The sequence below is a fragment of the Ptychodera flava genome, chromosome 19, assembly GCF_041260155.1.
Source record: "Ptychodera flava strain L36383 chromosome 19, AS_Pfla_20210202, whole genome shotgun sequence".
Lineage (NCBI taxonomy): Eukaryota > Metazoa > Hemichordata > Enteropneusta > Ptychoderidae > Ptychodera > Ptychodera flava.
This window is the reverse complement of record NC_091946.1, coordinates 25,647,863-25,715,620: the sequence shown is the minus strand read 5'-3', so window position 1 is coordinate 25,715,620 and position 67,758 is coordinate 25,647,863. Positions and strand designations below refer to the sequence as shown.

General features: G+C 36.5%; 2 protein-coding genes and 1 long non-coding RNA gene across 4 annotated transcripts; 1 reads left to right on the top strand and 2 right to left on the bottom strand.

The window, feature by feature from the left end:
* Positions 1 to 8,629: 8,629 nt before the first annotated feature.
* Positions 8,630 to 16,794, top strand: LOC139119074 (aqualysin-1-like). 2 transcript variants are annotated; one of them, XM_070682699.1, is made up of 9 exons: positions 8,630 to 8,767; positions 9,844 to 10,073; positions 10,387 to 10,536; positions 10,709 to 10,841; positions 11,090 to 11,202; positions 11,822 to 11,963; positions 12,180 to 12,364; positions 14,930 to 15,101; positions 16,675 to 16,794. In XM_070682699.1, the coding sequence occupies exons 2-9, from the start codon at positions 9,867 to 9,869 to the stop codon at positions 16,680 to 16,682; spliced, it is 1,110 nt and encodes a 369-aa protein (XP_070538800.1). In that variant the 5' UTR covers positions 8,630 to 8,767; positions 9,844 to 9,866; the 3' UTR covers positions 16,683 to 16,794. The 2 variants fall into 2 exon arrangements, with proteins under 2 accessions (XP_070538800.1, XP_070538799.1); XM_070682698.1 differs by having other exon boundaries at positions 16,423 to 16,794.
* Positions 16,795 to 27,290: 10,496 nt separating this feature from the next.
* Positions 27,291 to 29,946, bottom strand: LOC139118301 (uncharacterized). Its single transcript, XR_011548671.1, has 3 exons — positions 29,894 to 29,946; positions 29,299 to 29,380; positions 27,291 to 27,405 (listed from the first exon to the last, which is right to left on the bottom strand). It is a non-coding gene; the product is annotated as an uncharacterized lncRNA (long non-coding RNA).
* A 14,970-nt stretch (positions 29,947 to 44,916) lies between these two features.
* On the bottom strand, positions 44,917 to 61,112 carry LOC139119075 (elongation factor G, mitochondrial-like). The gene is made up of 19 exons (XM_070682700.1): positions 60,931 to 61,112; positions 60,512 to 60,571; positions 60,166 to 60,279; positions 59,548 to 59,680; positions 58,650 to 58,815; positions 57,807 to 57,962; positions 57,069 to 57,142; positions 55,730 to 55,806; positions 55,170 to 55,330; positions 54,207 to 54,279; positions 53,808 to 53,945; positions 52,834 to 52,935; positions 51,363 to 51,419; positions 50,968 to 51,057; positions 50,361 to 50,491; positions 50,130 to 50,199; positions 48,592 to 48,829; positions 47,581 to 47,741; positions 44,917 to 47,024 (listed from the first exon to the last, which is right to left on the bottom strand). Exons 1-19 carry the CDS (start codon positions 61,000 to 61,002, stop codon positions 46,836 to 46,838), a joined length of 2,262 nt encoding a protein of 753 aa, XP_070538801.1. The 5' UTR covers positions 61,003 to 61,112; the 3' UTR covers positions 44,917 to 46,835.
* Positions 61,113 to 67,758: the final 6,646 nt, after the last annotated feature.

Sequence of the window (67,758 nt, the reverse complement as noted above, 5' to 3'; positions counted from 1 at the left end):
TTAACACAGGGATGGCGACCATTTTGAATTTCAACTATCGGTAAATCTTGGGTAATTTGTAACATTAGTACGAAAATTTGCACGTTGATCCCCGATTTTTATTCTTGATTTTGAAAGGGAATGTTTGAAATAAACACGATTGGAACTAATTTGGGATAATTGGATAGTGAAGTAATGTCGGTTTACTTTGCAAACGTAAGCTCATCTGCTTTTCTTTTTAAGTGTTACACTTGTTTTTAAAAGTAATTTGTAATATTGCAACATTCAGCTATAGGCACCTAACACTTTTGAGAAATTTGAAAAATATGAAGATCCAATTATCCCAAATTAGTTCCAATCGTGTTAATATTCCTTCAGAAACGTTTGAGCAAAAGTTTAAGTCTTCCACTTTCGAGGTGCATACTACTTAAGTTAAGCATATTGAAATAAAAAACACATGGGTTCTTGGGGGAAATGACTCAAAGTGCTCAGTAAGTAAAAACATTGCCTGTAACTTAATCCAAGTCTGTGGTTAAATTAAGTTGTCATCTTGTTGCACATTAAAGACATATAGGCGAGCGGCGAATCCACAAAAAGGGCCTTATTTTAGGAGTTTAATGTACCCACCTTACATACGGCCACATCATACGTCATTTGAAAGCTTATTATCTCTACTTCAAGAAAATTGACGATGTGGAGCTGCCAAGTAGGGCCATAACCTCCTAATCTGCATAATTAACAAGGGTACCCAATTTGCATAAATGCGATATAATATTTGAAATTTATTGTTAACTTCTCCAACGATACGTTTAAACTATCGAGTGATATATCAAATGAAAGGTCTTTCCATGTAGAATACAAAATAGATATTCAAAGAGATATTGAAATTGATTTCACTGAAATATTTTCATATTTATATGGAAAACAATATTTTCCCCTTTTGAATAACAATATTTTAAACATTTTAAAACATACAGCCACAACACACAGCCACATCAGACATCATTTGAAAGCTTATTATCTCTACTTCAAGAAAATTGACAATTTGGAGCTACCAAATCGGGCAATAACCCCCTAATTTGCATAATCAATACGCATACCAATTTGCATAAATGCGATATAGTATTTTAAATTTATAGTTAACTTCTCTAAACATACGTTTAAACTATCGAGTGATATATCAAATGAAAGGTAGTTGCATGTAGAATATAAAATGAATATACAAAGAGATATTGAAATTGATTTCACTGAAATATTTTCATATTTATATGGAAAAAATATTTTCCCTTTAGAATAACAATATTTTAAAAATTTTAACACATACAGTCCTATAATACAGTCACATCATACGTCATTTGAAAGCTTATTATATCTACTTGAAGAAAATTGACAATGTTGAGCTATCAAGGAAGGCCGTACCCCTTTATGTCCATAATTTACACTGGTATGCAAGTTGCAGAAATGAGATACAAAATTAGAAAATTCATTGTTAACTATACTAAAACACTTTTACACTATCGAGTGTAATGGTATTTGCATGTTAAACACAAAATTGACATCAAAAGTGATATTTAAAGTGGTTTTACGGAAATCTTTTCATATTTCTGTTGATAAATATTTCCTCTTTTGAATAATGGTATTAAAAAAAATTAACTAAAGTATCAATGCAACAAAAAGATCCACATGAACGACACTATTGTAGTTTTTGAAATGTAGCTCTGTAGCTGAAACAATGTGTCAGAGTAAGCTGCTGTCAAAGTAATGGCATGATTTATGATCCAAATCATTCATGTCATTTCCAGTAAATCTAGTAATTGTAGGAATTCATCATCCTCTTCTTCACCAGCATTGTCATGAGTAAAAGGGTTGCCACAGTTATCGCTGCCTTGGCAGGAACAAAGGTCTGTGCAGGGAAGATTAATTTGACAGCAGACACAATTGGTGACATGTTATAAGAGAAAGCAGCTCCACACATCGTTCATATCGTAGTTGTTTGAATTTTGTGTATGATATTGTGTATATTGTAAGTGTATATTATGTTATGTTTGGCCGTTTTATGTATAGTGTTGATTTGCTATGGCGAGACGTAGCCCTAATCTACGTGTCCTGCCCTATGGGGTAGCAAGACTAATGTGACACTGCGATCCTTTGATGCTACCTTTCGAGAATAGAGTTGTCTTCATCAGTCCTTCATTTTCTTTTGGTGAAACATATGCACTGATTGAATGATTGTAGGTGTTACCAATCGAGTTGTTCTACTGAAGTTCAGTTTGTTCAAGTACGGAAGCCAGAATGTCTACTGTTCGTTCAGGCTGTATTTGTGTATGCTCATTTGAATCGGAGATCGGACTGTTGTAGGTTTTGGGAAGTTTGGCATCATCGTAACGCTTATATTTCCGTTTCTTATGTATGTGATTAGGCTACGCTCACAAATTACGGTGAGAAGCGGAGGAATTCGGGTTGGATTCGAAATTTTCGGGAGATTGTAGAGGGGTACTTGGAGTTTTTGATCTGCATATAGGGGACCTGAAAATGTTTTGGTTCCCTTTACTTTTTACGATTCCAAGCTTTTGAAATTAATTTAATGAAAATTTAATAACATTTAAATGTCATCCGATTGTCCAAAGTTAGTAATAATTAAACAAGATTTAGAATCGTTTTGTCGCATTTCATTACTTTTATCTCGAAAATATCTTGTATTCTGTATTGTCTTGTTGTTGCATGATTGTTCTTATGTATCGTAATGTTTCGCGTTTAACAAGGCCCTTGAATGTTGCCGTTTGGTTTCATGAACCGCACTGTATCTGTTGGTTTTGTGTGTGTTTTGCAGTCGAGAATGTTCTCTTTGTTACACCGATGACCTTTATAGATAATGAGGTCTAACGATATGATTTCTTGAGAAGAGCGTTCGAAAATTTGAAAGTATGATGCATTTGTTCATGTTTGATATGAATTCATTAAGCTCGTGTTTAGTTCCAATGAGAATCATACATCGTCTCTGAATCTCAGTCAGAGCGATATTTGTTCAGTGTGTTGCTGAATTATTCTCATTTCGTCTTGTGAAATGTAATGTCGGGAATTTCTGGTAAAACTTGAGATCCCATACCGCACCCAAATACCTGACGGTAAAATTCACTGTTGACTTGAAAGTGTTGTTTTTCAAGATCATTTTCAGCACAGCTATCATGTATTTTGTTGTTGGTTGTTTGATTATGCAATATCATTTGAAGATCTTTCCTGATTTAATGCTCTGTCAACTGATTCCATTGCTTCATTGTGCGTTGTATTAGTGAACATTGAAACAATGTCTAGTGTTACCAATGTCGCTGTGGCCGGAACTTTCATTGTCTCAATTTTCCGTTTAAAATCTGTCGTATCTTTGATGTGCGTTGTTTATTTCTTCAAGATTTGTTTTAGAAAATAGTCAATGAATTTTGATCTGTGAAAGGTTGGACTGCATCATCCACTTATAATTGGGCGGCCCACGAACTTTCCTTGTGGGCGTCATTTTGTTCACTTGTATTTTTAGCATAGAGGTACTAACTTGTAAGTGGTGCTAGTATTTTACTGTTAACTGGAATAATCGCCATGGCTAATTAACACTTTATATAAAACAGCCAAACATAATATACACTGACAATATACACAATATCATACACAAAATGCAAACAACGAAGATTTTAACGGTGTGTTGAGTTGCTTTTCCTTCATTATATAACATTATATAAATACGATAAATGAAATATGGTGCTTTCCGTCTACATATTCCACATAACTGAACTGAAAATACAGATGTAACACAGATGTAGTAACCAATGATGTCTCCATCAAAACAAGATTTCTAGAGAAATTGAAACAAAAATGACATCAATAATACAAAAGGGCCATTCAACACACAGCTATTTATAACGAGATTGGAACTAATTTGGGATAATTGGATGGTGAAGTAATGTCGGTTTAATTTGCAAATTTATGCTCATCTGCTTTTATTTTTACTTGCTTTTAAGAGTAACTTGTTATATTTCAACACTCAACTATAGAGCACAAAACACGTTTTAGAAAATTTGCAAAATATGAAGACCCAATTATCCCGAATTAGTTCCAATGGTTTTATGTATTTGGTTTTATGTATTCTTGTTGTTCAGCTATGTGGGAATTAGACTGGAAAAGGTTCCAATCTGCGCATCCTTAATAAACAAAAAATTAATTGCAAAACAAATTCAGATATTTATCCCAATAACGTGGGCATTATTCGTATTTGCTACACAATATTTTGAATATTAATAACTAATCAAGATGTTTACGATTTAATTGAAAATATTCAATAAGAATATTTTGAATACACGTTTGGAGTTCATGATTCTATGCTACATGCAAATACCTATCATTTGATATATCACTTGATAGTTCAAAAGTAAGTTTAGAGTACTTAACAATGGATTTTTGTAATTGTATACCGAATTCATGCAATTAGGTACCCGTGTGCATTATGCAAATTAAATAATTACAGCCCTATTTGTCAGCTGCATATCGTCATTTTTCATGAGGCAGAGATAATAGGCTTTCAAATAACGTTTGATGTGGTTGTGTGATGCGGTTCTATGTGTTAAAATTATTAAAATATCGTTATTCAAAAGGGGAAAGTATGTTGTTCTACATTAGTACGAAAACATTTTAGTAAAATCATTTTAATATCTCTTTGGATATCTATTTTGTATTCTCCATGCAAATACCTTTCATTTGATATATCACTCGATAGTTTAAAGTATGTTTATAGTAGTTAATAAATTTCTAATTTTATATCGCATTTATGCACATTGGGCACCCATGTAAATTATGCTAATTAAGGGCCACGTCCGCACTTGACAGCTCCACATTGTCGATTTTCTTGAAGTAGAGATAGTAAGCTTTCAAATGACGTATGATGATGCTGTACGATTTGGCTTTTTGTATTACATTTTTTTAAACATTGTTATTGGAAAGGGGAAAATATTTTATTAATATAAATATGACAAAATTAAAAAAAATTCAGTAAAATGAATTTAAATATATTTTGATGTCTTTTAGTATTCTCCATGCAAATACCTTTCATTTGATATATCACTCGATAGTTTAAAAGTATGTGTCGAGTAGTGAATAATAAATATCTAATATTATATCGCATTTATGCAAATTGGGTACCCGTCGGACTTATGCAAATTAGGGGCTACGGCCGTACTTGACAGCTGAATGTTGTTAATTTTCTTCAAGTGGAGACAGTAGGCTTTCAAATGATGTATAATGTGGTTGTATGATGTGGCTGCATGTGTTCAAATTTTTAAAATATTGTCATTCAAAAGGGTAAAATATTTTTGTCAATAAATATGAAAATATTTCAGTAAAACCATTTCAAATATCTTTTGGATATCAATTTTGTATTAATATGTAAATACCTTTCATTTGATATATCACTCGATAGTTTAAAAGTATGTTTAGAGTAGTTAACAATAAATAACCTAATTTTATATCACATTTATGCAAATTGGGTACCCGTGTGAATTATGCAAATTAGGGGGTTATGGCCCTACTTGGCAGCTCCACATCGTCAATTTTCTTGAAGTAGAGATAATAAGCTTTCAAATGATGTATGATGTGGCCGTATGTAAGGTGGGTACATTAAGTGTGAAAAATAGGTGAGTCTGCCGCTCGCCTATATAGGGGACAGGGTTGAACAAATGCAATGGCTTATGATTTTAAGTGTAGAACCAAAATTTGTATGCTGTTGACAGAGCAAAAAACTAAAAACTACTGCATATATCCACAAAAGGTGGCAGTCTATGAACCTTCATCAGACGTACTTCTGTTGTTGAACTTGGCGAATACTTGCAGGCGTCGCCCTTTTGGTTGCCCGCAGCGACTACTGTAAAATACCCATCGCGACAGAGCTGGTAAACGGCTTCGTTTGTGATCGTCGAAAGTTCCGTTGCCAGGGAGATGGACACGACAGCTGGTTGCATGCCTGAACAGGAGATTACATCCAGTGCTGCAAGGGATTTGCCGGTTATTAGTGCGGAGAAAGAGACCACGTGGACGAAGTGAACATTTTTCAAAATTGAATCATAAATTTAAACGCACGTATTGTATTGGTACGTTGTGTCTAGGGATTCACCGGTTAAGTGTTTTCAAATATGACGATTAAGGCATTATGCGCAATTAGATTGAGTGAGGTGTAATAAAAGTTTTTCGAAACCGAATTAGAAACCAAATATCTCGATAAAAGGAAATAACTTTGATGAAACATAAAAAGCTACAAGTTCCATGAAATTGCAAAAGGTGCTACTGGCTCAATAAGCGAGAAACGTATACAATATCAATGCCAATTTTTAGTCTTGTCCAGGACTTACGACTGGCAATAGGTTATATCACGTTTCACTCAGGTCTGACGACTTTCGCCATTGTCTGTGCCTCCTACGCACGAGCAACCTTCGGTACAGTCCACGATACTTGCATTGGAGTCGGAGAGATCTTGTGAAAACATATTCTTGTAAATTTTCAAAATTGCTTAGCCCTATAACAGCCCGATGATCACGTGTTTTTGTTTCTGTCGTATGACCTTGTAAAAACCTGTGAGTCGGCTCTTCCTTAGAGTTTACAACAGTAAACAATGTTCGCCTTTCCAAACCCATGGGAGAGCCGTGTCTTAGCGCATCACGGGATAACACTTATATACTCACACAGTACAAACTTCACTGTCATTCATTGTACGATTGCAGCATGAACCTGTGAAGCTGGACTGAGTGAGATCTGCAAATAGTTTTCAGTCAAGTGATATCACTTGGTTTAAATTTCCGTAGAGTTAAGAACAAGTTTGATGTAAATTTATAACTTTATACATATAATGTTCACCTTGTTACCGTATAATCTTTCCACGGTACGAATTAGTGTACGGTATGAAGATGCGATATCACTAGATAATAGTCTATTCTGCATGTACGTCAGGGATTCACAATATCAACTGCAAATTTTTCATTAATTTTATTTTTATTTTATTTTATTTGCTCATCAACACCGCCATCAGGCAGCCACTTACAGACAAGAAAATAAACAAAAGGATAAAATACACTAAAATTTAAACAAACAAAAAAGTACCCTAAACATCAAACAATGACAAAAACACATTAACATGTCTTTTAAAAGTTGACATTCTTTAAAAACATCGACATCGCAAACCTTATCAATCAAATCATAAAAAGTCGTGACGTACGTCCAATCAGGACATTTTTTGTAACATCAACTCTACAGTAAGGGATGTGTAATGGAGGTCTATGTCTAGCAGAGTATCTAGGTACGCATAGACCATAAAAACCTGTACAACCTGTAGAGTCATAAGAAGATAAAAGGCATTTACGCACAAACATAAAATCAAATAGTTTCCTACGTTAAGAACAAAGATTGAATTTTGAAAAGATTACACAAGTTATAGTCACAATTACACCAAGATGAAGAGTCACTGTGACATCCCTGTTTATGATGTAATATCTAGGGAACGTTTCTGAATTGACTCAATACGGTTTGCCTGACTGTCCGAGATTGAATTGAAAATGAGAAAATAATGAAAATAATGTTGAAAGGTAACACCAGGAGGTACCTCGATTTCCTTCGTCTTCATGAACAAGAAAGGACAGAAGTAAAAAAGAACTTTGTATGTAAACATTTGATATAAACATACATACATACATACATACATACATACATACATACATACATACATACATACATACATGGCATGTATCTATGCAGATAGACAGACTATTGTAATTCTGTTACTCTTTACAATAAATACATACATACATACATACATACATACATACATACATACATACATACATACATACATACATACATACATACACTACCTACCTACCTACCTACCTACCTACCTACCTACCTACCTACCTACCTACCTACCTACCTACCTACCTACCTACATACATACATACGTACATACGTACATACATACATACATACATACATACATACATACATACATACATACATACATACATACATACATACATACATACATACATACATACATACATACAAATATCATACATACATACATACATACATACATACATACATACATACATACATACATACATACATACATACATACATACATACATACATACATACATACATACATACATACATACATACATACATACATACATACATACATACATACATACATACATACATACATACGTGTACATACATACATACATACATACATACATACATACATACATACATACATACATACATACATACATACATACATACATACATACATACATACATACATACATACATACATACATACATACATACATACATACATACATGGCATGTATCCATGCAAATAGACAGACTATTGTAATTCTGTTACTGTTTACGACTGCCATTACTTAAAATAAAATAAAATAATCTGACATTACGTAACATTCAGAACACTGAAAACACAATTTGTGGCCAATAACAAGTATGGAAATTATTGGTCAACAGTAGTGTGACTCGGGAGAAGTCCATGCAGGTAAACGTAAATATCGCAGTTATATTGTGTTTACCAGCATCACTTACTCTATTAGCTATATTAATTCCCAAGCAAGCCCGTCATGAAAAAATGACCAAGCTTACATGCTTCATCTAAAGGTCGTCTATGGTTAGATCTTGATTTTTCTTGCTTGCCCAACCCGAACCCTACATTATCTTTGGATTGTACTGGCGACACGTCTTGAATAAGGTAAGCACCATTTATTATGTTCTTCAACTAGGGAATATTCAGTCAAACGAAAATTTATTTCGATTTACTTGTCATCAACAAAATTGCATACTACGCACAAAATGTTGTATTATCAATGCTAGTGATTTGTACTTTACATGCCTCAAAAGAAGACGAAGAATGTATACTATGTATTCTTGTTTTCTGAATCAAATATTTTCAAAAGAATGTCGAAATTAACAGCTATTATCCTTTTTCGACAGCCTCTTCAAACATTTCTGATTATTCTACGTCGAAAACGAAAAAATCGTGTGACCTTATCATAAATTTGATGTGAAATCGTATTTTCAAACACTGTTTACTTTAGCCGGTACTTCAATCCTTAGAAAGTATTCTAACTAGGAGGACTAAATGAAATATTTCTTCCATTTACAGAAGTAATTTTTTTATTGGTAATAATAATCATTTCTTCAATCTAAATTTTGAAATATATTTATGAGAACATTTCATAATATCCAGTACAGCTGTCACAATATCAGTATACAAATGTCTGATGCCACATGTCAGAATGCATATCGATGACATATTTTCATAATCTCACAATCGTTTGCTGGTGTATGCACTCATTTTTATGTCCGACAAGAGTAAATGTTTGCTTGTCTTGTGTTTGGGTGTCTGTGTGTGTGTGTGTGTGTTGTGTGTGTGGAAAGGGAAGATTTTGTGACCAATATTTGAATTTAAAAGTCGGCAAATTTAAAAGTGGTCCGCTCTCCATATGCAAACTGAATCAATCGTTGCGAATTAATCGGTGTTTTAAAATAAGGAGTTAATGCCTTTACCAAAAAGCTTGCATGAAAAAGAACCTTTGAAATTTTACACTTAAATTTGAAATTTGAATCCAGCATGATAACTATTGGCATCATCTTTGTCGTTATAGTCGTGAAAATGAATTTCCTAAAAATCCCAACGGATTATTTTTCATTAAACAAATAGAAAAAGCGCTTCGTAGCACCTTTGGCACTGGAAGTGGTCAGAATCCTTTCAAAGGATATCACTCTATCGATAAATTATTTACAAAAATTGTTTCAATCTTTCAGGTCTTTTAAGAATTTCACCCACCATGGCAAAAAATCGCCATTTGAGTAGAATTGGGCCTTGTATCGAGTCACTATCGTTCTTGATTCTCGCACTCTGCTCTTGGAGTCATTTGGTGATAACCGATGCATCTGCAGTGAATGTTGGGAGTGTCAACGGCCACCAGCTGGCACCGGTCTACCGCGTCACGGATGCAGCAAAAAGGAAAGACCATTACATCGTCAAACTAAGGGTAGGTATGTGGGGATTAGTAAAAAAACCGTGATATACAAAGCTAATGGTTTTGAAACCCACGATGACATATTTATCAAAAGCATCTAGAAAAATGCCTAGGCTGCATTGTTTGCGATTCCTTTTATGTAGAAACTTTTTACATTTCCTTCGCGTATATTTCGATACTGCATCTCTTACGGCGTATTTTTCAAACTGTAATATTTTCGTACAAGCCGAAAATGCCAAGTATGAAATTTAATATACTTTTGGGAGAAAACTCAAAACTTCCTTGCTGGTACTTGGTTCAACTTGTCACTCTTCCCTGTTGGCAGAATGAATTATCCAAGCGTCATCTTGACATCGTCCTGTCCAGACTGAAAACGATAGCCGAAGATGAAGGCCTTGATGTTTATTTTCGTGGAAATGTTACGAACCTAATGACGGCCTTCTCGGCGAGGCTGTCTCCCAAAGCGCTGGAAAGGGTAAGCAAGCAGTATTCCCTAAAGCTACTTGATTCTGTCACAGCAATGTCTTGTTCAATTTCCATGAATCTAAATGTGGTTCGACACAAACCTTAAAAAGTTTGTAGAAACTCTCAGTACATATGTATTCATATATAATACCAATGTATAATTTCTGTTTCGATTTACAAAGTTGCGAGAAATGGATGAGATCGATTATATAGAGGAAGATGCCACGTTACACCCTGCCGCAGTGTCATCTTGGGGATTGGACAGAATTGATCAGCAGTTCCTACCTCTCGACAGAACTTATCAGTCAACAATAGGTAAACTTAAGTCTGTACGATACGCTCCCAAATTCATTGTTTCTTTATTGACTTCACACCAACGATTACCTGTAGGTTACTTCTGATCAAAGGGAAACTTTATCTGTATCCACCTGTCTTTGCTCAGAGAGAGAGAGAGAGAGAGAGAGAGAGAGAGAGAGAGAGAGAGAGAGAGATATGAAAATTTATCCATATGTGCGTCCGTTGGAATATGATTTTTTTTTTATTTCTGTCCGTGAATATTCAAGGGAATGGTAGTGGAATCACTGTGTTCGTGGTAGACACAGGCATTCGGTCGAGTCATATTGAGTTCGACGGGAGAGTTTCGCCTTTCTATGACGCCATAGGAGACGGCAAGAACGTAAGTTTACTGGCCACTGAATGTTTCGTAATGAGAACAATGAACAAACAGCATCTTACCACATGTCTCGTAGTTATATTCTTCATCGAGACACACTTCCGATCTTGCATCGAGCATTTTACTGCTCTGGTGACACCTGTCAAGCTTAATACCTAAGTATGAAATGTATACATACTCAAATACACAAATATGTATGTGCGAATATGTATGTATGTATGTATTTATGTATGTATGTATGTATGTATGTATGTATATATATGTTTGTATTTATGTATGTGTGTATGTATGTATGTATGTATGTATGTATGTATGTATGTATGTATGTATGTATGTATGTATGTATGTATGTATGTATGTATGTATGTATGTATGTATGTATGTATGTATATGTATGTATGCGCTTAAAGAGGAACGAATCTACGATTTATTTCAGTCATAAAATTAATTGTTCACATGCTTTGCGGTACTATCACAACTTATGAGTTTGTGAGAAATCTCACATTTCAAATACTTAGGTAACCATACTCAAATTTACTACTGCGCCAGCTGAGCAAATTTGGTTACTGTGTAGTCTGCTTACTAGTATCAAAGGAAAGTTGATCAGCGTTTTGTTTTATAGGGAGAAGATTGCTCGGGGCATGGAACTCACTGCGCAGGCGTCATCGGCGGAAACACTGTTGGGGTTGCTCCAGGTGTTCACCTACTGTCTGTGCGCGTGTTTGGTTGTGACGATAACGGTTATATTAGTGACTTCATATCTGGTGAGATGTTTGGTTTCTAATTTGGATTCTAAATCTTTTTCTCGCACAATCTGTAGTGCCTTAATCCTCAAATGTGAAAACCTTTAACCATTGGATCCCTTGGCACCACGTACCGATACAATACGTGCGTTTAAATTTATGATTCAATTATGAAAAATGTTCACTTCGTCCACGTGGTCTCTTTCTCCGCACTAATAACCGGCAAATCCCTTGCAGCACTGGATGTAATCTCCTGTTCAGGCATGCAACCAGCTGTCGTGTCCATCTCCCTGGCAACGGAACTTTCGACGATCACAAACGAAGCTGTTGCCCAGCTCTGTCGCGATGGGTATTTTACAGTAGTCGCTGCAGGCAACCATAAGGACGACGCCTGCAAGTATTCGCCAAGTTCCACTAGAGAAGTATGTCTTTTGAAAGGTCATTGGCTGTAACCTTTGATGTATATATTAGCGGTAGTTTTGCTCTGTCAGCAGAAAACAAATTCTTGTTCTACACACAAAATCATGTCGCACCGGTCGCTTGTATGTGTGCAATGTGGTAACAGCTGGATTTCATCCCAGACTTAAATTCATTTAGTAGAAATAACATCACGTATTGTGATCATTGAGCCATCTTTGTCGAAGAACCCTCCTGCTTTGTATTTCAACATGCTACACTATAGTGTATAGAATCGGAGAACAACAACTCAGGAAATTTTAGCCAAAAGTGACATCTATCATCCTTTTTAGGATCGTATCAGAGATATCTCTCAGACTGGCTTTCATCAGTACATTTACCGCCACTGTTGTCGTCGATAATTTGTGAAAATAGTGGCAAAAATTGTGCAAAGTTTCAAATGATGAATAGGTTCGCTGACAAGATGCAAGTTATGGGAAGAGTAATAGTGATATTAGAATCTGCAAGAAATCTGGCGAACGCAGATGGTTTACAGATACAGAAATATGAAATTGACAAGCCTGATGTATACAGCCTTATTGGTTTTGTGTTTGGTATTTTGGACAGTTGTCTTGGTAATATGAAAGTTAAAAAATCTATCTCAAAATTGTCAACAGCTCAGGTCTTATAATTATCGGTAAATTTTCCTCTTACATGTTATTTAATCCATTTTACAACGTGTATCTCATCACGTAGTGATGTCGCACTGGAATTAAATTTTGTAGTCGATCGGCTGGAAGGAAATAAAAAAAAGGAAAATTAATAGTTTTCCTTCTTTTATGATTCGTAATATATATTAATGTTTGTCTACCATATGTATTAGATGGTTTTATAGACTGTGAGTCGGTAATTTCTCTAAATGTACATCTATTCACGAAGACTTTCACTGGGCAAAATGCTTGATATACAACAATATACTTATACAGAATCTGTACATTTGTCAAATACGTTAAGTATATACGTACGTATACTGATGCACAATTACAGTGTACACTTGGTGTGCAAAGCCCTGCATTAAGTATACTCTTGGTCTACAGAGATATTTCTTACGTATATCAACGTATTGAAATGTTCCATATATAAAGATAAACCTTATGAATACCATCAATGTTGTGTTCAATATTCGTCAATGTACGTAGGCCTAAATATACTGAACGTATATCAAGCATTTTGCCCAGTGTTTGTTCTTGAACAATTAGAAAATGATAAATTTTGTAGAGACATTATAAATCTCATTCCAGATTGTGTCAGATGATTTTCTTGAATAGAATACGGTACATAGTACAATCTCAAGTTTACCTTCCGAACTACTCACTGTGAGCGAGAGAAAGGTTAATGATAGTCTTCTGGTTTTTTAGTCGAGCCGTTCAAAATTATGCCAATCTTAAATGTATCATTTTATCATCGCAATTCCTAATAATCTTATCAAGCGTGCCCGGGATGAGTCAACCCATCCAGACTAAATCTATCGCTCGTGACTTATTATAGGTAAAAGTATATGTTAAAGAGGCCGAACTGTGTTCTCAAAAGCGGATATTTACTATTCTGAAACACGTGGTAGAATATCCAGAAATGTTCAACCGACAAACGACCTGCTCTGTCATCGCATCAGTTTGTATCCGTTTGTAATTTCATAACCTTTCTTGAAATAAAGTTGGTGATTACTCAGTCAAGTTTTTTAAACGAAGTAGCGGGTCATTAAATAACTTTCTATACGGAGATATTCAATGAGATACATTTTTTGTGATCGCAAAAAGGGCTGTGGAAAGGAAATTCAAAACACTCATTTTAACTTCAGTCATAGAAACATAATATAGTGTTTTGCTGCAACATAACAAGACGGTTAACTTCAGGACTTGTTTCTACGCAGAGAACATCAAGGATCAATACTTTTAGATGACTGACATGATTACCGAAACCTTTTGATCGATAGCATATTCGTATTAAGCGAATTTCGACGGTTGATATGAGGAAACCTTCCTCTGTCATTTTGGAGAGAAAATAGGGGTTGTACATTTTGCTGTTTGATCCCTGTTTTAAAAGGTACATCTCCTTTCTTCTGATGTATGCTATCTTTTTAAACATTTCTTGAAATAAAGTCGACGTCGGTGATTACTCTTTCAAGTTTTCAAACAAAGTAGCGGATGATTAAATAGATGTAACTTCCCACGGAGATATTCAATGAGATACATTTTTTGTGACCGCAAAAAGGGCTACGGGAAGGAAATTCAAACACACTCATATTCAACTTCGTTCAGATAAACATAGTGTGTTGCTGAAACACAATAACACAATTAAATCCCCTGGACTTGTTTGTACGTAGAGAATATTAAGGAACAAGAGTTGTAGGTGACTTGGATGACTACCGAAACACTTTGATCGATAATATGCTCGTATTAAGCAGATTTAAACGGTTGAGAAAACCTGCATCTTTCATATGGGAGACAAAATAGGGGGATGTTCATTTTGCCTTTTGATCCCTGTTTAAAAAGGCTCACCTCCTTTCTTCTCATGTATGTTATCTTTTGTAGGCTATCGTCGTTGGAGCCACTACCAGACACGATGAAATTGCACCTTACTCTAACTACGGTGACTGCGTTGACATCTACGCACCGGGAAGTAGCATCAACAGTTCCTATTTCACCGCAGATGACGCTTACTTAACGCTCACCGGAACATCCATGGCCGCCCCACATGTTTCAGGTAAAGACGATAAACATACATATGCTATTAAGGAAGCTTTTTGTATGAACAAGCTAATATTCGTTTTCGTGTTCCTACTTTCAACTCACTTTTGGAACAATTTTAACGCCATCATTAAACAAATATTCTTACATCAAAGATGGGAAAACTTCGATATGAATTACATTTTTGTTCATAATGTGGAAGGTAGGTTACAAGCGCATTTGGTACCTTCTTCGAAAATCTTAAATCCCTCATCACCTATTGTTTAACAAAGGTTTAAAGAGCATTCAAGCTCAGAGAAAAGGCTTAAGTAGATGTACATTATGTATCCTACTTTAATTTACTGAAACTTTTACAAGACCAATGCAAAGCATGTATTTTGCTATTTATTTATTTTTTTACTGATTGATTTCTTGATTTATCTCTTTCCATTTATTTTCTACTCAACACAAAATGTCAGATGCACATGGGCCGATTGCATATGGCCGATTACATCATTTGCATATGGGCCGGTGGCCTTGAACCGCAAATAATGGATTAATAATGGGTCAACAAAGAGAACAGCTGGATACGTAATAACATCAGTACATTGCATATTGAATTGCTCTCCTAAAAGTGCAAAGAACACTGTTTCTTCCTTTTAAAGAAATTTATCGCCCTTGAATAAATATACATATACATACATACAGACACATACACATATACACACATATGTATATGTGTGTGTTCGTGTGAGTGTTTGATAGATAGATAGATAGATAGATAGATAGATAGACAGATAGACAGACAGACAGACAGACAGATAGATAGATAGATAGATAGATAGATAGATAGATAGATAGATAGATAGATAGATAGATAGATAGATAGATAGATAGATAGATAGATAGATAGATAGATAGATAGATAGATAGATAGATAGATAGATAGATAGATAGATAGATAGATAGATAGATAGATAGATAGATAGATAGATAGATAGATAGATAGATAGAGGGGTTATATCGTGCATGGTAATCACAAAATGTTATGGTTGTACCTCGGCACTAGGGAAGTTCATTTTTGAAAAGACATTGTGATTACTTTTGCTTGTTAAACTGTCATAAAAGGTGCCACTTAGCATTAACAACTTCTTCGCACATTTCCACGGTAGCAAATGAGAGTTGAAGTAAATCTGTGTCGTTAGAAGCGACCGGTCATATGGTGATGTGAATAGAAACGCCGATATCAGTGATATATTCAGGAATTCGAATGTTTCCGATCAATATGTCTGTAAATTGTCATTATCTTTCGGCATCATTGCCTAAAAATTTATTTTTTTCCATTTTCTCTTCACCAGGAGTTGTGGCACTAATAATGGCTGCATATCCAGAGTTGTCACAGTCCGATATAAAAGATTACTTAATAAACAGCGCCACTAACGGCACGTTGAACTTTGACAGCGTTCCTCTCGTCTACCAGGCGATGACACCAAATATTTTGGTCAGGGTTCCGTAAACGATGGGGATTCCGAGAGAGAATCAGAAAAAATCTGCCGGTGTGCAGCAGCTCGAACGGTCGTATCTCATCGGTTCCTTTTCATTATTTACAGCAACTTAGGCGGCCGGGAACTAATGGCTATTATGTAACTGATGGACTATTTTGAAATGGTAAAATAAAATGGCGATGACATTCAGGCAACCAATAAACTACAATCAACCGAGACACAGCATACTGCGTCTGGAAATTTGTTGATTCTGAGAACGTGTATTCATAGTGCCTCCACTTACATATTAAACTGAATATACATGTATGCAGTTTTTCATTAAATGTACAAAATTACCCATGATGAATCCTAGCAAGAAATGTATTCCTCCGAAAAATGTCGTTTACTGGAAAGCTTGTAAGCTTTTGGGCACAAAAAGACAATCATTATGCATGTTTTCCATTTTCGCTAGATGTTTACTGATTACGTCATACTAGCACTTTTATATGGCTCAATATCTGACCAAATCAAATAGCTTGAGCATGCACAGAATGTGGCTACAAGAATGATCGCCCGTACTGAGAAACGTGAACACAGTACACCTTATCTAAGAAAGCTTCATTGGTTGCCAGTGCAGGCCAAAATACCACTTTCAAAGTCCTAGTCCACCTAAAGCACTCAACGGACTGGAACAAACTTATATACTTGACCTCATTCAGTTACCGCAAACTACCAGGACACTGTGTCCATCTGTTAAATGTCTAATCAAGGAACCAAGCTACAATCTTGATTCATATGGTGGTCGAGCTTTCTCAAGCTGTGCCAAATACCTCTTTAATTTAGAAATCGACCCTCAGCTACAAACTTGTAGTCCAGTCAAAATAGTGTTAGACCCACCTCAAATTGCAACAGAATTTTTTTCTTCAGAATGCATTTAAGAGAGGTACCCAGAACAACATATAAAAAGTTTCCTCGAATCCACCTTGGGGAAATATACCTAATTTGCATACATCAAATATGGCGGCCAACCATCGGACAAAATAACATAATTGGCCATATATCACATGTTAAACAAGCTATTCAGTGATTTCAACGTCTGACACTAGTAATTTGGCTCGGGGAATCATTTTGAGGTATAATGTTTCATATGGGCACTTCACTAATTTGCATAATTCCAATATGGCGGCCAACATTCCTACAAAATACATTTTTGATCATATACCATGTAATAAACAAGCAATTTCAGTGATTTCAAAGTTAAAAGTATATTCTATGGCATGAACAAACGATTTTTGAGATGCAATAAATTGGATTGGCACTTTGTTAATTTGCATAAATCCAATATGGTGGCCAACATTCCTACAAAGGACATTGTCGGTCATATACCACACATAAACAAGCTATTTCAGTGATTTTAAAGTTTTAATATTTTTCTTGTACATGAAGAAACACTTTCAGTGGTTCAGTTTTCACAAAGGCCCTTTTATAATTTTCATAAATTAAATATGACTGCCATATTAATGCCCATTTCTTAATAGCTTCTAATATAAATAAGGGTTTGATATAGGTTTTATTACTAGGAATCTATCGAGAAGAAACTGTTGTCCTTGGATATTTATTTTTATAATTTTGATTTTTCTATATATGATGACTGTTAATGATTGTTAGCGTTCTCTTTCTGAATATAACATTCGGTTCATCTGTGTACGGCATTTCAGCATTTGTATGGGTGTTTTAACACAGTACAGTGTTAAAAAATGAAATATGTAATGTTTACTGTTAAAAAAGACGTGTTCAACATCTTAAGTTTTTAATTCAGATTTAACCCCTTTCTTATGGATGGACGCATCTTTATAAGACCCCCTTTGATGATAGGCAAGAAGTCATTACACTTAACAACAAAAATACAATAAACACCACAAAGCTAAAAAAAAAAAACAAAACAGAGAAATGATATGACCAAATAAAAAAATGCCATAATACGCACAAATTAAAACTTAGCACTATTGCAAACAATGTCAAATTCATAAAAACTTTAAGGACACGCAAACTCACAAAAACTGAATACTGCATGCTTTAGCAAAGGCTTATAATTAACCCAAACACAGAATCCAACTATTACACAATACAAACAAGTACACCAGGAGTCATTTTTTTCCAAGTGTCGTTTGTATCGTGTAACAGTTGGATTCTGTTGGGCTGATGAGTTGTTTGAATTAATGTTAAACCTTCGCTAAGCATGCAGTTTTCAATTTTTGTGAGTTCGCGTGTTGATCAAGTTTTTAAGAGTCTGACATTGTTTGGCAACAGCGCTAAGTTTTTATTTGTCTGTATTGCATCATTTGTTATTTTTGATCACACTATTTTTTTTCTGCATTTTTATTATCTTTTTGTGTTTATTTTATTGATTTTTTGCTGTTACATGTGATGAATTCTTGCCTATCATCTTGGGGGTGTAAAAGATGCACTTGTTCATAAGAAGGGGGCTCAGTCTAAATTTAAAACTAAGGATTTTGTACACGACTTTTTTAAAACAGTAAACATTAAAGATTACATGTTTGACACTGTAGACTATAAAACATCTATAAAAATCACAAATAATGCCGTACATAGATGAATCTAATGTTATATTCAGAGAGAGAGATTTTTATTAGATGACAAACAATCATTAACGGTTGTCATATATAGAAAAATCACAAAATAATTAAAATTGCATGACTCTCTTACATCTCAATAGTAAAAGCACATCAACATATACGTATTTTAATCCGCACAGAAGTCAGATATTTAATTTTACCAAATTTACTTTAACACTCTTTTCAAAATACAATATATTAATGGAGCATGTTAACAAATTCAGGTATCATAGACACCTAGTAAAATAAACTTTATTCTTTTTTTTTTTTTTCTTTTTTTCTTTTTTTTTTTCTTTTTTTTTTTTTTTTCTTTTTTTTATTGGCTTTGCGAAAAAGAAAAGACACAACACAGAAGGACAGGCATAAAAACACAGAGAAAAACAAAAAAAAACAGAAAAGGAAACAATGGTTATATACCTCACTTTAAATCAATCAAAACAGAGTCATGAAAGGAAAATTTACTTTTTAAATTTTACAGAACTTGCTTAAATTTTTCCACTTTGTATCTGTATCTCCCGTGAGCATTATTTTATCTTTATATCTTTCTATTTTAACCTTCTGTTGCATACTTAGTAGAAATTGATCTATTTTTGGTGTTTTCTCTATCCGTCTACAATCATAGATATATTTTTTACCCATTATTATTATGTAATTGATTGAGAAAAAATTATATTTGTTTATATTAGAAGTAGTATCATCATATTTTGGAATACCTAGTATAATATTCTCTGGAGATAGCATGATTGATATTTCACAGTAATTTAGAAGACACAATTCAACATCTGCCCAAAATTGTAAAATACATTCACATTCATAGAAAAGATGTACAATACTTTCGGTCCAAGTTCGACAAAAAGTACATTTGTCTGATTCGGAAATCTTTGCCATTTCAAGAAATTTATTTGTCACTATAGTTCTTGTGAGGATACTGTATTGGAAACTGCGCAGGGCTGTTTCATTTGTTATTTTGAAAGCTAAACAAAAGTTGTCTCGGAGATTATTGATACCAAAATAATCAATCCATTTTTCTGTGCTTTTTTGTATTTTAACTTTTTTCATCACAAGAGACTTCAGTAACATTATGTAAATCTGTCTGCATGTTTTCTCAGACACTGTGTGATTGATTGTTATCTGTAATTGTTGCAATTGTTTGGCACGTGACTTCCATTGTCTTGGAATGGCATCAACTAGACCTATGTATTTTAACTTATCAGAGTGGGGTACACCGTACTTGACACTAAATTGCTCAAAATTCATGACACTGAGATTCTCATCCAACAAGTCTTGAAAATTACAAATACCTTGTCTATGCCAATTGACGCTGTACAGGTTTATTGTTGACCGTGACCCTGGGATTGAGCCACAGGCACTGTGTGGGTGTATTACTATTAATTTCTTGATTCCCAGTAATAAAAATTGACCACATAATCAAAACGTCTTGCCAGAATTTATTTTGGGTAAAACAATTTTGAGCAATGTACTTTATGTGAGTTGGAGTCATAAATTGCAAACAATTCCCGCATGAATTACTAACTGATTGAAACCATTCTTTCCATTGGCATTGTTTTTCATTCATTAATCGATATATCCATGCTATGTGGAGAGAATCGGCAAGCGTAAAAATATCTGTCATATTTAATCCTCCATTTTGTATATCACAGCACAATCTTAGCCGGTTCACTTTTGCTCTTTTGCCATTCCATATGAAATTAGAAAATGCATCATTTAACTTTTTCATTAAAACTGTGGACATTTTGGGTAGAATCTGCATAATGTGAATGAGCATTGGCACAGCTAGCGTTTTGATTACACATATTTTCCCACACAGTGTTAGTGGCCTTCTTGCCCAGCAATTTAACAGTCGAATTATTTTATTGACCGCAGGAATGTAGTTTAGCTCTTCGCATCTCATTAATTCCGCATCGAAGGTAATTCCCAGAAGTGTGAACGGTTCATCTATCCAGAGTATATTTTGTTCTGTTTCAATTTTTTCTCCACAGTGAATTTTTGACCCAATCCAAACTGCTTTGGTTTTATCAAAATTTGGGCAAAGCCCAGAAATTTTTGAAAAACGATTTAATATTAGCAGTGTTTCTTTCAAAGATCTCTCAGACCCATCTAGAAACAGAAAGGCGTCGTCTGCATACTGCCCCAATAAAAATGATTTACTTTTTATTTGAATTCCTTTGATAAGACGAGATTTTCTGAAGGCTATTGCTAACAGTTCGACTGCGGTAATAAAAAGATACGGTGAGAGAGGATCTCCCTGCCGTACTCCTCTGTGTAGGTGGAAAAAAGAAGAAAAACTTCCGTTGTTTATAACACAGCTGCTTATATTTGTATAGCTGACTTCAATCCATTTACAAAAATTATCTCCAAAGTTAAAATATTTTAATGCTTTAAGCATGTAATCCCATTCTATTGAGTCAAATGCTTTTTTCGAAATCAAGCAACAGCAGTAGACCCGGTAACTCTTTCGTTTTAGCAGTTGATAAAATATCATAGACAAGACGCGTATTTTCTCCAATAAAACGGCCTTTTAAAAATCCCTTCTGGTTTTCGTGAATAATCTTTGGCAAGATCTTTTTCATTCTATTTGCCAAGACAGATGAAGCTATTTTATAGTCAGTGTTCAGTAATGTTATTGGCCACCAGTTTTTCAACAGCTGTCTGTCTTTATTCGGCTTAGGTAAACACGTGATGACACCTTGTTTCTGAGATATTGAAAATTCACCCGCTTGGAATGCTTGATTTAAAGACCGGACGACACATGGCCCAAGACTTGCCCAGAACATTTTATAAAATTCCGGCGGAAAGCCATCTGTTCCTTGGGTTTTGCCATTGGGCATTTGTTTTAACGCTTCGGCACACTCCTGTAATGATAATGCGCCTTCCAAACTATCCCTCTCTTCAATGGTCAGTTTCGGAATGTTTTCTGTATCGGGGAAGAACTCGTTATCAGAAACAACTTCTTGACTACGCTTACTTGTGTACAGGGATGAATAAAAATGTTTTTGTTCTTTTAAAATTTCTTCTTGCCTCGTAATAACATGTTCACCTTTTTTTAATTTACAAATTGTTTTGTTAACATAGTGTCTCTTTTCAAGAGAACAGAAATATTTTGTTGATTTTTCACCATCTGAGGACCAGCGCGCCTTTGAGCGCAAAATCGCCCCCTCTACTTTGTGACGTCTCAGATTTTCCATGGATGATTTCTTTTCTTCTAACCTTTCAAAGTTGTAAATTGTCGGAGAGTTTGTACATTCTTGTTCTAAAACTTCAATTTCTGCTTCTAATTCTTTTTCTTTGGATTCTCTTTCCCTTTTTTTCCTGCTAGAGTACGGTATAGTAGCACCTCTTATTTTCAATTTAATCATATCCCACAGTAATTGATCTGAAATTGTGAATTTGTCCTCAGTATCATTTGAATCTGGATCCCTATACTCATTAAAAACTTCTGTAATAGTTTGATTTACTAGAGATATGTATTTTTCATCCTGTAATAAAGATGTATTCAGTTTCCAAAAACCCTTGCCCCTTTTAAAGTTTATAATTGAGATATTGAGAAAAATTACAGAATGATCTGTTCTATAGCCAGGTGAAATTCTACACTGTTGTGTCATTGAAGCAAAATCCGGTGAGACTAAAAAATAGTCAATTCTACTTTGAATCACTTTTGGCCTTTTTCTGCGCCATGTAAAATATTTTTTATCCTCGTTCTGTGTACGCCAAATATCAACTAAATTAAATTCTTAGCACATAAGATCGATAGTTTCTTTTGCTCCAGGGTTCACAATGTTTTTGTAGCCGGAAGTGTCTATCACTGGATTTCTGACGACATTCCATTCCCCAACCATAATGATTGATTCATTTCCAAATATTTCTAGTTGTTCATGCAGAGCTGTGAAAAAAGCAGGCTCGTCAGTAGACCGTTTTCCTTGTATAGTCATATCTAGAAAAGTATATCTCCCTTCTAAGCCATTTTTTGTTTTGTGAATCTGATACTCAAAATTATGACCGAACAAAATAGCCACACCTCTGCTGTTGCTTGATCCCGAACTGAAAAAGCACGGTGCACCCCACTCGATACGCCACCTGTTCTCATCAGCTTTGGTGCAGTGCGTTTCTTGTAAACAACAGATCGAAACTTGCTTTTGTCTCAACCAAAGGAAAACATCTTTTCGTTTTTTGTATTCTCGTAAACCACGGGCATTCATAGAAATTATTTTAAAGTTATTATCTGTCATGACTTAAATAGTGTTTTCTTAGAATTTTAACCATTGAAGAACAAAGACACGAAAAAAGCAAAACACAGAAAGGACAACGAAAAAGCGCAAAGCGAAGCGCGCAAAAGGAAACGAGCACTAAAACAAACAACGGCCACATGCGTGGAAGGGACATGGTCAACATCAAAAATGGAAAAAAGAAAGGAAACGGAATGACCAAAAAAAACACAGCGGGGAGGAAAAAAAGCACCACCACAAAAAAAGGCGGGAAAAGTTGACCGTGCAAGGCGACTCCTCCGCAAGTATGACTAAAATGCTGGAGTCAAATACATACAATTTTGGTTTCATTATTGAAACGAAAAGACTGCTTCAGTTTCAGTTTAATTTCTTACTGATTGTTCTTGTAAAAGTCCATTTCAGTCCAGTCCTTTAATTTCATGAATTACCTTGAACACTCGCATTTTCAGCACAGCAGGGAAGGCTATGAATGGACGGCTGTTCGGCTTGTCTTTGCGGAGTTTTCTCAGGACCGGAACCAGTTTCTTTCTTGCTTCTCTTATCTCTCGTGGAAAATCTTCACTAATAAAATGTTTTTACCTTGGTACGGGTTTTTCCTGAGTTGCGTTGCAGCATTTATCAGCACATTTCTTTTGTCGATGTAGCTCATGAATAACACGTGTATTGGTCGCGGGTTGTTGGTGTTCTTCATATCTGTTGCTGGTTTTGTTGGTGTGCGATGAGCACGCTCAATACCAAAACGAATTACTTCCTTCAATTTCATATGATCCTTTATAAATTTGTCGATTAAAGAGAAACAGTCACCATTTTCACAGCCTTCAGGAAAATTATAGAAGACAAGATTATTTCGACGAAGGCGTGATTGCAAGTCAACAACTTCACGTCGCAACGCAATTACTTCATCTTTCTCTGCTTTCATATGTTTTATTTCTTCAACGTCCATGTTCAAACTCTGCATAGCTGCCTGTGTTTCTTCATTTTCTTTCTTTAACTCTCTCACCGTTCGCTCGATAGTATCTAGCTTTACCAATTTGCGTTCTATCGTCGAAAGTTTTTCCAGAACAATGTTGTTATTTTCTTGTTGTTGTTGTATTAGTCTTTCAATAGTCGAATCTCTACTAGTGCGGTCTTCAATTTGCACAACTCTCAGTTTTTGGCTTGGTTTTTCTGACCCACCTGTTGATTCTGCGACGTGGCCATTGTCCTCTGCCATGCTTTCACTGTCCTGGTTACTGCCGGTCGAACCACGATTTTCTCGACTGCATTTCTCGCCAATTTGACGGGTTGACATTTCGAAATTTTAAATGGTGGTTACAGTTTGTCCGTGCAGATACTCTTTTCACTGTTTTCGACGAAAGAGAGAGCTTTAGCAGAGAGTTTTCTCAGCTGTTGAGGAGCACCCTGCAAAGTGATGTGTCCGTTACCAACGCATGCGCAGTTCCAAACTTTTATTCTTAAATGGATCGTTATTGTAAGTAAATTTATAGTATATTTTCCACATTTTTAAAAATAAATGTTCAAGGAAATAAGATGGAGCTGCACGTTGCCAAAACAGCTTTTTTACAAAGGAATATTTCTTGTCTAAATGACAAGGAAACACATAGAAACTACTTTGAAAATGTAATACTTCACTTGAAACAAGAGTATATGTAGAAAAAAAACGACACTTTTATTTTTCATTATCTATCCTCATTCTAATATGGCATGGTTGAAAGACTGACATTCAAAAAATTGCTTAAAATCATGATTACCAAAATAAAATGCCTCTTATTCAAAATGTAAGAATTTTATGACAAAACAATATAGTTGTTTTGTTATATAGCATTTAAATAACATGATGTGAAAATTTCAGAAAGTTTGATCCAGCCAGACTGGAGTTAAATGCTTTAGAAATTTTGTAATTGGGATAAGAGGGAAGCAGAAAATCGGGTGAATACATTGTATACATTAACACTTCCATATCATGCAACTTACGACTGCTTGCCAAGCTAAAAGGTGGACCTGACCAATTTTTAATCTTGGGTTAATTAATCAAAATTGGATGAATATTTGCAATTTTCATTTGGAGCACTATACGCTTTGTTGGGTGCAGTACCTTCTTAACAGTTTTTTTCTTGATACTCCTATTGCTAAAAACTCTACCAGAACCCTATTTATATTAGAAGCTATTTGGGTATTAGTTTGGTAGCCATATTTTATTTGTGAATGTTATCAAAGTGTCTTTAAAAACATTGAACCGCTAAAGGTGATACTTTATGCTCAAAAAATATATTTAAACTTCTAAACGGCTGAAAAGATTGTTTAATACGTGATATATGACAGAAAATGTCTATTGTAGGTATATTGGCCGCCCTATTGGATTCATGCAAATTAACAAAGTGCAAACGCAAATCATTGCGAGCCAAAAATCGTTTTTTCCATGCGAACGCAATACTTTTAACTTTGAAATCATAGAAACAGCTTGTTTAACCCTTTGACTGCTGTAATTTTCATATCAAAATTTTAATGCAATATTTTTACCAATTTCTTTGAATTTTTCTGTACGTTTTTTTCATAATTTTGGACCAAATGGATACCATTTTTCATCAGCTACACTTTGTTATCAAAATTTTGGCAAATAGCAGAAAAAAATGACTGTAGTACATTTTATAAAGTTGACAAAAATAGGCAGTTGCTCAAAGGGTTAATACGTGGTATATGTCAGAAAATGTCTTTTGTACGTATGTTGGCCACCCTATTTGATTTATGCAAATTAGGAAGTACCTATGCGAATCATTGCATCTTGAAAATCTTTTGTCTATGCCAAAGAAATACACTTTTAACTTTGAAATCACAGAAATAGCTTGTTTAACCCTTTGAATGCTGTACTTTTTGACCACAATTTTATGCATTATTTTACCAATTTCTGTTAACTTTTCTGTACCTTTATTTCATAATTTTGGACCAAATGGATATCATTTTTCATCAGCTACAGTTTTTTATCAAAATGTTGGCAAAATAGCTTATAAAATGACGTACATTTTATAAAGTTAAATCGGCGCTCAAAGGGTTAATACGTAGTATTTGGCAGAAAATGTCCTTTGTAGGTATGTTGACCACCATATTGGACTTATGCAAATTAACGAAGTACCTGTGGAAAATATTCCATCTCAAAATCGTTTGTCCAAGCCAAACAATATACTTTTAACTTTGAAATCACTGAAATAGCTTGTTTAATACGTGGTATATGACCGAAAATGTATTTTGTAGGAATGCTGGCCGCCATATTGGAATTATGCAAATTAATGAAGTGCCTGTATGAAACATTATACCTCAAATGATTCCAAGAGCCAAATTACAAATGTCAGACGTTGAAATCACTGAAATAGCTTGTTTAACATGTGATATATGGCCAATGTGTTATTTTGTCCGAAAGTTCGCCGCCATATTTGATTTATGCAAATTAGGCATATTTCCCCAACGTGGATTCGAGTAAACTTTTAAGTGGAGTAAAAAACTTTCTATAAGAGTGCAAAAAACTAAAAGCTGAAGTTTTATTGAGTCAATCATCAATTTATGCTGAAAGTACAAACATACGGACATGTACATACATACATACATACATACATACATACATACATACATACATACATACATACATACATACATACATACATACATACATACATACATACATAAAGAAAATAGAAACAAGGGATACTAAGTTTAATAGAAAAAACCCATCGAGTTCGTATTGTACACGGATTTAGAGTTCTTCACTCGTGCAACATAAGCATAGAATTATTTTGTAATGTACATCTATATGTAATTAACTATTAGATAATTTGGCTCTCTATATATATCCTACCATCTGTGGTTTGTCGCACGTCCACATTGTAGAACAGCATCTCCCGCATGCATTGTCGCAGCAACATTTAACATCAACACAGTATCCATTCACTTCGGAGACATCTTCGTCTTCGACGTACACTTCAGTTCTTGTAATGGCAATTAGAAAACAAACATACGAAAAGACACAGAACAATTAATAACTCTACCAAAGGTGCGTGTGTGGTCTCTCGTTTTACTGATTTGATTTGTTACAAAGTATGCGTCGATGATTTGGTAACTTTGTACTCAAATTTAATTAGCTTTTCAACTTTTATGGGCAATATCGTCGCACCTATCACCATACCTGTCCTTTATTTTGTCCTTTAACTTTTTGTGCTATATATTCTGATTCTTCTCCCATATAAGCATGTCGAAATATGAAGTATTTATTAGTCTTGTCAACAAAAATGGTTTGCGCATGTCCATAGGAAATGTTACTGTTGACTTTGGAATTCTTCTTCGGGCTCAAATCCAATTGTTAACATTGAGATCGAACATAATGTAGGCTACATTGACAAGTTGAACACTTCAGCATATCAACATAGAAAAGGCGGTGAAATATTAAACAGTAAACATAACCAGAATGCTAGAAAGACGCTAGAGGTCGCAAGATAATACACATTCAACACCTCGATAACTATCGAAACTATGAGAACAGATGTTTAAAATTACAAGATTAAATCGCTGCCCGCGAACACTGCTTTGGTAGCTTTTGTATGTTTTTTAATGAAAAGAAAACATCTTTTTAAATAAATCTTGAGAATGTGTCACAAAAGCAGTCAACAGAAAAACCCTCCGACCTTTCAGAGAGAAGAGCTTGAGAAAACGAATACAACATGCATACTGATTGGCCAATAGCTGACGTGAACTGTAAACTTGTAATGATTCATCACAACTCTCGACCACAACTCTAATGCCTGCGCTTTAGCGAGGTAAGATTTCTCAATAATGTTACGTGTAATAACATTACCCGATTACACAGCTGATTTGTAGAAGAGCTACTTCAAAACAGAGAATGGTGCCAAAAAGGGACCCTGTCTTTCCCACAGTCGTCAGACAACGAATCATACCAGAAAGGTGTGCCGCTAACTTTGAACCTATAGCGCATATTCGTTCTCGTTGTTTTGTTATGCGCGTTGTTTTGATTAGAATGCTTTCTGTGTATTTCTGGTCGCTGAAAATCTGCTGCCAAAAGGTAGATCATCTCAAATACTATCGCTTGATCCGTACGTTCAGTTGAAGATGATACAGCAAACAGCTTGAGATTAAATTACTTACAGTTCTCTCTCTTTCCACACGTTGGCATCGTTGTGGAAAGCGTTTTACAATCATAAGCATATTTCCTCCTAGGTTCGAGGGTAAACCGTTATAATTTATAGTAGGCAAAAGAAACATGAAAAGTAAGACACGACAACTGGCGGACGATCGTCACAGTCAGGTGCAAATTGCACTAAAACTCATGTTTGCACATAAATCTTGTGCTTTAATTTAAAGGAGATGTTATCAACAACTGAGGAAGTCCCTAAGTGTCATCTTCATATACGTAGTTTTCTTTTGTCATATCCACTCATAAAATCAGCATCCATTTCCTCGGTAACAGGGGTGCAGCAATTAAGTTTGTGTCTTTCACAACAAAACTTTTCAAACGACTTACAAAGCAGTCTCTTCAAAATTTCCGAGTCGAAAAATCACCCTGTCTTTTGAGCTGAAACAATTTGTATTCACAAAGACATGAATACTATGAAGGGAAAATGATGTTTGAAAGCAAACATTAAAAATCTTATCTAATGTGCACAAGATAACACCTTATGATCACAAGAAAGTTTCTTGAAAGCACAAGAAACTCTAGTCTATGGGCTTTCGTAGAGTAACAATAATACCTTGTCGAAAAAATATTGTTACAGTTTTCTATCTCATAAATCTGATGTGCCACACTTCGACTTAAATATCTGATCGTTGTTTGTTCAGCCACATCGAATCATTGGATGTATTTCACTTACCGCATATCAACTTCAGAATCTGCATGCTGCGGCTTCGCCATCGTTGTAGTCGGCCGGATACTTGTGATCTACTGAATTATGTCTGAATAAAAATATAAAAAAAATGGTGGAAAATACTTTTCAATGACAGTGTAAAGCATGATTAATATAAGTCCAGAAGGTACAATAATTTTAAAGAATCCACTTTTACAATTTCTTTTACATTTTAAGAATAATCATGACCGACTTTATGTGTCGTGTGAACGTATAAAATAATGTCTGCAACACGTAACATCTTGCATAGAAATTGTCAGTAGCTGTAACTCTTGATGATTTTGTTCAATCAAGGTTTCTTGTTCTTTCCAAAAAGCATGTTTCGGTACGCAGAATTTCGCTTGTCAACTCAGCTAGTACACGTGTAGACTGCATTGATATTGTTGACAAGTGATGAATTCTGGTCGGATGTTACTGACAGTGCATTGCATTCTACACGTATTGACGCTCTACAGACAGGCTAAAGAGAATGTATTTGAAACGTGCAGGGTTTGAATAAAATATTTCTTCCTCGTCGATGTCGTGCAAATACGAACAAATCTGTTGACATTTCGATATTTACCTTTGGTGTTTGCGGTAATACCACAGGGATATATTCAGGGACAATAAATACTAATATGAAAAAAACAAACAAATAAGTTTCGTTAGGTGTCAGTGACGCAAATTTACTCTTTGCAACCTTCGAAATAAGGTGTCTATTATGCAAAGACAATCGATGTCCCTGACAATTTTTTTTTCTGAAGATGAAGGAAAATTCTTATCGTCCAGTGACATTTATACGTATTTTATACGTACTTCATGATTAAAAAATAGTATTCAAGGTATAGGAACATAGGAAATTTTAGTCTGTAACAGAAGAGCAAAGAGATTATAACCAGAACCTGGCACAATACGCACTTTCTTATAGACAGTCTCTGTGGCATGCTATTGCTTCACAATTTTGCTAGCCATGCGTGTTTAATCGGTCAGGGACCCTCGCTCAAAATGATGTCGATTAGGGAGGCTGAAATACGCCAACCTATGACCAAATCGGGCTGACCAAACGATCATTGCTTTACGGTAGAATAGAGAGTCTTCGCATAGTGTTTTTAAAGAAGTAGTAGTAGTAGTAGTAGTAGTAGTAGTAGGTAGTAGTAGTTGTTGTTGTTGTTGTTGTTGTTGTTGTTGTTGTTGTTGTCGTTGATGTTGTTTGCCAATTTAACTATTCAGTGCGACATGTTAGTACTTATCTTTCCTCCAACGACCAAAACGAGAACCTAAACCAATGTCTTTCAAAGATTGCTCTGGATGTAGTGACAACTTGAGGGGGTCATATTTTTCAGAACTTTTGTTGGGACGTATAGCAATAGTAACACATACGAGAAAAAAAAAACGCCGGTAGATTTTGACCGTTCTATGCCAGAGGTAAAATGAATATCACCATGTTAGCTATCAATCTTCTGTAGGGGCGAGACAGCTGATTTGAGAAGACCCTCTTTTAGATGTTAATAGGTATGAACCTATCGTTGCTCAAATTTTGCGTATCAAATCGAACAAAATCTATCGGTCGCGCTGGGCATGAAAATTGAAAGAACGGAACAGAATTTTATTCCGTATCTAACACGACAAGGAAGTTACCCGGAGCAATGCTGTTTGTATTGGTAGATACTACATACGGTATAAATGACAGATTTTTAACATGATTAATGGGACTGTCACAATAAATACTTGGTACAGGTGTCGCTATGACACATCTGACCTGAAAAATAATGATGAATGGCAGGGGCAAACTCTCCATAAATCAATGTATGTTTGAAATTATATATGTTAAATAGACTTTTTCTAATGTCGGTGGAAATCAAAGTAAGCTGCATGTCCTCCTGTTGTGTTCTTTACAGCGTCGGTATCCGACGTAGCCACGAAAATGTATAAAAAGACACTCAGAAAGGTAGAGACTTGGGCAGGGACTTAAGGAAGCAGTGACACTCACAGACAGACTCACTGACCCAACCTCTCATTGAGGGATAGTCTGATGTATCCGCGGTTGGGCCGTCAGACCTCGCCATGGTTCCGTATTCAATAAACAAGTTCCGGTTCTACATCGTCGCTCGTAAGTTCCAGCGTTTTCCTTGTCTTTCTCAGGTGCTAAAATTACAGAAGCAGACTACCGCTAGCTTATACATAGCTCAAGAATCCTGTTAAGGCAGTATGCGCCTTTTGCTTAAATTTTCCTCATATTTCAACCATTCTCTTTCAAAATTAGAAATAAAAGTCGGAGTCACCGTGCAAATGTTGGTACAAAAAAAAATCACCCAAGATTAATTACCGATATTTGAAATTCAAAATGACCGCCATCCATGTGTTGACTCTATAGAGACAGACGTTTCGGCAACACATGAGTTGCCATCTTCAGGGTAAAAGCTGACAAATAAAAGTGAGCACATACAAAAGTAAAAATCGGCCTGGTAAAAGGTAAACTGGGGATTGAATCGAAATCAAATGAAAATTACAATACTTATGAAAACCGGAACTACAGTGAGCGAATAAACTAAAACTGCAGAAGTACAAAACGAAATTAAAAACCAGTAATGATTTAAAAGCATTGAAAAGCGCTATTTCTAAAAATCAAAGATCAGTACTGTTTGAAACAAGAAATGTGGTTGAAACAAAGGTACAATGGAAGGAAACTGACCTAGGTGTGGAGAGTGGAACTATATCAGCTGAAGTGGAAGGTAGGATTGAACAAGTTCAAGTGGTGGAGGGACTCGTTAGATAGAAAGAAATATAGTCAAACCTAAGGGGTCCCCTAGGTGTTTGGAAAAAAGAGTTGAAGCGAGGGAAGTAAGTTTATCCTTCGCTTGGGTTAATGCCCTTGGGTGTGACTGTGTTAATTTCTGTAATGAATATTTTTGTTCACAAAGTCTTCTTTTGCGGGTATTCGTGGTTGTACTTTATATAGACCTCTAGCATGGAAATGAGATAGACTGTTATCGAGTTGATTAAAGTGTTCTGAGACTAGGGTAGGTTTGCGACTGGGGATTGTGTATATGTGTTCATAAATTCGTCTCTTAAGTTACCTTTTCGTTTCCCTAATGTATTGTTTTGTAAATTTTTGGCAAATGATAATGTGAATGAGGCTGCGGGTGTTGCATGAAATTTGACCGATGATGTTATGGGTTTTACCCGTAGTGGAGCTGGTAGTTGTGTTGTTTCTGTAATGGATTGGCACTGGTTGCAGTTGTCGCAGCGTCTAGTTTCACCTGTTGTGGGTTGATGTGGTTGTTTTTTGAGATCTGCTCTCACGAGAAATTTTCTTAGATTTTGAGTTTGACTGAAGGCTGTGATCGGTATTTCCGGAATGTCTTTGTTTATTTCTGTGTCATCGGAAATAATACCCCAGTGTCTGTCAATAATGTTTGAAATTTTGGTAAGAGTCATCAACATAAATTTGTAAAATCGAAACCAACAAGACAATATACTGACCAATCTAATTAGCTTTTTGTTGTTTCCATGTATCTATCAAATTGTCATTCCGAAGAAGCTGTAAAGAGAAGCTCGGGTCGGTTGAGTGTTCAGCGTCCTTTTCTTTCTACGGAGAAATCCTTGGCTGACTCGCAGCGTGTTTGCAAGGTTATATCTGATTGATCGATTGTCACTATTCACAGCAACTTAGGGAGTTTATTTGTATCATTTCATTATAACGATACGATTCTGCCAACCAATTGGACAGCTTCGAAATCGCTGCGAGTCGGCCCGAAATCTTAAGCTCCTTAGGTTTAGTAGTGTTGGAGTGCACTTGACATATTTTGTAATGAGTCTTCTCATGACAGCGGTCGAGCCGTGACCTCTTCTTTTAATATTGACTGTTCATCGAGCCCTTTCTCGTGCGGTCTCGTGTAACAGATATCTTTACTGATGTGATATTTCATATTCCGATTTTCAGCTTCGACCCGAGCTTCTCTTACACCGATTGTTGAGCTTGTCTATTATACACTCTAACTCGTACCATGGAGGTGAGAGTTAGAGTGTATAAATAGCTGCAGCTCACCAATCGGTATAAATAACCAAATAACTTTAGTTATCAGTACATGTACATTCTCTGTGAAACTCGTCAACAACTTCCGATTCAGAAATTACCAAAACATATATAATCTCCTTCTTTACAGAACTACCATAAAAATACCTTCACCTCTGCTGTTTCTATTATTTAAAAGGTAATTTCTTAAAACTCCGTCTCTAAATAAATTGATTAAATGGACACAACCTTCGAAGGCTGACTAGAACTTTTTGTCAACAAATCAATGCCGTCTGCACATGTACAGGCGAAGTTAATAGATTTAATCTCGACACGGTTTTCGGAGTTGAACGTGAAGGTGTAGCTGACATATGCATCAAAAACAACAACTAGGGGAAAAATCAGAAGATGTTACAGCTACTGGCCCTATACCCAATTGACGGTGAAAAGGGAAGAAACATAAAGACATCAAGAAGAATAAACGTAGTAATGAAACAAATTTGAAATTATAGTTATTGAAAGAACTGGTTAAGGCAGTATGCGCTTCGAAAGTGAAAGACTTAAACTTTCGCTCAAACTTTTCTCAGTGAAACTTTCAACCATTCTCTTTCAAAATAAAGAACAAAAATCGCAGCAAATTTTGGTACTAGAGTAATAAATTACCCAAGATTTACCGATATGTGAAATTCAAAATGGCCGCCATCCCTGTGTTAACTCTATGGAGAAAAATAATGAAATTATCGATTTTTGAAAAACGAAGACGGCGAAAAGTTTTCTTGCACCAAGAGCTTTAAGATGAACCCTACAACTGGTAGTTCAGAAAAGAATTGTAAAAGTTTGCGAGTCTGAATATCTATCCTCGAGGCGCATTTTATCTCAGTTGAAATATGTAACAATGAAAATCATGATGAATATTAAACAAGCACTACAGTGGAACAAAGTTTTTTAAATTTGAAATAGCAAGTGAGCGTAAATGGACGAAACTTCAGAGTCAGGGACCACGCATTGCAAACAGTCGCCATGATGGTAGAAATCAAGATGACGCGGCTAAAAGTGACAATTTTGGGAGAGTGAATTCTAGATCAACTGCATGCTGCAATCACGTTTTTTCTGGGGCGTAATGTCGAAATAATACTGTCTCATTTATTTTCATGATCTCCATGTATTCAATTTTGTTGTAACTTCGTATTTCATGTCCGTTACTAAAACGTCTTATGAAGTTACTTTTCTCACTAGTTAAGAGGGCCCGTTTACAGTTATATTAGTCCTTTCATATTAAGATTAAGCTCAGATTAAGCTGTCGTCCAATTAGAATGATGGAATCGGCGAAGTTGACACCAATATGATTAATGATATATTCATCATGTGTTCAAAATACTGATGAATCAGCATTTTATCGAAGGTGATTTTGTAAACAAAAAAGCGATGTTGCCCTTTCACCCAGAAACCTAGTGGATAATTTGACCAAGCGTTATAAATATATTTTAAAGGTGGATTCTCTTCTAAACAAGTCTTTAATGAATGCTTCTATGGCAATTTTACAGTTATATTTCCTCGCAATTGTACACAGGGTCAATTGAGTTGACTGACACTTTACGATCCATGGGTATAAAATCCGTGGAAACTAATAAAAAGACACCTTTCGCGAATCAAACGGGTTTTTTGTTCACTCGCACAACAAGAAGCCATGGCCTTCGGTAAACTTTTCAATGAGCTCAGACAAAATCAATTAACTTCAAAAATTGTAGAAAAAGTGTAATTTTTTTTCGCTTTTTGAGATATTTGATTGCTTCGTGGTTCTTGCAGTTGCCAGTGTGGACGACTGGAGCGGGCTTTATGTTACGTCCATAAGGCCAAGAAAAATAAAAAGTTTGTTTCACATCCTAGACATATTGCAAAAATGATGAGGTGACGCGGGTTTTTTTCTCTCAATTTTTTTTATTTTTCAACAACATGAACGCGCAAAAACATGAAAACAACATAGAAATGTACGCAGAGATAAATGCACAGCAGTGTTGCTTTATTATTTTTGTATAGCAACAGTTCTGCGGTTTGACTTGTAGTGCAGCAATGCACAGTTTTGGCAGCTTAATATAACGGTGACATATGTATACAGTTCTGGAATGTTATTGTCAGTTATTTTGTTTACAGTTCTGTTTTACACAGCACTGTGTTATGCACCATCGTCGCATATTTTGCGTTTATTTTTGTTTTCATTTTATTTCCTCATGAGCAGAAAAAAAGTTTGACGCGGCGGGTCTGAATTGACGCGTGCGAGGATGAGAAACAAACTTTATATTTTTCTTGACCTAAGTTAACCCTGGAAAGCTTTACTTTAGCGTTCAGGCAAAACAAGCAAAACAAACAGTATGGAAGTTTTGATCATATCAACCCAATGTGCCTATTATAGGCATGGGAATGACTCCTCATAGAGTCATGTTCTATTATTCTCTCGTTGTAACCGAAAGTTGAAATAGGGCATTGTTGACCTTTGGCGGCTGGGTCAAATGGAAGCCGAGATAAATGTATGATTATGGCCGAAGATGGGTGGTGGGTATGTTAGGCACCAAGTGCCCGGACTTTTAGAGGCAAACATTGTACTGCTCGGAGGTTCGATCGAACCACAGAACCGGACTGACACCGTAATGAGGCCAGAAGAATTATCGAAAAACCAGCGCCACTCTAAAACTCACATAAACCTCAAAATGAAATAGCTATTTCTGGCGCATTTTGCTGCTGCTGCTACTACTACTACTACTACTACTATTACTCTCTCTCTCTCTCTCTCTCTCTCTCTCTCTCTCTCTCTCTCTCTCTCTCTCTCTCTCTCTCTCTCTGAAATATAGATATGATCAAAGAGAGTAGAGGAAGAAGACTTTCTTGAATGAATTAATGACGAAGATAGGTGGCGGGTATGCTAGAAACCCGGTGCCTTGCATAACAAACGTCTAATTTTCGGGGGAGATTTCCAGAATCAGATGGCAAGCTGTGATAGAATACAGAAGTGATCTAAATCTCACCCTACTTTCATTCTTGTACACGACAGAAACAGATCAACAATATGAGCGTTTTACGCACCTTTCTGTTTTATAAATGACAGTTCTTGTTCAGAGTTCTGTGGGCCTGTGCCATAATTAGTTTTATCTTCTGCTGTTGTAGCCATATTATTCGTGGCGCAATTTCAACAATGGTAGTCCTTGGTGAATAGCAAGACTAGCGTTTGAGTATTCCTTCCCCTCTATCACGTGAAAAATGTCGAAATGAGAAGTCATAAATTTCCCCTAAGTTAGGTAAAGGCCGAAGACCTTTTTATCGGTCTTTGCATAAAATGGGCACATGATCCGGCATATGTTGCCAACTACCGACCTGGCCGGTCGCCACTTTTGAGACAGTTTTAGTGACAAATTTCTGTTAAAACGCCAAAGTAGTGGAGGGGCTCCTTAGATAGAAAGAAATATAGTCAAAACTAAGGGGTCTCCTAGGTGTTTGGAAAAAAAGAGTTGAAAACGCGGGAAGTAAGTTTATCCTTCGCTTGGGTTATTGCCCTTGGGTGTGAATGTGTTAATTTCTGTAATCATGTATATTTTTGTTCACAAAGTCTTCTTTTTTCGGGTGTTCGTGATGTGTACTTTATGTAGACCACTAGCATGAAAATGAGATAGACTGTGATCGAGTTGATTGAAGTGTTCTGAGACTAGGGTAGGTTTGCGACTGCGGATTGTGTATATGTGTTCGTAAATTCGTCTTTTGAGTTTCATTTTTGTTTCCCTTATGTACTGTTTTGAACATTTTTGGCAAATCATAATGTAACTGAGGTTGCGGGTGTTGCATGAAATTTGACCGATGATGTTATGGGTTTTACCCGTAGTAGAGCTGGTAGTTGTGTTGTTTCTGTAATGAATTGGCACTGGTTGCAGTTGTCGCAGAGTCTAGTTTCACCTGTTGTGGGTTGCATGTGGTTGTTTTTTGAGATCTGCTCTCACGAGAATTTTTCTTGGATTTGGAGATTGTCTGAAGGCTGTGATCGGTATTTCCGGAATGGCTTTGTTTATAATAATACCCAGTGTCTGCGAATAATGTTTGAAATTTTAGGAAGAGTCATCAACATAAATTTGTAAAATCGAAACCAATAAGACAATATTCTGACCAATCTAATTAGCTTTTTGTTGTTTCCATGTATCTATCAAATTGTCATTCCGAAGAAGCTGTAAAGAGAAGCTCGGGTCGGTTGAGTGTTCAGCGTCCTTTTCTTTCTACGGAGAAATCCTTGGCTGACTCGCAGCGTGTTTGCAAGGTTATATCTGATTGATCGATTGTCACTATTCACAGCAACTTAGGGAGTTTATTTGTATCATTTCATTATAACGATACGATTCTGCCAACCAATTGGACAGCTTCGAAATCGCTGCGAGTCGGCCCGAAATCTTAAGCTCCTTAGGTTTAGTAGTGTTGGAGTGCACTTGACATATTTTGTAATGAGTCTTCTCATGACAGCGGTCGAGCCGTGACCTTTTCTTTTAATATTGACTGTTCATCGAGCCCTTTACTGATGTGATGTTTCATATTCCGATTTTCAGCTTGAACCCGAGCTTCTCTTGCACCGATTGTTGAGCTGGTCTAATATACACTCTAACTTGTACCATGGAGGTGAGAGTTAGAGTGTATAAATAGCTGCAGCTCACCAATCGGTATAAATAACCAAATAACTTTAGTTATCAGTACATGTACATTCTCTGTGAAACTCTTCACCAACTTCCGATTCAGAAATTACCAAACATGTATAATCTCCTTCTTTACAGAACGATACCATAAAAATACCTTCACCTCTGCTGTTTCTGTTATCGAAAAGGTAATTTCTTTAAACTCCGTCTCTGAATAAATTGATCAAATGGACACAACTTTCGAAGGTTGACTAGAACTTTTTGTCAACAAATCAATGCCGTCTGCACATGTACAGGCGGAGTTAATAGATTTAATCTTGACACGGTTTTCGGAGTTGAACGTGAAGGTGTAGCTGACATATGCATCAAAAACAACAACTAGGGGAAAAATCAGAAGATGTTACAGCTACTGGCCCTATACAAAATTGACGGTGAAAAGGGAAGAAACATAAAGACATCAAGAAGAATAAACGTAGTAATGAAACAAATTTGAAATTATAGTTATTGAAAGAACTGGTTAAGGCAGTATGCGCTTCGAAAGTGAAAGATTTAAATTTTCGCTCAAACTTTTCTCAGTGAAACTTTCAACCATGATTCTCTTTCAAAATAAAGAACAAAACTCGCAGCAAATTTTGGTACAAGAGTAATAAATTACCCAAGATTTACCGATATGTGAAATTCAAAATGGCCGCCATCCCTGTGTTAACTCTATGGAGAAAAATAATGAAATTATCGATTTTTGAAGAACTAAGACGGCGAAAAGTTTTCTTGCACCAAGAGCTTTAAGATGAACCCCACAACTGGTAGTTCAGAAAAGAATTGTAAAAGTTTGCGAGTCTGAATATCTGTCCTCGAGGCGCATTTTACCTTCGTTGAAATATGTAACAATGAAAATCATGATGAATATTAAACAAGCACTACAGTGGAACAAAGTTTTTTAAATTTTGAAATAGCAAGTGAGCGTCAATGGACGAAACTTCAGAGCCAGGGACCACGCATTGCAAATAGTCGCCATGATGGTAGAAATCAAGACGACGCGGCTGAAAGTGACAATGTTGGGAGAGTGTATTCTAGATCAAGTGCATGCTGCAATCACGTTTATTCTGGGGCGTAATGTCGAAATAATACTGTCTTATATTTTTTCATGATCTCCATGTATTCAATTTTGTTGTAACTTCGTATTTCATGTCCGTCACTAAAACGTCTTATGAAGTTACTTTTCTCACTAGTTTAGAGGGCCCGTTTACAGTTATATTAGTCCTTTTCATATTAAGATTAAGCTCAGATTAAGCTGTCGTCCAATTAGAATGATGGAATCGGCGAAGTTGACACCAATATGATTAATGATATATTCATCATGTGTTCAAAATACTGATGAATCAGCATTTTATCGAAGGTGATTTTGTAAACAAAAAAGCGATGTTGCCCTTTCACCCAGAAACCTAGTGGATAATTTGACCAAGCGTTATAAATATATTTTAAAGGTGGATTCTCTTCTAAACAAGTCTTAAATGAATGCTTCTGTGGCAATGTTACAGTAGCATTTCCTCGCAATTGTACACAGGGTCAATTGAGTTGACTGACACTTTATGATCCATGGGTGTAAAATCCCTGGAAACTATATTGAATAAAGAGACACCTTTCGCGAATCAAACGGGTTTTTTGTTCACTCGCACAACAAGAAGCCATGGCCTTCGGTAAACTTTTCAATGAGCTCTGACAAAATCAATTAACTTCAAAAATTGTAGAAAAAGTGTAATTTTTTTCGCTTTTTGAGATATTTGATTGCTTCGTGGTTGTTGTAGTTGCCAGTGTGGACGACTGGAGCGGGCTTTATGTTACGTCCATAAGGCCAAGAAAAATAAAAAGTTTGTTTCACATCCTAGACATATTGCAAAAATGATGAGGTGACGCGGTTTTTTTTTCTCTCAATTTGTTTTATTCTTCAACAACACGAACGCGCAAAAACATGAAAACAACATAGAAATGTACGCAGAGATAAATGCTTAGCAGTGTTGCTTTATTATTTTTGTATAGCAACAGTTCTGCGATTTGACTTGTAGTGGAGCAATGCACAGTTTTTGCAGCTTAATATAACGGTGACATATGTGTACAGTTCTGAATGGAATGTTAGTGTCAGTTATTTTGTTTACAGTTCTGTTTTACACAGCACTGTGTTATGCACTATCGTCGCATATTTTTGAGATTATGTTTTTGTTTTCATTTTATTTTCTCATGAGCAAAAAAAAAGTTTGACGAGGCGGGTCTGGCAAGGATGAGAAACAAACTTTTTTCATTTTTCTTGACCTAAGTTAACCCTGGAAAGCTTTACTTTAGCGTTCAGTTAAAACAGGCAAAACAAACAGTATGGAAGTTTTGATCATATCGACCCATGCGCCTATAATAGGCATGGGAATGACTCCTCACATTGTCATGTTCTATTATTCTCTCGTTGTAACCGAAAGTTGAAATAGGGCATTGTTGACCTTTGGCGGCTGGGTCAAAATGGAAGCCGAGATAAATGTATGATTATGGCCGAAGATGGGTGGTGGGTATGTTAGGCACCAAGTGCCCGGACTTTTAGAGGCAAACATTGTACTGCTCGGAGGTTCGATCGAACCACAGAACCGGACTGACACCGTAATGAGGCCAGAAGAATTATCGAAAAACCAGCGCCACTCTAAAACTCACATAAACCTCAAAATGAAATAGCTATTTCTGGCGCATTTTGCGACTACTATACTACTACTACGACTGCTACTACTACTACTCTATCTCTCTCTCTCTCTCTCTCTCTCTCTCTCTCTCTCTCTCTCTCTCTCTCTCTCTCTCTCTCTCTCTCTCTCTCTCTAATGTAGATATGATCAAAGAGAGTAGAGGAAGAAGACTTTCTTGAATGAATTAATGACGAAGATAGGTGGCGGGTATGCTAGAAACCCGGTGCCTTGCATAACAAACGTCTAATTTTCGGGGGAGATTTCCAGAATCAGATGGCAAGCTGTGATAGAATACAGAAGTGATCTAAATCTCACCCTACTTTCATTCTTGTACACGACAGAAACAGATCAACAATATGAGCGTTTTACGTACCTTTCTGTTTTATAAATGACAGTTCTTGTTCAGAGTTCTGTGGGCCTGTGCCATAATTAGTTTTATCTTTCTGCTGTTGTAGCCATATTATTCGTGGCGCAATTTCAACAATGGTAGTCCTTGGTGAATAGCAAGACTAGCGTTTGAGTATTCCTTCCCCTATATCACGTGAAAAATGTCGAAATGAGAAGTCATAAATTTACCCTAAGTTAGGTAAAGGCCGAAGACCTTTTTATCGGTCTTTGCATAAAATGGGCACATGATCCGGCATATGTTGCCAACTACCGACCTGGCCGGTCGCCCCTTTTGAGACAGTTTTAGTGACAAATTTCTGTTAAAACGCCAAAGACCACTTGTATATCATTTGAGCACTGACTCTGAGTTGTCAGACTTGCATTATTGGCGGGTACTCCAGATTATAAAGAACTAGAAAAAGTAGTCAGCTGAACCCGAAAAAAGAGATTATCAAAAGATATAAGTACTGCTCTTTAACTGATTCAGTAAGAAAAATATCAAAAAAGTGTACTTACATTCACTATTTACTTTCAGGACTCAAAAAGCTATGAAGCATATTCTCCTACCATTTCTTTATATTTCCATTTCACTTGGCTGTTACCCATTAATTTTCCTGTATTTGATGAGCTGCGCGATTTGCTCAACAGTTTACTCCACTCTGGATGATATGTGACTAGCAGATAATTAACCTTCCTATCAGAATAATATTCTTCTACTCTGGCTACAACTCCTTCTTATGTGCCTTCTTCAAAGGCATTGTTACTATTTGCGCCATCTGTGTATTTTGTCTAGCCTGCATCAAATTAAAAGGGAGACAACTTAAAACCGGCAGCACTCTGAACCCAAACGAAACCAACACATCGACGTCGGAAGTAATCCCTTGCTTCCCACTGTCTGGTGGCAACAACGATGCTGTTAGTGAAAAAGGTGTTCGTGCACAGTTTTCCAGCAAGCGGAGGAAAAGAGAGAAAAAGTAAATATTTACAAGATGGCGGGGGAAGAAATTTCAGTTTTTACTGTGGCAGGGAGAAAATTTCTGCCAGTGGGTACCGGAAAATAGGTTTCTGAACAAAATCAACACTAGGTATTTTTTGTGGTTGTTTTGTAAAACATATATGTAATCTAATGAATAAGTTCGAGGGATTTTCGATGGTGGGTAGAGGGCAGTGGGGAGTTGAACTGTTGTGGGGAGTGGGGAGCGGCAAACCAAGGATACTGGAGGGCTGTGGGCAACAAAATTAAGTGGTGGGGCATATTTTCCGCATGTGCCTAAGTGGGAGGGCATTTACGAACAGTTCTACTCTCCCCTCCAAATTTAGGTAAAGGTCAAAAAATACGTAAAATTGGTATATCAGCCTTCGAAATATGTTTTGTGACTATTTCGTAAAATTGAGGAAATTCACCGGTTGGCGGCACCTGCACTGTCATTATAGAACGTGACATTTTATCTGATTGTACTGATGATGATGATGATGATGATGATGATGATGATGATGACGACGACGACGACGATGACAATTCTGTTTATGCTCAACTTCAAACAGATGAGAGTTTATGATGGTTTCAGTAGAATCTGGCGATTGGCATCTGTGATCGATTGGAATCGATGACACCCCCCCCCCCCCGGGACTATCAGAATCTTTTCACGGAAAAATCAATCAATCTAGGCGAGACGCACACTCTAGCAAACTGACTTTTATCATCGTACCAGAAACCTGTGAAGCATGTGCCTATCATGTGCTATGTGTGTGCCCATTTCAAACTCATCGTAGGGCACCCTGACTACCTTCTCGAGCTGACCTACACGTAGATGATTTATTGGTTTGCATCGCGCCGTTTAGTCTTGTTATTTTGATAACACAAGTCGATCAATTATTCAATAAAATCGGTCAATTATTCATAATTCCAAAACGTTTCCGTACTCTTTAACAGTCATTCTACCCGCGCTATTTCGAACTGGAATACTGTTCGAACCTCACAGTAAACATACTTGGTCTGTGTGTACTTTCAGAGCACGCCATGCTATGCTACTGTTGCACATCGCCTATTTTTACATCAGATGCGTTTGGTAAATATAGCATTTCTCCAGCTTTTGAAATTTCAAATGCCCTCAGAACAGAGGATCCCATGAAACAAAGCATGTGAACCTACCATCGGAATTGGCTTTATACAACTGTGACAGTAGGGATGAGAAATGATACCATATCTAAGAAATGCCCTCTGATCGTGGCAGAGTTGACTTTGAGAGCCTCCAGTCTCAGAGGGCAGATCTGAGAGCCCTCTGAGTTTGTTTATCAGATGGGCTCTGAGGCAAATTTCCTCCGAGCTCGGAGCAGCCATCCTCACAGCATCTGATATAAACCCCAAATTTAACACTGGTATTGCGAAATATAAGGGTAAAAGTCATAGCACAACAATATATTGAGCATGAATGGAGATACTGCTATGCTGACCATGACCATGAATGTGTGAAGTCAACAATTTAGCGGGCGAAAAGTCCTCGGATAGGTGGAGCAAGGGGATCCTGAATAAAGAAAACTTTATTTACAAGAAATTAAGGGGAGTGGGCCGTCAGAACTGCACCTGTGCGACTTTCTTGTCGACACAAACAATGTATTTCCATGCAAGATATCTAGAATCATCAAGTCAACGAAGCTGCAGCATTGAAAGTTTACGATCTACATTATGGCAAATACGTTTTAACAGGTTTTAACTTTCATCAATTGCCAACACACCTTGGATACGGTGTTTACATCGGTCGTATGAATACGTACTCTATGATCTTCGGACACAGTTCCGATCACCCCTGCCCCCTCAAAGTAATATGCAGTCCGTCAAGATCACATCCAGTCTTGAAATAATCGGTACAGCGTTTTGCTGCCATCGGAAAATACCCACCACACTGACTTGGAAACGTTGCATGTAAATCTGTATTCGTATTGATTGTCTAAGTAGAAGAACTCCGTCTTGTAGCCTCGACTACTTATGGTGTACTAAAGGTCAATAATCCGTGGACAGACAAAAAAGAAATTGTAGCATTGAGTTGCAAGCGACATATTGACTTGAGTAAATTGCCTCTGACAGAGACGAAAATACTTTGATAGATTGACTTACAAAATGAGGAAGTCGGTAGTATTTTTGAACAGTAGAATTTCCTTCAATACTAATGGGTCGAGGAAATAAAAACTGTCATGACCAAAGACTTATATTTATTATGATTTCAATTTTACTTCAACCTGTAACTTTACACATATTCCTAAAGCGGACTGTCATACGGCTGAGATCGAGGAGTATGAACGTCCCCCTTTTCAAGATATGAATAGTTGATCGCCCGCTATGATGTGGCAAACGAGGTATGACGGATCATAAACTGTTCATTGACTAATGGATCAAACAGAAGGCCCTTGGCTACTCCAAACCACATTAAACAAGGCGACATCATGAAACCTAGATGGTGGGGAGCCACCATGTGTGACAAAGAACAGCAGCCAAAAACCTATGGGTAAACTGCACTGTACATCTGGTTCCGTAAACAACATCTGACCTACAAGTATCATAGCCAATAACTGAAGCTGTTGGCTGCTCCATGGTGGATGTGATTTGTGAAGGGTGATTACATTTCATATTTGCATTTCAATGTATTTGCCCAGAAAATATTCGTGCATTACTTGTGACCTGTACTACACTGTGCTTGTACGAAATAATCTGACCTTTGGGACAGAATAGCTAGATTTTCCGGAAACGAAAAAAAAATGTAGCGAATGCCATGCAACTAAGAAGATGAAATGTATGGGATGATGGTACAAGATACACACGACAATAGTCCATATTACATAAAAAATTTGTATTCATGACTTAAAGTTATATCTCAGACAACTACTACAGTTAGCTGTCTGAGGGCATATGTACATTCTTTATGCAGCTCTACTTCTGCTTGTTTTGGTAATCTGCTCACCATGTAAGACATCACAGTTGGTGGCATGTACGTTGACAGGTTTCTGAATACATATATACAGTACATATATGCACAATGGATCGGTATTTCTTACACTAACCATTACAGCTACGATATCAATACACTCGCTTTTGTTTTTATTATGAATATACTTGGAACATTACATTGTTACCGTGATTCCCTTATGAATTTGAAATAAATAAAATCTTACAACCAACTTATCAGGTTTGGAAGTTACATACAACAAAGTTGTGTCATAAACACAAAGATAAAAGAGCATTGATGAACACTGGTCGTCTGCACTGAGAAAACATTGTCTGAGTCGTTTAATAATTCATCTTCAAAACATACAAGACTTCAACACACATTCAAGACAGTTTGCATTGGACTGTTTATTGCATCCAGCATTAAATTTCATTCTTCCCAACCCATATCTACCCATCTTTAGTCAGACCCTCAGAGTTTTTGAACAGGCTGGGTGGACCTATGCACACTGGGATAGGGGTGAAAGGGATTAATTAAAAGATCTCATCTTCTACATGAACTTATGGTGATTTGCCTGAAACAGACGGCTACAATCCTTCCTTTATATGAAATGAAGAGAACGTTTGTGTTTGGGTAATGTGACCTCCCTTTTGAATCAACTGATCATGACCTTCTTCTTCCAATTAAAAAAATATTTATTTGTTTAATTTCATTTTTTTTTAAAGAGCAAGCCAAAAAGCTGATCAAAATATTATCCTGATTGACCATGTTTATCAACTCGGAGGCACATTACAATTTACACACACACACACACACACCTTTTATTTGGTTTTAGTACTGAAAAGTTATTCTGTAAGAACAGATAATTTTAGAAACGTGGGTTTGAGGCACAGCTCTCTTGTGAAAATTGTCCTATGTGTTGGTTCTGTTTGATGTAAAGAAATTCAGAAGTAAAAAAGAAGTTCGTCAAAACAAGAATACACTGACTGAAATAATGTTTTTGCAAATACAGCACACTCTGCAATATATAAATAGAAATATAAGACGAGGTGAAGTTGTGGGTAAATGCATTGAGATTTAGTCACAACTGAATACTTGGCTTATCGAGGCCATACTACATTTCAACATCATCCTAGGGAGTGCGTTCACTTTCAATTAGCTTGGGAGGTCCCTTCTCACCTTGAATGCCAGGGTTATCATGTATCCCAAACAAATTGTTAACATGTACAGGGTCTTGCCAGAATTTTCCAGCACTCAAAGTATTAATTCATTATGGAGCTGGATATTTGGCTAGTTATGGTAGACAAGGGGTCTAAGGAAAGTTGTCACCTATACCTGTGGCAGTAAATCACTGATTTTCACTTGGGTGGCCACACGAAGCACATATGTGCCGCTAACACAGTGGTACTGTGACTGACGTTCTTCAAGTAACTATTGCTGACATGACTCTTTTCCCATGATTGATGTATGCAAATTTGCTGTGACTGAGTGCTTTGTGCGACAAGCAACACAACCATGGGGAAGAATAGGTTCGATATTTTTCGATGTAACTCATTATTCTGTACAAAATTTTAACTACATCATATTTTTTTTGAAAAATGGGGCATATGTATGACCAACGGTCGAGAATATAATGTGCAGCATTGCTGGCTAAATCCTCAACATACATCCTGCTGAAAATAATTTTCACATTTTGGTGTTGAAAGTGAACTGTTTCTCCGAAAAAGCATGATCACTTGCAGCAACACCTGGTTACAATAGGAATCTTAAAATTTTTTGTAACTATTTTTCATAATTACAGGTGCTAATATCTGGCTTTTTTGGACGATTTCTCTTTGATTTGTCCCGTTTCGAGCTGATACTGGTGTACCAGTTCTGCCTGCAGGGCTGCTTTGGTTGGCTGGTACCGCGAGTATTCCATGGTGAATTCTCCTTTTCCTTGCGTTTGCGATCGCAGTTCAGTGGCGTAACCAAACATCTCATTGAGGGGAACCTGAGTGAAAAAGGACAGAAGTGATTTCATGCGATTTGACTTGTTTGCCTTGGTATTAAGATAGAATGCGCCTCGGGGACAGATATTCGAACTCTCAAACTTTTACAATTCTTTTCTGATCTACCACTTGTGGGGTTTCATTTTAAAGCTCTTGGTGTAAGAAAACTTTTCACCATCTTAGTTTTTCGACAATCAAAATTTCATTTTTCTCCATAGAGTTAACACAGGGGTGACGGCCATTTTAAACTGCAGATATCGGTAAATCTTGGGTAATTTGCTTCTCTAGTACCAAAACTTGCATGATGACCCCCTAATTTTTATTCATGACTTTCAAAGAGGATAGTTAAAAGATTCCTTGAGGAAAGTTTGAGCAAAAGTTTAATTCTTTCATTTTAAAGGCACATACTACCTTAAGCACTCACTTGTACCAAAATATTGTTCTACTGGAGCAATCTCACCACTGAAAACTCAAATGTTTTACTACAGCTCTATCAAAAAGTTCTGTCAAGGAATATAAATTGGGTTTCTAATAGTCTGTGAATGCTCTCTCACTTACATCGCAATACAATGTGAAGTATCCCTCCGCACCGTCAGTGCCTGTGATGACTGCACTCTTCCGGTTGATGCCCGCAAGAATTGTTCCTTGGAATTCCTCGGGAGCGGTAATTTCCACATTCATGATGGGCTCCAAGATCTGGCACTCCGCATTCTTCATGGCTAAAACATGAGATTCGATTATTCATTTGATCAGGTACTGTATGACAAACGCGAGACTGTCAGCTTTTAAAGAAGCCTGACCTAGAAAGAAGTTGCTGCACATTTAGAGAAGAGAATTATTAAGTCTTAAATGCACAAGGTTTTCCTGATATTTCAAATAATGCAAAAAAAAACGAGTCGGGTTATTTATCTAAATTGATTTTTAACAATTAACCGGCTCTTGAATCTACAAATCTTTACTACATGTATGCTTTCTGTGGGTCTAACCTAAATGTACCTATCCCACAAAATGAAGCGATCCTAACGCTACCCGGTAAGCCAGTAAAAGGTTAAACATTTTGTGATTTCCCACTCTATGTTTTCAGGTAGTTTTTTTTTGTGATATATACAAACAAACATAAAAACACCGAAATCATTCACAACATTTGCGACAACATTTAGGGTTTCAAAGTGGCACAGGGTTGATAAAGAGGAAAAATTTGCTTAGGCTAGCGTCTGACACAGCACTCTCTTTGCACATAAAATAATCAATTATTCGCATCCCCAATCTAACACGTCTTTGCAATGTGCTGCAGCAATATGGTGACAGTAGGTGAGGATTTTTTCACGCTTCAGTTTTAATAAGAAAAGTGCAGATTTTGAATGTTGACGTAATATCAGATTGCCTTTGCAAAATGCAACTGTGCCTGGTATTATATATTTTTTTATTTCCCAGCAGCAATTGGGCTGTTTCTCCTTTTCTGTTCCTGGTTGGATGTCATCTCACATGCCGTCATGACCAATTCATCTAATCTAAATGTCTTTGAAAATGTGTTGATGTTCATACAGACAGCACATCATCTGTACTTACTTTGCTGTAAAGCGTACGTTCCAGCCAACTTGAAGGCGAATTCACTGGAGTCAACGGCGTGGTGGGCGCCATCAACCAGCTTCATCCTGATTCCCGTTATCTTCTGACCAATCATGTGACCCTTCTCACAACCCTCCAAGAAACCCTTCTCGACAGCGGGCACGAACTGTTTCGGGACATTGGTGCCAACTGTCATGTCCTCAAACTCCAGTTTGGTGAAGGATTCTGGATCCAGAGGCTGAGAAAAAAATTGCACAAGCAAAAGTTCATGAACCTGTTATAATACTTTCATAGGCTGTGAAAAATACTTGAAATTCCTGCAGGTGTGTCAGTTGATACACACTCTCTTCTCAACGCGCTGTTGATTTTTTTCTTTTAAAAGGTAGAGTCTTGTTAGACTAACAAGCAAATAAACACAGGCTTAAATTGCATGGTACAGAAATCCCATGTTTGCTCACTGTGGTTTCCAAGTATCTAAAATTAATGTATGAATTTCTATAATCCTTGCTCCATATCAAAAATGCTGTTAGAGTACAGTTTATACATGTAATCCATTGTTCAGCTTTGGAAGTGCCTCCCCCTGTTTAAATATTGTATACTTGTAATGTTAACCTTTTATAATACAAAAACTACACCTTTTTTTAAAAATATAAATTAATAATATCTTCCATGCTGTAAAACACATTGAATTAGATGTACGGTATGCTATTTTAGCAATTTTGGATTTTCATTGCAATCAGCTGGTTTTTAATTTAGCTGAGATGACATCGTGACCATAGTAAGTATGTGAAAAAGTGTAAATTAGTGGAATCTTAAATTAGTGAATTTAAACACTTAGGAAAATTAGCTAAAAAAGATGCTAGCTATAAAGACGTGTTTCAAAGTAGTTGTGACAGATGATTGATTTCCATAACAATGCCTATTTTGCATAATATATCAGTGTTTTTTCCAGATTGTGCACTTGCGTGAATCCCCTTATTTAAACCAAATGCCCCTTAAAATAAACGTAAACATGCATGTCCCCCTCTACAATGAGATCTTGAGATATTGATATACACAGAGTATTGATAGTTACATTCAGCAGTATGATCACTGTATGAGATTTGACATCACATGTTGATTAACCCACTCTCTGCCTACTAGAGCCTAGCCAGTGTAAATAACAAAACTAGCTTCCAATCTGTAGAATGATGTCCTCAAGCTCAAAGAGTATCAACTTGAGTGTGCTTCAAGATTACACAATTGTATTTGAGTACATAGGAATTAAATGTGAAAGATTTGTCTGAGTTTCTGAAAGTGGAGATTGTTCTTTAATCTGATTTTTGATCTGTGCTGTAACCTAAATTTGCTCATACATTGAAAACCCTTCACTTACATGACTTAAATTTGCATAATTTATCATGGTCCCCCTCAAACAGAACCAAATCCCCCTGCCCCTTCACAAGAGAAACCTGGAGAAAACACTGATATTCTAATAAAAGTTGCGCTCCTTTATCACTCTGTTAATGATCCTGTCAATCATTCTGAATTAGTCTTACCTCCAGAACACCGTTAACTTTGGCATACTGGCCAGCACCTCCTGTCTGTTTCTTGTGAGTGTATTCAAACCTGCAAACAGTTCACATTAGGAAATGAAGGCACCATAACACTTCGCACATTTCCACTGATGTGTCTGAGAACACTAAATGTTTCTTTATAAATGCGGAAAGAAGCTGACTCTGGTAATTGACAGGATGAACAGAAGCAGAAACGACAGATGTTTGACCTACTCTGTTGGCCTGACCAGGGTTTCCCTGAAGGCCACTTTGGGTTTGCCGGTAATCACTGGACAGTTATATTCACTCTTCATTCTCTGGGCGTAAATCTCCAGATGAAGTTCCCCCATTCCTGAGACGATGGTCTGTAATGGAAATAGGATTAAGTAAGAATACGGCCAAGTCTTCAATACGGTTATGTAAAAAAAATACTACAGGTCTAAAATTGGGAGATGGTCCTGGGTAGCAGGAAATCCCTGCTGAATATATAAGGAGACTGTTGGAAGGAGCTCACAGCGATATCAGATGGATAGCAGACACAGTGTAATTCTAACATCAGTTCGAATGTTCTAGTTAACGGACCAGAGGCTGTAACCTTTGATAAATTTTCACTATTTTTTGTTTTTCATGTAAACTACAGTTTCATGTACTAGTCCCCAAAGCATGTTAAAACACCCACAATTGAGCTTGTTAAGACAGATTCCACACAAGTAGAATATACTGAAGAACATTGCAAGGAAAAATTGCAAAGTACTCATTAACTTTGTCATCCATTTCATTTTGGTACCCTACCAAAAATATAAAATAGAAATTGACTTTTTGAAATGTGTCTAGCTCTTACCTCTCTGCTCTCGGTGTCAAAGTAAACTTTAAACGTTGGATCTTCTTTGGTGAATCTTCCGATTGCCTTGCCAAAGTTATCAGAGTCTTGCTGTGGAAGTGAAAATTGAGACAGTACAGTGTATTGCGTTGAAATAACATGTTGAAGGTCTGACAACAGTCCCTCTACCAAGGGATTCTGTGGGCTGACTAACTTTCGACCCTTGACCATGCACTATAAACCCATCGAAGGACACTCTCATAAGGATGACCCATCTTACATTTCATCATTTCACTGCGGTGCATGTTTACATTCATTGTTCCTTAAGGCTCCCTAGGTAATACTTTCTTTACAAGATTTTGGCCCAATGGCCTTACACAGTACAATGATAATTATGTTGTTACGTTCTCCCCTACCTTCTTCTCTGGTCTCATGGACAATGAAATAACTGGGTCTGGAACATACATCGATTCCTACAGAAAAATTAAAACAAAGAAAATTTTTAAAGGATTAAGCTACCATGAATCCCCTGCAGCCTATAATGGACAAAAAATACCGCAATTATACGGTGTCGCTCAAATTTGATCAGAATTGGTACATACCAGTATGGGTACCAAAGATCAACAATAAATGTTGTTTCTATCTGTTCAGTGCAGGAAAATTCTACGTTGATGTTATGACAATGATTTCTGCACAGTACAACCAGAAAAACAACAAGAAATATTTAAACCAGAAAAACAAGAATGACAAAGGTAATTAAGGTCTGAAACTTTAGGTACTGGAGGTCAAATTTAGCAACATGCATAGCAGAAAGGCAGCTAGCCCCCTTACTGCCTTAGTTTGACCATAGACGGTCTTCCTCCCCTCTACTGACGGTCTTCCTCCCCTCTACTGTCTATGGTTTGAGCAGGTCTGTTAATATGTAACAGTTCAATGACAATGACAGGAAATGACTCAAGTCAGTGGAGTAAGCCTGTTTCAAGCCTGTTTCAGAATTTCGCTTTTTCTTACCTCATTTGCACATTTTTGACACTGATGTGTTCTTTGAACAAATTCACATCTCAACCCCTTCATCTACCTGTACACCAAATACTGAGACAGTAGCTTTGGCGGTATGGGAGCCTTTGTGTGTGACGGACATACATCCGCACATACCCACAAATATACAGACATTTAGACTCATCATATAAGCTCTTTTTGGTATTTATATATAAAACCAAATATGAGCTAAAAACAATTTTGCATGACATAATGTATGAGCCGTAGCAGAGTACATCATGGAGTGCAAAGTTTGTTTGATTTCGTTATGGGTCGGGATGGGGTACTACATGTATATATGTATTTATGAGTTTTGGTGATGCTAGTGAATTTGTAGATCAATGCTGGATAATCAGATACATTATCAGTAATAATCTGGGGGACGACGTCACAATATTCACTGGTACCAGTATTGACAAAGCTATAATATAATTAAGCAATAAAGCACACCCAGCGATGGTATACCACGAGATTTTGACCAGTTCATGACATATATGCACGAGCGTTAGCAAGTGCATATATGAAGTGAACTGGTCAAAATCGAGTGGTATACCGTCACTGGGTGTGATTTATTGCTATTATATCATAACAGTATATTGAAATTCTGGCGTGGAACGTCATAAAAAGAATTTTCCTCAAGCTGAGAGCTAGCGCACATGCCAGCCGTGGTATATCGCCAATATACCACGGTTCTTTTCGCGTCTCGACCAATCAGATCGCTGTATTTGCAACATCAATATACTGGTATGATATAATAATCCTTATATGACATCAGACTTTCTTATTTCAAACTTTTCAAATAAGTTCACATTTTCATAAAAGATGACAATTCTCTATGTTCTGCCTTACCATTGAGAGTAAATGCTTCTGATTTGAGACGAATGTGTCTCCGCTGTAACAGTCAACGCCAAAGAGGGCACAGATATCTCCTGCAAAGACTTCACTGACATCCTGGAGGAAGATGACAAGGAATGTGGTTACAACACGGGTGTGGACAGATTCATGCTTTACAGTATTTCGACAAAAATTTTGTAGTTCAAGTATGCGATTCACAGGAAGTTCTATTAGTGATGGCTATTGGGGAATATTTCTGCTTCCCAGTTCATGCGTGGCAGGGGTAGATGTTCAGTCATAATACAAGTGAACTTGGCTGAGAGTCAACACTGGTATCATTCTATGGTTGAAAAAATTCTGGTATTGCGGAATGTTTGGCAGCAACATAACAGGACATGAAAAATGAAAGATGTTTGATGACATGTGTGACACAATATCCTTTGTTTGAATGAGACATATGAAAAATACAGGAATGTATAAATCAACTGTTTGTCTCAATTTGCCGTAGAGCAATGTATATGTATACATCTATGTGTTTTTGAAAAAAAGGGTTGTTGCCAAAGGAGTTAATAAGCCAGGTTAATAAAATTTTCAATCTATGAACAAAATGCCACATCCATATACGGTGGCTATTCGAGTCCATAGGTTGGCTGCTACATGTATATACAGCTTAAATGTATCATAAAATTTTGTCATATTTAACTTTAGACTTTACCCAATCTTAAATGAAGTTATAAACTTCCTTTTAAGATTGGGAAAAGTCCCTTACTATTTTATTTAGTTTATTGGTAATTATACATTGAAGCTTTTAGTAAAAATGATCATAAATATGTCTTTTTTCACAATAAAAAGCACATTTAAAAAGATGAATGGATACTGTGAGTCACAGAGCTACATATACATTTATAAATTGCATTTCACTGTATGGCAGTCACAATAACAGAAGAATCTGCATTTATCAACACTAGTTGGCGCTGTTGGATACTCACCTCCATATTGTTTGAGTGCATTCTCACAAGTCTCGGCACCCTGACTCTCCTGCCTGTCCTTGCATTGTACATACTGTCTCCCCTCTTCAAAGTTCCCTGGTAAACACGCACATAGGTCAACTGTCCAAACCTCCCAGCCTACCAGGGGAGGATAAAAATAACATGTGTTATACATAAAATGGAGTGTCATGCTAGTACATTACACAGTTTCATACTAAAAACTGTAAGTCCAGTGCTTCCCCATTGAAGTCTATCCCCCACAAACTTAAAAATACGATAATCATGTTGAAAAAAAATTTTTGAATATTCATTCAATGTTTTCAAGGGTGTCAAGAAATGGGTGAGTGATACAGACAATTTGCAGTAGTGGGCATTAGTTGAGATGTATGTGGTTCTCACCTCGAGTTTGAAAGCTAACCCAACAAACGGATGCTCATTTGTTCTTTCCGGATTCATCCAAATTTTGTTCTCACTGAAATACAGAGAAAAGAACGCAGAATGACCATGAAGTAATGGCTTGCTGATATGAAACCTCTCTCCACAGGATGAGCATTCTCCACGTTGTGTATACTCTCTCACCTTGTTGAGTTTGACTTTTCCTACTGATATTTTTAATCACTTTGAATCTACTTGCAGTGCTCAAAGATTTCATCAGTATTCTTAGCATCAGCACCACTTCCAACAAGATGCGGAGCATATCTTTCTGTTCCCTGATAAATTCTGTTTCAAGAATGCTGTCAAAGAAAGCCTTAAAGAGACTACCAAACACTTGCAGATGAAACAAATGCAAGATTTTCATGATGTCTGTCTTGAAATGGTATTTTTTCTTCAGATTGCTTTTGACTCAGTTTAATAAGTTTATAATGTTTGTGTTAAAGGCTCCTGCTTGTGATGAGTTTCAATTTACAGCCATAATGTCTCCACATGTTAAAATGACACATTTGGAGATTTATGTCCAAAGCGTAGAGCATAATAACTTCACTCGTAAATCCTCGGAAAAATAGCAATGCTTACAACTGTACACACAGTCTCCTATGGAGCTCATTTATTCATAATAGTATGCAAAATAAACTTCCTTCTGTTAGCAAAGAAACAATCAAATACTCAGCAAGCAGACAAAATTAGTGTAAATGTTAAAATTGATCCTGGGATTACCAATTAAGTTATTTGCAATACACTTTTGACTTGGTTTTCACACATATCATCCAAACCTGGAGATATTCAAGCTTTAACAACAGACACCAGTTTCAAGTTCAAAAGGACTAACTGAATGTTTCTGAAGGGTGACCCACAATTTTCATAAAGGTTTAGTGATTCAATGGTGTGGCAGAATTCATGCATGGTTTCCAAATGCCTACGTACCTTTCATCATCGGCAAGCATGGCAAAGTTCTTTACTTGTGTTGGATTGGGTAGGTACTCAATTACTGCATCCAACATGGGTTGGACACCTCTGTTCTTCAGGGCTGTGCCCATCATCACTGGGGTGAATGTCCTCTTGATCGTTGACCTACGGATGGCATCCTAACCAAAGTTGTGAAAAAGAAAGGGCACAAATGTTCAAGTTTCAAACTTGTATTTCCATTGAGACACAAGTATATAATGTGAAAATACCGGTACGTAAAAACTATAGCAATGTCTGTACATGGACGTCATTAGAATAAACAGTCAATTTGTAAGTGAGAATCATGTGTGAAAAATATCTAAATGAACAAAGTTTGTCACACACACAGCACTTGCAAACTAAACATCGAATGTGGATCTGTTTTCTGAATGAAAAAACTTCTAAAAATTATAGTAGTTTCATGAGAGAGTAAAACTAAGCAACCAGGTTGAAATGTTGTAAGTATTTTACATGCTGCCAATAAGACCCAATGTTATTTACATAAAAACTGTGTATGGAAATATACAGCTGATGATCACCTTTATCTGTTGTTCCGATGGTTTGAGTTCTTCAAGGAACATCTCGCCTAACTCTTCATCAGCATTAGAAACAGCCTCTGAAATAGACAGATTCTGAGGAAATTCAGTCCATTTTCCATAAAATGTAACAGAGCAAAACTGGTAAATTTGAAATTAAAGTCAAATGCAGTAAAGATTTTACTGTGACTAGGGCCTTTAGAAAAAGATTACACAAGTGCTGGGACTGAACTGCAATATCTGTGCCTCGAAGGATAATAAAAAGGTATCAAATAAACCTGAGTGATAGTTATATTTATTAAATCTGATTTTTCAGTGGAACAGTTCACCCTTGACATCACATTGTACAGGTTTAATATAGGTACATGTGTTAAGGTAAAGGGCGACGAATTCGGACACGCACACGCTTTAGAACGTTTCTGCGCAGATTTAACTCCAGCCTGTCGCAAATGGGTTACTTTGTAGTGCATGTATTTAACATCACCTGTCATTGTTGAAATTGCGCTTTTACCTTATTTTTTGACCCAGTCTCTTAGAAATACATGTGACCTATAAACTTGTCATATTTTGACCCCCTAGGAAGCTGGTTTTTATTCAATATGAGCGAAAAATTAACATTTCTCTCCCATTTACATGGCGCATATTACCCATTCACCTGGAGATATTATAAAAAGTAGCGTGGTGACACCCTTTTATTAAAAGTGTAAACTAAATAGTATTATGTCAGGATTTTATTCGCCAAGTTTGTCAAATGACACCATTCAAAGCGACGGGAAGAAAGTTCGAAAATTATGTAGTGATATAATTTCGATATCGTCATTTTGTAATCGATACTTATGTAAAAATTTCTTTACAAACATCATGAAAACTATACATTCGATAGACATAGATCTTAAGTCTTGGTATTTATTAAAATTAACTCATTTGCTAAGCTTTTTTATAATTGTTTTTTTAGTTTCAGTGAATTATATCACTTTTATTTATTTCTAACGACGCCATTTTAACGTCAGTTTCCATGGAAACGAGCGTGGTGACCCCCATTTTTTATTTTATTTTTGCACTTGCACAACTTCCAAGAATATTTGTGCAAAGTTTCAAGAAAATGACACCACAACTTAATTTTGACGTAATTCGTAGTACTTCACCTTAATGTTTTTGCTAATTTGCAAGACATATCTACGGTACAGGCAATTCATACACTACATGAAAGGTTTGCCACATGAGACAAAACTATCTCATTATATGCAAATGAGTTGCAACTTCTGAAAACTTCTGGGAAGTTTGTTATTTTTTTTTCTGTTCTTTTAATACTACACTATGTAAACTCAATGTTACTTCATACCTATAAGTTCCTGACGTTTGTCTTCAGCTTCACTGCGCATGTCTTTTGGGATTTCATCCTCTCTGATGTTGATACTGAAAATAAACACATAAAGACACATTAAGCATCATCAGGGCTCCAATGTTTAGGGGTGTAAGGACAAACCTACATATATCTTAAACAAGTATTTTAGACTATTATCGATAAGTTATCAATATTCAATATATACACACTCTTCACATCCTCCTGGGGCCTGCCTTTTCAAATTTCAATACTTGTTGACAAAAGAGGTAAGATCGCTCAAGGCAGTAATGGATGAAGAAGTACTGAGAACACATCACTTTTGTGTCTGAAAATTTCTGAAATTTTTTAAGTTATTAAATTTGAATTCTTATGTTACTACATTGTACCGGTACATGGAGCAATTGACAATATTTACACTGTCATTTTCCACATGAAATTTCAACTTATTACAGTAAAAATCAATTGAAAATGTAATGTTGAGGGACAGATGAGAATCAACATTGATAAATAGTACAAAAATTATCATAGCTATTTTGTCATTCTTCAACGAAATATGAGCACTTACTTTTGTCTCATAAATAATAAGTAGAATTCAAAATTATGTTCTAAATACTGTTGTTCAGATCGGTTACAAAGGAAAAAATAGAGAGGTGATTTGTGAAAAAAAAACAACATAAAGGGTTGATACAGCAGCAAATAAATAAACAACACTGACAAATACAAACGCAAACTTACCCATAATCACCATCAAAATAGACAGCACAGCCTTTCACGAGATCTACTACTCCCTGGCAGTTGTTTTCAAGACCGATGGGTAATTGAAGGAATGCGGCATTGTGGTTGAGCTTGGCTCTCATCTGTGAGAGAACTCTGTGTGGATTGGCACCAAGTCTGATGACGCAAAAACAAAAAATATAAAGATTGGCATAGACTTTGTTAATGGGAAAACACAAAGTGATCTGTTTGTCATTGTAGTGTATAAAAAGATAAGGAATCAAGACACAGCAAGAGTTGACCACTGATCTATGAAAGATCAAACAAGCAGTATGGTTTAGTTTTCACATGAATTAGGAAAAATTGAAAAACCTTGGAATATGAATTACAAACATATGTGTTTCTGATGGTCAACCATCACTGCAGCTTGATAATAACATACAAACCACAGAGAGGCAGATACATGTATGCATATAACAGTATATGTAATCTCAGTGTAGTCACAGTATGACAGGTTCGTCATGACAGTAACTTGCAAGTTTCAGAGGGGCTACACAATGCTCTCCTCCCCTACCCTTTTTGAATACAACAAACATGGAAGGGAAAATACATTTAACATGCTTGTTTCATACCAATACAAATTCAAGATCACACATTGATACAAAGGCATCTTTTAGCAATCAAAAAAATACTCCATGTACCAATAAGAACATTAGATTGTAAAGAGGAAGTTCTGAGATGAAATCATGGAGTACAATGACTGGATATGATTTCATTCTCAATTACCTTAAAAATTATGAGAGTAGATTTACCAATTGTACTCATCACCAACTGTAGTAAGTTTAGTGATCTACTCATTCTCACCTGTCTAATTTGTTTATGAATGCTAAACACGGAACATTGTATCTCTTCATCTGTCTGTTCACTGTCAGGGTCTGACTCTGTACTCCGCCCACCGCACACAGAACCAACACAGCTCCATCCAGAACACGGAGAGCTCTCTCCACTTCAACAGTGAAGTCCACATGACCTGAAGAGAAATATTAATTATCATTACCCCAAATGAATAAAATTTAACCCTTTCACCATCATGATTTGGCCCAAACCTATTGTTATCAATGGTGAGTGTGGTCATGTTTACAGGGAATAAGGGGTGAACAGGTCAAACCTTTTCACCAACAGACATTGGTATATCCCCATTGATTGCAATTGGGCTGATGGAACAATATACAGTAAAATGGGGTGAAAAATGCACGACCAAGATACAAAAGTGAACCTCCTTGGTACATGCCATCAAGTCAACCAAGTAAAAATAACTATGACGACCTATGTCTTTGCAAGTCAAATCAGTTCCTAGATCCAATAAGTGTTTAAGAAGCTTCAATTGGTCATGAAAGCACAGTGTGTGAGGGCAAAATGTAGGACAAGTTATGCTGTACTGGTGTTTCATCATTTTGCCTTGATCGTGACTCATGAACCTAGAAAAGATAGTTCACAATCAAAACTTTTACTTAAAAGTTTGACTTTACTTAAAAGTTTGACTGATTTGAACCAAAAAAACAGTTTAGCTAAAAGATGAAAACGAAACATGAAACAACTGCCAATACTTTTACATACATTGCATAATTGTCTGCAAATATGTCAACATTTCTGTTGGTATATGTTTGATACAAAACATAACTTATAGAAATCCCAACTAAAATGAGAATAAAAGTGAATACTATCAGTAGTAAGTGATATGAAATCATTGGTGATCATTTACCAGGGGTATCAATGATATTTATGTTCACATCTTTCCACTCTGTGTATGTTGCTGCAGACTGGATTGTTATTCCTCGCTCTCTTTCAAGTTCCATGAAGTCCATTGTTGCTCCAACTTTGTCTTTCCCCCTCACCTATAACATAGGAACAGAGGCAAAGCATAACCCTTATCCTGACACGTTCATATTTCACCATCAGGTCAACTTACATGTAGATAAATCTAGCGACGCATGACATGTCCCATATGTAGCATTTTAACAAAAGATTGAACATTTGAAGGTCCCTGAAAAAACGATACTGATCAAATGATTTTTACTGACTGAAACTGCTATAACAAAGCAAACAAAGTGGCTGAAAATACATACGGTTTTGGCTACATGCTGCTTTTTACTGACCTGGCAGGTGGGGAAGTGATACTGTCTGGCAGGGAAAAGGTAACGGTGATAATTCTAGTACAAAAATGTTCCTCAAGGTGGTTTATCAACATGTTTCTAATCAGCACAACATTATATATGATTTTACAAATTTTGCTCCCTTTTCTTTGTGCACCAAATAAAAAGTGCAGGACACGATTGAAGACAGTTTCTTCGCTTGATCAATGGCCCTACGTTGTACATACCTCGTGCATTTTGGCTATCCTGCCTGTGTAGAATAATACTCTTTCTGTGAGGGTAGTTTTTCCGGAATCAATGTGAGCTGAAATTCCAATATTCCGGATCTTTTCAACATCTTTCTGTGGAAGCAACAAGAAATATGTGTGGAGACAGGTTTTTTTTTTTTCAAAAATCTGACACCAATGCTCAGTTACATATATTTCACGTCTTGAGATAATAAAATTACACTCATACATTTTGTGTGGCATTGAGAGGAAAGAATGTCTTTCGCAATGTCATTGCTGAAGCCAGTGTCAAATTCTTGATGTAAGCACCACGTGCATGTGAGTAATGACGGATTTGTTAACATACCTGTACTTTGCCAAATTGCCCCTGCTGGCTGGAGTAGTAATTACACATACAAGGTATCATCTGCAAGGGAGAGTAATAATGACTGTAATTACCTGACTGACTGCTACGAAAAAGTGTTAGCTACGGATCGGGGCTACTAGCCCCACTGAGTTGTGGTGCGGTGAGACTGACTACACCAACCACAGGGGTCTTGGTTCAAATGATGGAAGACTACCTATGACTTATACGAGCTGATCACAAGAACAATCTAATCAGTAGTTTGCAAGCATCATTCTCTAATTGGTCATTCGGATGGGCATCTTGTGGTTCGTTACGTCCTTGATATTACCGAGTTTACTGCAGTCGCTGGTGCAGTTGAAGGTTCATAAAATCCACGGACCAACATGCGTACGGTGAAATATTGACCGGGAAATACTTACGCGTTTCCCATGAAATCTTACGAGTCCATTGTGACTGGCAGCCAGCGTCGATAACTTATTAAAAACGCTCATTTTCACTAATGGCGATAAGAAACGCCGTAAAATCCGTGGAGCGATGATCTTACTCTAACCACGCACGTCGCACGTTTCGTAAACTCTTACCGGCGCCCGTACTGAGTCTGCGCAATACATACCCTTTTGCGGCAGATCTTGTGAGTACAGTCAATCTTGTTTTGCAGATGTAAAAGCAACTTAGAATATATTTTAATAGCAAAGTTAATGAAATTTACCTAGAAAGTATGCAAAAAAACCATAAGACAATAAGAGGATCATTCAATTCTACAGTAACTAAAATAAACGTTTCCGCTGCCTCACCACTTTACGGCTAAAAATGAGAGCCCCTAGGTATCTCCTTATGAACGTTGGTGCTTAATGTTCATCACCTCGGGAGTGCCTATTATTCAATGGGCCGAGCCGGCCTTACAACATTGTGCCAAGGCCGAACACTATAAATGCAATGTTGTTGGCCGAATATGTACCTAGCATATTATAAAATGCAATGTTGTTGGCCAAATATGTATCTAGCAGTGTCGCGAAAAAAGGTTTCAATGAAGGGTGCTAAAAATTGTTGTGGTGACTGAATGCGACCAAATTTGGCTGCCGCCTTGTGCTTTGGAAGCAAGTCCCGACTCTCGCACAATGTGTTCTCCTTTCATGTTTTTTCACTGGGCCATAATCATTAGTCACCGCCAAAGTTTTTTAAGTGCTAATGATTAATGACTTTATATAATTATGAACATAACAAGCCATGGGCAAGTAGCCAAAGGGGTGGCCTATTGGATTTCGGGAGTCGGGGTGGGGGGGGGGGGGGAATGGGTATGGCGACAATTTTTTTACCCATCCTGGCAGTAAATTTCTTTCAAGAGGTTGCTTCAAAGCATGTTTTTACTAGTAGAGTCAAAGCGATTTTTTATTCCAAATAAAAAAGCATTCAACATTTAATTATGTGGAAATATCCATGTCTTCACACATGCACATCACACATACACACAGTTAATAGTTCATTTATTCTTTTATACTTTTTACGAAGGATTTATTTAAATACGGTAATATATATTGATCCTATCAGCAAGTTTACAAAGCTTATCCTTTACATTTCAAATCATTGTTTAAAGTACACTACCAAGGCAACATCAACAAATGCGAATGAAGACTTCAAAGCAATTACACACCCAATGCATATAACAAATCATACATATTTACTGAGATCTGAATGGCAGATTAATATTCTTTTCTTCATGAAATATCTGATCAGATGGCATACAGCATTGTTTTCTTGTAAAATTAGAGACAAAATGTTAAATTTAAATAAACATATATCTATTAATAAAGTGTTACCACTTTATAATGAGATTTATTTGTTTATTGACTTAAATATCTTTTGTAGACTTGACGAACATTCTCATGTTCATTCTAACACTGGCAGCATTGCATTTGGATAACGCAGTGCAGTCGGGGAGTGCTGCCGCAGAAACAAGTACACATTCATGTACGGTCAATCAACACACAGTGACCGTGATTCATTCTACTGAGAAGAGGTTTCTGCTTCTATAGATATCCATTCAAAAATGCCGCCGTAGGCGGCAGCTCCGAATACAATATAACTCTGAATTCAAAGATTCTTGTTCAAAATGCCGCCGTAGGCGGCAGCTCCAGAAACCACTATAAATGCTGGTCTACCACCCAAGGGTGCATCACAGCAAATTTTTGCAGCCTTCCTAGAAGCAATTTTTTTCCTTCCCTTCTGCAGAGACATTTTTTCTAGCATTTGGCCGGCAACAATTTTTTTTTCGAAAATCCTCCAGCCCCCTCCCCACCCCTACAGAAATTAAATGGGCCGCCGCGCTCCAAAATCGTTAAAGTTAGTCTTCAACAAGAATACAATAGTTTTTCAGGAGGGCAACATGATGAAATATAATTGACACCAACCGGGAAGTGAGAGGGTAAATAAGAACAGCAAATACGTTTACAGAGAAAAATGGAGCGTAATTTGAGTTCAGGGTTGATCGCTCCAGCATGGAAATGCGTAAAACCTATGGTTGGTTCGAGGTACAGTACAAGTGGTAACATCAGGTATAGTGATCACGAATTCGCCAACAATTTCAATTCATTCTAGATTTGATGTCCATGATTTTTCTAATGAACAGCGAAACATCAGAGAAAACGTCATCACAAACCAAAGTGTATTGATCGACCAGGAGTGTTTTTAAGTCTTTAAGCGGCACCAAAAATAAGAAAAATCCCCGGCCCCAGATAATATCAGTGGTCATGTGTTGAGTTTTACACGGGGTAGCTGTGCGATAAATTCCATCACCCCTCCCTCAACCTCCAATAAAATTCAAAGCTCTGCTTGGAAGCAAGCTTTTACTGTTCCTGTTGCAACGAAAAATGTCCCGAAAGTACTCAATGATTTTAGGCCACTGAACCCCACTTCTCTGGCGATGAAAACATTTGAAAAAACTCATCATGGACCAAACACATCATTTATTAGACCCTCTACAGTTTGCATATAGGGTGGGCTGGGGAGTTGAGGCAGCCACTCGTACTTATTGAATTTCGTTTACAAACATCTGGAAGGTAACAAAATGCATGCACGTATCTTATTTGTTGACTTTTCTGTCAGGACTTAACACCATTCAACCGAGCCTTCTAGCCAGTAAACTTGTAACGTTTCAATCTGCATCTTAATTTTGTCGGCTGGATTTGGGATTTTTTAACAAATATCTCAGTGTGCATGTCAAAAATGTGTTCCAGTGGAACAGATTCGCCCGAAGACTCAGGTGCAGCCAACGAACAATGCACTTCTAAAAAGGTCCTTACTATGATAAGATATATTGTGCATGACAAATAATGTGAACTGACTAATTTTAAGTCAAGAGGGTAATTAATTAGCTGTTCATAATTTGCCCTCCCACAGAAATTTTTCGACTTACCCTCCCACACTCAAACTTCATTTTTACCCACTCCCCACTTATTTTGCCTGTTTCCCCTCCCCACTGTGAATTTTTGAAGCTCCCTCGCCCTGTGGCGAAAAAAAACTTGCCAATTTCCCCTGCCCTGGAAACAATTCCCCTCAAAAGTTTTTCGCCAAGCCCTGTCCCCAGGACAATCAACCGATATCCGCCCTGCCCTACATAAAAACTAAAATTTGCCCCCCTACCACCTAAAAACATGTTCCCTGCCCTAGCAAAATTAAAATTTCCCCTGCCCTCAAAAATCGCTCCTGGAATAGCTTTTTCGATGAATAGCTCCGTTGGCTGCACCTGGAAGACTGTGTTCTCAACTCTCTCCAGTATATATTGTATAGAGATTAACGTGGAAGTCAGCATGAAAGGAGACATATTTTGAAGTATGCCAACTATTCGGCAATTATAAGCTTACTAACAAATCTCGGGAACGATTATGGTCCTATACTAGCAGATGAATTGAATGTTAGCAAAACCATGGGTGTACAAAAATAGATTTTTGTACATCCATGGAAAAACTAAAGGTAACTAAAGGTGTGTTACTTTAGGGTTGCATATGCATTAAATGCCTTCAAGTTCCTTTCTTGAATTCTCAATGCATCATTGAGCTACCATGCTAACCTTAACATGCACTCGTTTTACTTATCAACCATAATTACAACAGGATTGTACATTTTTGTCCACCGATACGAGAAGTTACACACAGAAACTCGTGATTTGACACAGCACATAAGCAAATTACAAATATACCAATGAATATAACTCACAACTTGTATTTTCTATAATCTATCATCGCTTTATTCGCAACAACATCAAGCCTTAATACTTAGCGGCAATTAATCATGACATCCACTGGCATATATAGGTTTGGTTAGAATCGTTACAAAGTTGCATAACGCGAGTGTCAGTAAGGTTAACAGTATGAAATGAGTTACAAATACATAATAATAATTATAATGCTATGTTGTTTCCGGAAGTCAAGCATGATCCAATTCCACGGTGAATTTAACAATTATGTAATTATTTCACGTGTAAAAATCTGCGTTTCTTTCACATACGTGACACGTGAGTGTGGCAACCCCTACGGACCGGAGTCTGCGCAGTAGACTGTAAATCATGAACACAATAGAGGTACGTACTATACTTTACCACTCTAACTGCTGAGTTCCCCCCCCCCCCCCCCAGTAAAAAAAACAACACATTTCAGTGAAAAGAACACAAACATTGCAGCAGTATTTTCAAGATAATTATTTCACACTTTGAACAAAATCTGCGTTGAACCATACCGTCAACCAGTGAAATTCCATGAACGATTTGAGATTTGGAACAGTCCGGTTTTCCTACGACCATTTTACAAAACATGGCAAACAATATTTGCAAAATGCGAGAAAGAAAGAATGCATCCTACACTACACGTAGAATCTCGCCTGTTTCAAAGAAAGAGATCACATTCACAGAAATTTGTCGGCACATCGCAAAGTTCAAGATAATACAAGGAAATATTTTTAATATATTTACTGTAAAATAATCCCTAAAACAACCAACACTCTCTCCTATGTAACAAGTTCAAGACTGGAGTAAAAGGGCTTGCTATGAATATACTAGGCATTAAAAACATGAAAGTGATCACTTCTGACTATAAAAATATATATCACCATACTTCGTAATGCCGCTCAGTAATCCTATAAATCTGTTTTAAATCCCGTCTTCTCAGACGTTGGTGTCGCTCACACCAAAATAGATGTATTTAGGTCAAGTTCACTGGCGCTTTACCATCTTGACTATAGGCAATACTTATAGTACTGTGTACTGACTTCCTGGCCAGTCATAGCTGCATTGGAAACTTTGTTTTAACATTTAACACGGAGTACATATATCTGTTTCAGCTACTCACAGTAAAAATTCGATACACCTCAAATATTGCTTTAATGGAAAGTATACCTTTTTCCCTATTGGTAATAGATGGTAAAACATGGAATACAAACTACAGAATGCACAGTGAACCGATCGTCCCAGCTCGCATGAATTTTGAAAAATAAGTTGTAAAAATTTTACTGTTGCCAGTCAGGGGACTGAAATTCTCTACCAACTAACTTACGTATATCTTCATCTTAGAATTATTTTTAAAATCAGTTTTATCCTTGACTAACAGTATCCTAATAACTCTTTTGAGCAGTGTATATAGCTTTACTGCGCAGTCTTGTTTAGTATTTACATATTTGTTAATGACGCTACGACTCGTTTTCTGTAACGTAACTTGATCGCTGAATTCATGACACGGAAAAGTGTTCCGTAATATGATAGAAACTTCGGAAATCCTCTGCAACGAAACACAGTCAGGGAAGCAAACAACCAACATGTTGATAACAGCAACATGCCTCTTGCAATGATTCAACCGAGTGACAAAATGCTTCGGAAGAGATGTTGAAATTTGCTTCCGCGTCTTATACAAGTAATTATCTGATAAGGAAAAGATGCCACTGGCTGTACATCGGTCTTGCTGGCCCTACGTTGCTCACGGCACGCCGATGTAACGACTTGATGATCATTGCCATGACATTTTGCAAAAGTTTTGACTTTCTGTCTTCTTTGATATACGTGATATACGTTTGAGCTTATTCATTTCGCATTTGTCCCGTGTTTCGTTGTTGTGTTTTTGTTGCGGACATAAAAAGGACAAGTCAGGTTATCTATCGAAACCGTGCGTCACTTCCGTTTGATCTTAATTACAATATAAAAAGTTTTATGCATCCTGTTTTCTGTGAAGTTTTCTGTGCGTTTCCTGTCCCTGTGTAGCTCCGTTCTAAAACTCTGGTTGGCAGATTAATTCCAAACTGGTTAGCTGGACAGGGACGTTACACAAAATTTTTAGTTCTCCTAGGATTTCGGATTCGTAGTTATACTATGTTTTCCTAACACAAATAGTATGCATACAGACTGGTTACAGTTCAAGATAAACTCGGATGCAAACTGGCCTCTAGTTGTCTTTCTTGAAGTTACTTATTACCACTTAATAGTCATTCCAGTTCATGACACATTTTCGACATTATTTCATAAATACCCTCTTAAAATCAGTTACAATGTTGATCATGTACTATATGCGTATCAAACTGATTTGCCTTGCTGCCCACAGTTTCAGCTTGTTGAAGCATACATTCGATCACGATTATATATTTCGAGTAGATGCCAAAAGCCGTCATCTTTTCTTTCCTTTTCTATTCATTCTATCTTCAAGTAAATTTTATGGACACTTCTAGTATATCTAGGTTATTTCCGTTATCATTAATGATTTTAAATTCCAGACAAAATTTTATAAAATAGCGACTTTTGTCACTCTAGGGATACCAGATAAAGATTGCAATAGATAGTGAGGAAATAAACACATCTATATAGATATCTACAATAAAATATACAGTACACTTGTTTAAATATTTTAACAGCTCGTTGAAATCAACCTGTAGCTATATAGAACTATTTGATAATTCTTGAATAAACTAAACTAACAACCATTGCATATTTGAGAACACATACACCTGCTCTTTCAAGGGCAATATTAAGAAATAGAAATTTCGACATGGGAATATACACCCTGGCATTTTGTAACGGCCAGTCAAAATATTGAGAGTCTTTTGAAATATATAGAGACTAAGATTTCCGAAAATTACAATTCTCCGTCTTACATCACTCACTGTATAGTATTCTGCCATGACCATTGGATCTCAGGAAAGGACTATTAAAACTTGACAAATATTTTCAGTAAAATAATTTACCTCCGTTGTTTAAAAAAAAGTCCCTTTGAAAA

Excerpts from the sequence above, each read along its gene's own strand:
- LOC139119074 (XM_070682698.1), top strand. The coding sequence starts at position 9,867 with ATGGCAAAAAATCGCCATTTGAGTAGAATTGGGCCTTGTATCGAGTCA. Across the intron at positions 10,074-10,386 it reads ATTACATCGTCAAACTAAGG|AATGAATTATCCAAGCGTCA; the intron begins GTAGGTATGTGG and ends CCCTGTTGGCAG. Across the intron at positions 11,203-11,821 it reads CCATAGGAGACGGCAAGAAC|GGAGAAGATTGCTCGGGGCA; the intron begins GTAAGTTTACTG and ends TTTGTTTTATAG.
- LOC139119075 (XM_070682700.1), bottom strand. The coding sequence starts at position 61,002 with ATGAGCGTTTTTAATAAGTTATCGACGCTGGCTGCCAGTCACAATGGA. Across the intron at positions 58,816-59,547 it reads AAATATCATTGATACCCCTG|GTCATGTGGACTTCACTGTT; the intron begins GTAAATGATCAC and ends ATTTCTCTTCAG. Across the intron at positions 52,936-53,807 it reads TGCACTCAAACAATATGGAG|GATGTCAGTGAAGTCTTTGC; the intron begins GTGAGTATCCAA and ends ATCTTCCTCCAG.